This window comes from Pelmatolapia mariae, linkage group LG5 (genome assembly GCF_036321145.2).
Source record: "Pelmatolapia mariae isolate MD_Pm_ZW linkage group LG5, Pm_UMD_F_2, whole genome shotgun sequence".
NCBI classification, from domain to species: Eukaryota; Metazoa; Chordata; class Actinopteri; order Cichliformes; family Cichlidae; genus Pelmatolapia; species Pelmatolapia mariae.
In genome coordinates, this window is record NC_086231.1 from 13,610,766 (window position 1) to 13,682,854 (window position 72,089).

At 37.8% G+C, this 72,089-nt stretch overlaps 3 protein-coding genes and 3 non-coding genes across 6 annotated transcripts; all 6 read left to right on the plus strand.

The window, feature by feature from the left end:
* Positions 1–1,845: 1,845 nt before the first annotated feature.
* On the plus strand, positions 1,846–3,107 carry LOC134627298 (ciliary microtubule inner protein 1-like). The gene is made up of 4 exons (XM_063473253.1): positions 1,846–1,904; positions 2,175–2,256; positions 2,802–2,900; positions 2,973–3,107. Exons 1-4 carry the CDS (start codon positions 1,846–1,848, stop codon positions 3,105–3,107), a joined length of 375 nt encoding a protein of 124 aa, XP_063329323.1.
* A 1,096-nt stretch (positions 3,108–4,203) lies between these two features.
* On the plus strand, positions 4,204–13,246 carry chmp4ba (charged multivesicular body protein 4Ba). Its single transcript, XM_063473729.1, has 5 exons — positions 4,204–4,533; positions 9,319–9,496; positions 9,895–10,009; positions 10,483–10,603; positions 10,717–13,246. The coding sequence occupies exons 1-5, from the start codon at positions 4,350–4,352 to the stop codon at positions 10,779–10,781; spliced, it is 663 nt and encodes a 220-aa protein (XP_063329799.1). The 5' UTR covers positions 4,204–4,349; the 3' UTR covers positions 10,782–13,246.
* A 5,029-nt stretch (positions 13,247–18,275) lies between these two features.
* ahcy (adenosylhomocysteinase) lies at positions 18,276–29,180 on the plus strand. Its single transcript, XM_063473731.1, has 11 exons — positions 18,276–18,422; positions 21,282–21,472; positions 22,697–22,772; positions 23,022–23,174; positions 23,992–24,104; positions 24,490–24,697; positions 26,136–26,223; positions 26,325–26,442; positions 27,036–27,158; positions 27,321–27,392; positions 27,862–29,180. The coding sequence occupies exons 1-11, from the start codon at positions 18,395–18,397 to the stop codon at positions 27,991–27,993; spliced, it is 1,302 nt and encodes a 433-aa protein (XP_063329801.1). The 5' UTR covers positions 18,276–18,394; the 3' UTR covers positions 27,994–29,180.
* On the plus strand, positions 22,257–22,389 carry LOC134628273 (small nucleolar RNA SNORA17). Its single transcript, XR_010093969.1, has one exon. It is a non-coding gene; the product is annotated as a small nucleolar RNA SNORA17 (small nucleolar RNA).
* On the plus strand, positions 23,554–23,686 carry LOC134628272 (small nucleolar RNA SNORA17). The gene has a single exon (XR_010093968.1). It is a non-coding gene; the product is annotated as a small nucleolar RNA SNORA17 (small nucleolar RNA).
* Positions 26,707–26,839, plus strand: LOC134628271 (small nucleolar RNA SNORA17). The gene has a single exon (XR_010093967.1). It is a non-coding gene; the product is annotated as a small nucleolar RNA SNORA17 (small nucleolar RNA).
* Positions 29,181–72,089: the final 42,909 nt, after the last annotated feature.

Genomic DNA, 72,089 nt, shown 5'->3' on the forward strand with positions numbered 1-72,089 from the left:
ATGCCAGATGTCCTTGCTGGTGCACCCCTGAGACTGAGACTTCATTATTGATACAATTAAATGTCACTGGCTGAAGTAAGAAATATTTTCGAAGCTCAGTTATCACTACAGTAAAAGATGGCCATTAGAGTTGTTTCCAGGTCTGAGGTCTTACCACTCATTTTAACCATTTTCCTCAAGAGTTTCTTATAAAGCCTTATAAAAACCAGCATGATAATAATTTTTTATATTTTGTGTGGTATCAGAAAGTCAACAGGCTTTGTCTGCAGTTAGGGAACAGGTAAGGATACGTTTGTAAACTGTGTTGGAATTTGAATTGTCAGAAGGCTAGTTAGTTTTTTAGTTGAGGCTAACTCCACAGTGATATAATGTTAAGGGAATAGTTTATTGAACATGTTCATGATGATATGCTGCGTAGAGAGTTGAAACAGCGGGTTCTTCAAACACCAGACATGTCCTTTGTTACCCTTCAAGGTATTGCCCTTAGGTTAGCTGAGGCAAGCCCGCAGGGAAGGAAAACTAGGTCTCGAGCCTAATCTTGTGATACCAACTGTCAGGTAGTACAGGGAGTTAACGTAGATACGCACACATACCATGGATACCATTATGAAGCATATCTCTGTCCATTTTTCACAGCCTTGTCAGACTGGAGAAACTCCCACGCCTACCTCAATGAGGCACTTTTGTTTTCAGGCCAATGTCAAGCTAGTAGCTATATTTACACCCCCGGCTAAAAGGTATAGTGGTGATGTACAGATGTACATAGCCAGATCATGGAAGGGCGGCTCTCGGTCCCTCTGGTGCAAAGAGTTGGGCATCTGGAAAGGGGTTTACGGACTTTTGGATACTGAGTCCTAAAGCCTTCCCCATTACACCACTACAGCACATTTAGAGTGCATCTCAGTTTTTCTACATGATAAAGAAGTCTGTTAGCATGACTCTTTGTTTTTAAACTATAAGAAATAAATGGGTAAAAATTACAGAAAAGGTTTCTGGTTTCCCAGACTGTCCTGTAATTATAAAAACTGAAGGTTTTTTTTTAAATAATTTTTAAATAATTTATATATATATATCTATATATATAGATATAGATATACATAGATACAGATATTTCTCTAGTACAGAGAGAAACACTTCAATTGCACTATTATTTAATTACTTTGTTGTGGTATAAATGGCCATGGGGGCGGTCTTTATCAGCAGGAAAAGTTGTAAAACTTACAAAAATACAGTTAAGTCCAAAATGTATCCCCTTCTTCACATTGTCCAAAATTGCCCAGTGGACCAGATTGGATTCTTTGCTGGCCAAATCCTGTCCACTGGGCCTTATGTTTGACACCTCTGCTCTAAACGTGACCTGCTCCCAACGAGTTATGTGTTCAACATAAGTTACTTTAGTGATTGAGCCAGTTAAAACTTTCATGACACAAAAAACGGTTACTTTAACTCCAACATACAGTAACTCACTAGCTTATTAATCTGGCTTCTTGGTACACCCCTGGGGTCACTTTAGCTCTTTGCAAGAACAGCATTTTATTTGAGAATGTTAGCATGCTCATGTTAGCTACTTAGCAGCTTAACCTAGTATGATACTAAAAACGAAATTGTCTGAGCTTGCAGCAACCCTCCAAGGCTTCATCCATCCCACTGTCACCACAGTTACACACACACACACAGCCACACGCACACAGAGAAAACTGCAGAGGTATATGTGTCAGGGAAACCTGTCTCCATGACCACAGTAAACAGGCCTATCAGCATGGCGTACACACAGAAGAAACATTATCTGGACAGAGCGAAAGAGGCCACACAGTCTGACACATGAACACTCGCTGGTCAGGAGAGATGGCAGAGCCACAGCGAACATCTGAACCCATCAACTATGTGCATCAGGATGAAATCTGGTAAATCGTCACAGTATGTTATTTATGTTTGATTCTAGTCAAATTTTATAAAAATATGTTCTTGCATATCTGCTGAGTTACTAGGAAGGTCTTCTTTGAGCAATGGCATGTAAAGCAGTCATTACTCTGACTGGAGTGAGACCTTCAGCTCTTTTTGGATTTGCAGACAGTGCTGAAACTGGAGGAACGACTTGTTTCTTTCCACTGGTGTATGATGCAGGGTACCACATATGATTAAAAAACCCAAACATATTTGTATTTGTGTGTTAGGAAAGCGCATGTAAAGGCTGAGAAACACTCGGCTGAAGTTTGGCCTAACAAGTGGGGCTTCCTGTCTGAAGCCTACAAGGAGGTAAAGACAGCCACAGATAGCACCACTCATTTTACTGAATGAAGGGTGACCAGTGGAGCACAGGACCTTTAACACCTGTCCACTGGTTAGGGTACAATCATAGATCCCCTTCTAGTCCACAACATGTGGAAAAAAACAGACAGAAATTCCAAGAAATACTCCTTCAAGTCAGACATCAGTTAAATGGACATCAAATAAAACTAAAGTAAAGGGGCCCCTCTCCTTTGGTGTCAGATTGCATTCTCTCATTAGGCTTTTTTTTTTTTTCAAGCTTGATTTCTCAGTCAGATACATCTTTTTAAAAACACACACACACACACACACACACACACACACACACACACACACACACACACATAGCTTGAAATATCACTGAAAAGGGGGTGACTTTTTAGTGCCTATGCCCATCTTTTATATACAGTTAATTATTACAAACAGTCCCACAAATTACAAATCAAATGTTTAAATAAACACAACATTCATATTGTTTCAGGTCTCCGGATTCCACATATGTGGATCTAACTTCTCTCTTATGTGCATTTTAGTATGAGGTGGAAAGTGTGAAGCTGAAGAAGGCAGTCAAAGTGGAGCTTCCCCAGCACCTGACTACACGACCTCTGACCCCTCCAGAAAAATACATACATGTATGACCTGGCTATCTATCTGTCTATCTATCTTTCTCATGTATCTGACAGGTTTTGTTTTTTTCCCTTCAGGTTAGCCCCTCACCTCCTGTTCCTCAGACAACTCAGGGCATGATTGGTTGGCGTTCAGGTCACTCACATCTGCAGCTGGAAAAGTACGGCACAGTGCGTCATGGGAGGCGTAGTTTTTTGAAAGATTTGGGCTGAGCTTTTGTAGCTTGTATTTGAGTAAAAGTCTTTGGCCACTGTTGTCTCACCTAATAAATGACTAATGACTGGAGCATATTTGGCATATTTCATGGTCTCTTTGACACTATTCTACATTAATAAAACAAATAAATCTTTCACAACTCTGACTTCAGACTCAGCGTAGGGCATAAATTTCGCCAGTCAAAGATCAACCACCACGGATGATGAGATGACAAGTGGTTTGCAAAATTGTCCATTAATTGTCCATTGAAAATTTCCTTGAAAAAAAACAATGTATTATTTATTCTTCTAATTTCAACAATGTCCATATAACACTTGCATCAAGCTCAGGTTTCTATAGTCCATTTTCTTTAGATTATCCAAAAAGGATCTAACAAGACCATACGTGATGATTCTTCTTCTTTATATTTTATTGGCGATTGACAAACAGCAAAATGGTGCAATACCGCCACCAACTGGTGTGGAGTGTATACATGATGATATCCACTCATTCACAATGATACAAGATTAAAAAAAAAAAAGAAAAAAGAAAAAGAAACGTTTGCCTCTGTCCCATCTCATCACACCTGAGCACCACTGAACCTTGATTAAGTGGCTGTTGAGACAGTACCAAGTAGCGTTACTACTCCCTCTTGTGTTGACAAGTTGCAATAGCATCAAAAACATAAAATGACTAACATAAAATCACTGATAAATCTGCACCTGTGTCACAATACTGCCCCGCAAAGGCAGAATACTGTAACTACACAATTAGCCAATATTACCAGAAGTAATGAGACTGAACGAGCTTTTTCTTGTGTTTTGATTTTCTTACTACTCCATGGGGTCTTTCTGAGTATTTTGGATTCCTCTCTCGGTCCAAAGACCTACATGTTAGGTTAACTGATGATTTTAAATTGCCATAAATGTGAATCTGATTCTGAATGACTCCCTGTCTCTATGTGTTAACCACTCTTTTCCAAGTTTTAAAACAGGTTATGTAACGTCTGACTGGTAATAACCACAATGAGCATTTATTAGTTTGCTCAACTGTGAAATTCCCCATAGTTCCACGCATGAGTCACGCTGACGTAATGACATCACGAGGCCTGCTTTGAAAGCGGAAGAGACAAAAACAACAACAGCCTCGGCAACAGGGAGGGACGCCTATTTTATTTTTTTACCTGTGTGGTATCAGAAAGTCAGCGGACTTTGTCTACGGTTAACCCACCACTTAAAGTTTACATTTAAGCTAGAAAAATGTCGCTATTTGGCAAGATATTCGGAAGTGGGGGTAAGGGTGGGAAAGCGCCGACACCCCAAGAGGCTATTCAGCGACTCAGAGAGACCGAGGAGATGTTGGCCAAAAAACAGGATTTCCTAGAGAAGAAAATTGAACAGGAGCTCGTGACGGCGAAGAAAAACGGCACGAAAAACAAACGAGGTGAGGAAAAGCTCGTAAACTGCGTCGGATTTCATGAAATTGTCAGAACGGCTAGTTAGTTTCTTAGTTAGCCTGAGGCTAACTCAACAGAAGGAAGAGGGAAGTTGTTAGTTGACAGGCTACTTACCTGAAAACAAGTCTGTCCACTCGGCTACAAGACTCCATATTTAAATGTCTAGTTTCCGACCGGCACGTATAAAACAACTGAAGGGGAGAAAAAAAACTTTAAGGAATGAAATAAACAAGAGACAAAAAGTTTGTAACGTTTAGGTTCGAAGACTCTGGCAGCCAAATATTAAACTGATGTTTATGAGCGTAACTAAGTTTGCATGCATATATATCCAGGTATTGTTCTAAATATTTACAAAATCTAACATATTCATATTGTCTTCTCTTGACAGACAGTGTTTTTTTTTGTTTTTTTTAAACAACTGCTCAATAACACAAACTTTGGGTTTATCTTATAAAATGGAAGCTTTACCTGGAGCTGTTTTTGGAACAGGTCATACCTTACAATTAATTTCTGTCCATTTTTTTTTCTTAGCTCTGTTTCCTTTTTTAATCTACAGTATATCACCCTTCAGTCTTGGGCATGTAACCATATAAAGCGCATTGTCAGTCATAGATTCATTCCCATACCGCAGTATGCGGTATGGTTACAGTTTCAATTATATCCACATTTGAAATACATTACTTTTTTTAAGACTAGTATCTTTATCTTCTCTGTAACCTTCCTATTACAGTGACAGACTTGGACTTTTCACAGTTTTGTAAATTTATACTGTGATTTTAAATAAGTATATCAAATGGATACATATTTGAAGGACAGAATTATTAGTGAGTGAGTGAATGTCTGTGCAGCCATTACACTTAAACGGTGTCAACCGCATGTGTGCCTGCTAAACTGAGTAGCAGTAGAACAGTTAGACAAATGACATGTTGATCTGATTGTCATGGCACGAAGACCCAAGCAGATCCTTACATGCTTGCAAATACAGAAAGTAGACTATTGGCTTAACACTAGTTACTATCACTGTGAGCTTGTCACCTAAAAGTAATTTTTAAAGTCTTAGTGTGATCTAAATCAGAAAAATCTTTCCATCTCCAAAACCTGATTTTCAACATAGCTCATCCCATAAGTCAGCCTCCGTCTATCTTTGGGGTGAATGATTATACACAATACATAAATTCCTCATGACAATATACCAACCCTGCTGTAATCTTGGCAGCTGCAAGATTGCACTCTTAGATTTATGGTCACTGTTTTCACTGCTTGGTTTTACATTTTTCTACTGTACTTCAAGGAGGACCTCTGACTTTTTCTTCCACATTTTCTACTTTCCATTACTTCTTTATTTGGTTTACTGGCAGCCTACCACTAAATGGATGTTTCTTCCTATTAACATTACTAATGAATTAGTGATTTGATTCACCACGTCTCATCTATAATACTCAGGATGTCGCTTTTCACACGGACACTTATGTTTTTTCATTGAAGTAGCCATAGACCAAAATGGACACGACATTGTCCTTGTTGCATGAAGACTGCTGATGGTCACTAAAAAGGAGCAGAGTGGCAGGAAAAGCAAAACGTCACCCAATTAGAGCGACCTCTGAGACTCAAACATGGAGTCTGAATGCATTTCTGCAACCCACATAATGTGATAATGATTTGTGTGATGTTGGCTAATGATGTTATCAGTCTAGGAATAGGTCCGGCTGCTGATATAATCTGATCAAATGGAAACTGTCAGCTGCTGTCTGGCTGCTAGTGGAAAAGGCCAGGCACAAAGTAGATTGCTAAAGGTGTGTGTGTGTGTGTGTGTGTGTGTGTGTGTGTGTGTGTGTGTGTGTGTGTGTGTGTGTGTGTGTGTCGGTGGTATATGGCAGCTGTGGCCACGAAGCAAGGTTTAGTAGATTATGATTGACAGGCTTTTCAAAGAAAAGAGGTGGACAGGTGGTGAAATGTTCCTGTAAAATGTAGCCTTGCTGTCTGTGTGACATATAATCAATTTTTGTATTCAAACCTTCATATTTTGATTGCATACTATGAATAGTTGCTGTCTTGCACTGAAGCTGTCCTCTCCCATTTTTTTCCTCAAAAGTGAGGAAATATTACATTCACATTTTGCATAAACCTCTAAATCTAAATTACTACCCATCATTATCATCATCATCATCAAAGTGTATCTCATGCAAAAGAGCCCATAAAACTGAATTGTCACATTAACAGTTATATGGTTTTAAAGTATGTTGACTGATTTACACTCCCAGTGCATTTATTGAGGAATATGCAAGAAATATCCCCCTTTAAGCAGAGCCATCATCTACTCTAATCTGTAAGTTAAGTAGTAAAGATGTAAAGGTAACAGATATTTTTTTTCCCTTTTTCTTTTTTTGTGAAACAGCAATTAAAAGTATCTAGACACCAGCCCCACCTCTATTATATTTGGCTGTGGTATGTAAATGTGCTACCGTAGAAACAGTGGTCACGTAACCTTAGAAACAAACCACACCTTAATGCGTCATAGGTGCACTTCTGGAGTTAAATAATAATGTTTGCTCAGATTCATATGTCTTGACCAGTTCTCTTATCACATGGTTTTGTCATTTGTTTTTATTTTCCACAAAACAAAGATGTGTTCTCAGAAGCCTCTTACATTTCTCCCATTGTTGTGTTCAAAATTTCAAGTGTTCTTAACCCTTTAACAGTTCATTTGTCAACCAACCCACTTCATCCTCACTCTCAAACCACAAAAAGAAACAAGCAGTTTAATAATGACAAATCAAGAATTGTGAACTAGCACCTGAACAAACTATACCTGCAGCTGACAGGAATGTCATTAGTGTAGAGGGTTTTGGTCACAGACCAAGCAATTACATTGGCATTTAAAGTTATTGTGGGGTAAATTAGATTTTTTTTTTTTTTTTTGGAATCACAGATTACTGTTAGAATTGATTCTATGAGAAATATATGAAAATGTTGGTATTTTGCTAAATCTTGAGTATTGTACTAATTACTGTTTTATTTTGTATGCATAACTTTAATTTAAGATGTATATCCAAGGTATCAGAGGCTCTTTTTTTCCTGGGCAATGTGACCAAGAATAGAATTATACAGGTGGTAGAAAGACTAATTGTTTTAACCTAAACATTCTCATATGTGGACATTTTGACCTATTAATGTGGTTATCTTCTGCTATTTAGAGGAACATTTAGCATGTCTTAGAAATTGTCCAATATTGATGTTATTGTTGTCATTATTATTTAGCTCGGAAATGAAACAATGCTAAGAGGAAAGGGCTTATTTTCATTTTTTCCTGTTTATACGGTTCCTTATAATGTAATATAGCAGCAATATGATTATATTTACTGACTAATGACAATGAAAAATAGACTAATTAGATATATTAGCTAAAGTTGGGAAGAAGAAGAATTACCATCATGCTTCCTGATGGTATAATCTTGAATAGTTTTTTAAATTATTAATTTTTTAGTGTGTCACAAAGAAAATCTCAAATCCTTTCCATTATATGGATTATTCTACTTTGCATCAGTTGTAGCTTGTTCAAAAAGTCTGAATATACTCAATAATTTTAAGATTGTTTGACATTAATTATAATTTTGAGGGTCTTGGAACGGCCCTTAGTAAGTATTTCAATAATTAAATCACTCATTCATTCAATTTATATTTATAAAATAGTGCAGGAGCTCTTTCAGATCTCACAAATCTGTGATCACCACTTTTTGAGATCAAACTGAGCTGTAAGATGTATTAAACCTGCTGTAATTGTACAACAGCAACATTTCAGTTTTGTTTTGTAAGTAATAAGCACATTTGGACAACTTTGTTCAACATTTTGAATTGATATGAATGTGTTTACTGATGAGTGTGCTTTTCATGTGGATGTTTTGTTTTGTTTTGTTTTCCAGTACAAGTGCAGTTCAATTTGATATGCACTTGGAAAAAAAAGGTCCTGAAAATCTTTGACCTCTTTTCTTAGTTCCTTGTGACTCAGCAGATTTGAGTCAGTTGTAAGTTTCACTTGCTCCATTGTTAAGGTGATTTCCTATGTAAGCACCTAAGGGGAATTCCCAGTATAGGTGTGTGGTTGTAGTGTTTGTTTGTTTGTTTGTTTGTATTTAACCCCCACTCCCTTGAAGAACACAGGAACCAAAATACACATTTATAGTCATACACATAAATGTATTATTTTTTTAATCCTCTCAGCTAATCAAAGAACCGTCACCGGATTTCCAAATGTTGTGCTTTCCAACTTAGTTTGATCCGGGCCTATGTGAGCTTGATGAGTTGCAGGACTTGTTGAAATTCAGTGAGTTACAAACCTAAAAATTCTGACTGAAGCATGTTGTGACTTCATGCAGAGATTTGGCTGAAACAGGATTTTATCCGTTTGAGTCTTGTTTCGTGATGACAGCATGAAACCATTTACTGCACTTCAGCACAAAGCAAGCTTTGCTGCTGCGTTGTTGATTGTCATGGGATGGTGATAAGGTTTCAATGATACCGATTAGCCAATACTGACTCTGCTTATAGGTCAAATTCTTTATCGATCCCATTTGTGATTCATGATCAGTTGTGTATAGGAAGAAAAAAAGGCCTGCACAGTAGTATTTGGCAAATAAGCAACATTTATTCATATATGTTTTGTTCTTTTCGTTTTTTGTTTGTTTTTTAATTTAAAAAAGGAATAGAATACTGGTGAGCATTTGTGCTGCTTTCTAAACTAAGTTTATTTCCTCTTCTTTTTTTTTCCTGTCCAGCGGCTCTACAGGCCTTGAAGAGGAAAAAGCGTTACGAGAAGCAGCTGGCTCAGATTGACGGAACCTTGTCCACAATTGAGTTCCAGAGAGAAGCTCTGGAGAACGCCAACACTAACACAGAAGTGCTCAAGAACATGGGCTTTGCAGCTAAAGCAATGAAGGCCGCACACGAAAACATGTATGAGAGAAGTTCTGGCAGTATCTCAAAAGAGTCTTTTGTTATTTCATCATTTCTTTCTCATTTTTTTTAAACTGTTGTTCTAGTTTTTATTTGCCACAGGATTTCTGTTTTGTTTTTTTTGTTTGTTTTTTTTACTTTTCCCCGTATGTTCTGTCATGAGACTTTATTTCTCCATTTTGCTTCCCCTTCTTTGTTCCCTTCATTAATTCCTCCTTTTTCCCTTTTCTTCAGATTTGTGCCCTCAGATTCATTTACAGTAAAAAGTGTGTGTGTGTTGTACTTGGCAGTGTAAATGTAGTTCTTTTTCTATTATTAGCGGCTACATGGTTGTAGAATGTGTAATTATATATATTTACTAACATTTACATGCCATCTTTGACTCGCCTGTTTCACAGGGACATTGACAAAGTAGACGATCTGATGGCAGAAATCACAGAACAACAGGAGGTTGCCCAAGAAATCTCAGATGTGATCTCTAGACCAGTTGGCTTTGGGGAAGACTATGATGAGGTGAGAGCAAAACAAAAAACAAACAAACAACAAAAAACATGAGGCCTACAGAAACTAAAAGCCTTTAGGCTGATGTTTTAGATTTTGCTTTCAAATGAATGTCACCTCAAAATGTTACAGTAATTCATATTATAGATACAGTGTCCCATGAAAACATTAATAAAAAAAAGTCAAAAGACACTTACTTACATTTTTACTGTGACAATGTGACTACACAGTGAGTGACTTGCCTCTTTCCTATAATGTCTCTGTAGTTGCTGCCTCATTTAAGCAGTGAGTTGGAGCCACTGCTGATAGTTACTGGTTGAAATGCTTTTCTTTCAGTCTGGTTTTTAGAAAATAAAATTGAGATCCTAAATGATTTGTAAAGCAAATATATACATATCTTACATCTGCTGTCTTACTAAATGGCTTCTGTCTAGTTATTTTTGATCTACATAAATCTGATTCATTTTGGTCTTTTCTCTGTTTAGGATGAACTCATGGCTGAGCTGGAGGAGCTGGAACAGGAAGAGCTGGACAAAAATCTTCTCGAGATTGGAGGCACAGAAAATCTACCCAGTGTACCGTCTACATCACTTCCATCCAAACCAGGTATAATGGCACATAAAAAAACAAAACTAGTTTTAGTTCAATTCAGTGCACCATCCATTTGACTAAAATATTATTTTTTTCAAATTAAAATTGAATGTTGTTTTTCTTTTTAGTCAAAAAGAAGGTGGAAGAAGACGAGGACGAGATGGCAGACCTCGAGGCCTGGGCGGCTAACTGAGCTGGCTTGCCCTGCTAGCTAGCTAGTGGCCTTCTCCCTGCTACCAGACTGATCCCAGGCATCTGGAAGAGAGATGGGGACTCTGGGCTGCTGAGCTGGCTGCTGGCATGCTGCTCTGTCTTAAAGCCTACTTCCCAATATCTAACCATACCCCAACTTTGAAGTATGCACTTGTGCACATATTTTTATGACTTCAAAAGAAATGAACCCGGGCTTCTTTTTTTTTTTCAGTTTAATGTTACAGAATGAATCTCTTTGCTCCAACTGTGCACTCCTCTTTTTCTAAAGGGCATAGAGGGAAAAATAATATCATGCCCAGCAGCCTGTGGTTATGTATCAAAGATCGTGTATGAGCATTTGGGTGCATACTTGTTGGGAGGGTGTGTGGAGTAACAGGCTTAAAGGCTTGTTTCGAATGTGAAAATTCAACACATTTTGGGGGTGAAAAAAAAAAGACAATAAATCATTTTTCTGCTTCCTGCATCATCATCTCTCAGCTCTTCTACAAAGATGACAGCAAGCCATTGCTGCTGCTACCAAAAGCAGCAGAAAAGTTAAAACGTGTAGGCCTTTCTCATTAAACGTCACTGTGAAATTACAGACCTGCTACTGTCGTAAACTACATTAAATCCTTTAATGGAAGGATCCAAGATTTGATGTCTTCGTCCCTCTGTCTGCTGAAGTGTAATAAGAAAAACATCTGGGTCATCTAATCAGTTGCATCCTACTAATAACGGCATGTGGTGAACACCCCACCACCACCAAAAAAAAAAAAGCAAGCAGACAGGCAGGATTTTTTTTTTTTTTAAGAAGCTTTTTAGAGGTCATAAGCTACCAAGCATGATTTACTGCTAGTGCTACACAGTTTATGCTTTTTTTTTTGCTGCTCCTCATATTTTACTCCACTACTTTCCATCTCTGTTTTTTTTTTTTTTTTTAATCCTGTACTCTCTCAGCTTGATGTCATTGCTTGTATCCAACGAAAGCAGTCTTTCATAACACTATTGCATCTTTGGTTCTGTTTGCTTTGTGGCTTTTTCAGTTATGACACATTGTCCTTTCTCATGCCCTATGTGCTCCAGGGACATGGCTGATGTTGAAAGCATTTGAGTTGTGTGCTCGGGCACAGTAAGAATCAAATCAGATGTTTACACCTCTAAGCTGGTTGGACACACTAAAATAAACCATGCCTGAGCTTGATAATCAAGCAAACTGGGTACTGAGGGCCAAACATGCAGGGGGAATGGTACAGATCACCCAGTGATAGCAGTAACAGTAAAACCAGTAAATCAGATCAGTCAGCCCTACAACAACAAGTTCAAACTTGCCAAACTGCAGTTGAATTCATTCAGTTCTCATAAGCACTCTTTACATTTCCTCAATCTTACAAATTAGTAGCTACGCCCTCTTCCCTGAGAGCAATGTTGTTGTGAACTCTCCACAAAGTGCAGGCTGTTAAGAAGCCACCAAGCTTTGTTGCTTTTAATGATGCAGCTGTAGCTGAAGAACAGTCTACAACTTTAATGCAATGGTAAAGAGTAATAATGACCGATATTCAGGACACCAAAGCCTCTGCTGCTTCTGCTTAGTCTGGTCTTCATTCTGAAAAAGCACACATAAAGCTGCTCTAACTTCATGACCAGTCATTCAGAAATATGTAGTCAACTTGTTACTCCAGTAAAGCTGCCAGAGGGCACACTACAACACCTTGGATCCGTTTGTGCCTGATACCTTGTACTGTCTGTGGTTTCACAGTGACTATATCTGAAGTCCTACGCTGGTTGAATTTAAAGATGATGTGTGAGTGTGTGATGTTTTTTGAGACTTTTGACACAGTGACCTCTTGTTTAGTCAAATTAAGATGGTGAGGTAGATTCCCACCCCCCACCCCATTTAAACTCTCTTGTAGTACGAATTGATTTTTCAGCACTGTGTGACAAGCATGGGGTGCATTTGTTCCATGTTGGTCATCTTGATTACAAATGTGACATAAGCAAGTTCTGCTCACTTGTCCCTTGACTTATAGCTGCAGCTACATCTCCTTCTTTCTCTTGGGGAAACAGAATTCTCAGTGTACAAATTGGGGTTGATCATGACTGGCTTTCTCCTGTAATTCAAACATAACTTACACATTTTAATTAAGAGGTGAAACATTTAGGAAAAAAATGCTCAGTTGTTATGCATTTAAGAATGGGTCAACCCCAATCCTTACATGTAAATAAAATAAAATGGGGGAAATAAAACTTGCATATGCCAATGCTTGTTTTTGTTTATTTTTATATAATATATATATAATTTTTTTTCTGTTTACCTCAAATATCAGAACCACAATGTGACCTGTAGCCATCTTAGCTCAGCTTGGCTGTAAAATACGGTTGGACATTGAAAAATTTCCATGTCACAGACATGACTGTTGTTTATGTGGGAGGTTACATACATTTTATCTTAATAAAGTTGGGACTCAATGTGTCTGCACTGCTGTATTGGAATTAGTTTACCTTTTATATATTTCTCAGGCAGCAAACATCTGGAGTTTATGTCACTATTCTATTTTTCCCCTTCATCTTTCAACCTGTCCAGTTTTGTAATGTTTAAAACTTGTGGAGACCCTGCCTTCCCTCAAAAGTTGTTCATTTTACCTGACTGCAGTAACAATGAGTACATTAACAGTTTGAGGTACATGTATCACAGCACGCTGCCTGCCTTCTACTCTATTTCAGTGTATTTATGTTGTGTTAATCATATTTAACTTTTTAGTTACCATTCAGGTAAACCTTTACACAGATGCATGCAACAAATGTACTTGTAATAAATATAGTCTATTTGCAGCTGTGGAGGCCAGGGTCACTGAATTGGAGACTTGGCTTTGCACCCTCGAAAAACCCGTAGCTAGCCAGGCCCCTTTAAACGCTGCAGCCAAAGGTAGCGTAGGCACCGTTGGCTCTCCACCGGGAACACAGGACGGCTGGGTGACAGTGAGAAGCACCAACAACCCGTCTGCTTCTAAATTCAGATAAAACTAAGGTTATTGTATGTAGTCCTAAAAATCTAGCCAGATGCTTACTCTGGATGGCATTACCATTACCTGTGAGGAATCTTGGAGTCGTTTTTGACCAGGATGTTTCCTTCAATGCGCACATTAAACAAATATGTATGACTGCTTTCTTTCATTTGCACTTTCTTCAGTGGCTCCCTGTTAAATCCAGAATTGAATTCAAAATCCTGCTCATAACATACAAAGTTGTGATTATTCAGGCTCCATCTATATAATGACCTTATAGTACTGCATCACCCATTAGAGCACTTTGCTCTCAGACTGCAGGCTTACTCATGCTTCCTGGAGCTTTTAAAAGTAGAACTGAAGGCAGAGCCTTCAGCTTTCAGGCCCCTCTTCTGTGGAACCAGCTTCCAGTTTGGATTCGGCAGACAAACACTGTCTATACTTTTAAGATTAGGCTTAAAACTTTCCTTTTTGCTAAAGCTGGATCAGGTAACCCTGAATCTTCCCTTAGTTATGCTGCAGTAGCTCTAGGCTGCTGGGGGATTCCCATGATGCATTGAGTATTTCTTCTACAGTCACTTTTTCCACTCACCATGTACACCTCTCTGCATTTAATCATTAGTTATTGTTCATCTCTGGCTCTCTTCCACAGGATGTCTTTTGTCATGTCTTCCTCCCCTCTCCCCACCCGGTCGCAGTCCTGCTCTTATATTTGGTTTTTTCCTTATGTTTCTTGTATTTTGCACACCTCTGTTGCTTGTGTAGCTTGCACACAAGAATTTCACTCACATGCACTGTACCAGTGTACCAGAACATGTGATGTGACAATAAAAGTGATTTGATTTGATTTGAAGATGGCCACCGCTCGCTGAGCCTGGTTCTGCATGAGGTTTCTTCCTGTTAAAAGGGAGTTTTTCCTTCCCACTGTCGCCAAAGCGCTTGCTCATAGGGGGTCCTGTGATTGTTGGGATTTTCTCTGTTGTATTATTGTAGGGTCTAGCTTACAATATAAAGCACCTTGAGGCAGCTGTTATTGTGATTTGGCACTGTATAAATAAAAGTAAATTGAATTGAACTTTACACTGCAAAATGACACAGAAGGAATTGGGGTTAGAAAATGAGCATGGTATCAATATGTTGGTAAAACTGAGATTTTTGATATGTTATAAATTATCACACTTTGTGATATGAAACTTGAAAAAAACAAAAGTTTGTTATGTTAAATGTTACAGTTTTCTCTAGTGAATTACCAAAAAACAGATAAAACATCCAGGGTTATAATGCTTGCACCTGTTATTCTGTGTCACAGACATTTAATGGTGCAGTACTGCTACTGAAAATATGAGATATCCATTGATAACCGGATCGGATTGGATCTGGACATAACCCACAATACAGGTGACAGCTGTTGGCCTCCTTTCACAAGGTTATCTGTTAGAAGATTAAACCTCAACCATGTTCTTTGAGCTATTAAGCCACTCATCTAGTCACAAGCCAATGAAATCAAGTGGTATTTTTATATGCCAGTTATCTAGTCACCTTATATTAAACATGTCTTTGTCTACTATACAGGCCTCAAAATGCAAAATGAGTCATCCATAATATCTGGATGTATCACAGGAAGAAAGTGCAAAACAGAAGAAAATTATTCACCTAAATAGTTCTTTAAAGAAGGTTTTATACATTAGGCAGATACCAAGAGATCCCAGACATCCTATATCATGACATGAACAAATTATACAGGACTGTAGACATGCACTAAATGTTACCAGAAGAAAACAAAACTATAGTATCAGCTACAGAAGGTGCTTAGGTCCTTGCTTAGAGACCAGTGCATACTGTCACGTCACTGCCAAGTCAGAACAAAAATGTATGGCTCTCACAACATTAAACTGACAAATCTTATCATAAACAAATATTGTATAGTATGAATCCAGCACACTCTAGACCTAACATACCTTTAAACTGCAGTCAAATTCTCTGCATGCATAAGCAAAAAGCTGCTTAATCAGGTCTAATCTGTACTATTGGAATTTGTTTTCCTCACAATACAAAGATGGCTCAGTTGTTTGTCCTCCATTACTGCTTCTCCAGCTCCGGTTGTGCAAATATCCTCTAGTGAACCATGCGCAATCTGTGATTGAACAGCTATGGCCTTTTTCCTGTTAATAACCAAGTGCATGACTATCAGTGCCTACTTGATGACACTGTCTGAAAGCCTATACTAGTGTCCCTACTTTTAACGGGCAGTTTCCGTTTTCTCTGACACGCAGCATTTGGCAGTTGAAGTGGTTAAACACTTTTGACTCCTGGTTTTGTCTGGGAGTGGTTGTATGAACTTGCTTTAACTGGGTAATCCATACTACAGGCTGTAATACACTGGGTGGCTCCACTGACCTGAGAGATTGTTCCACTGAGACTAAACTATCTGTGTGTGTGTGTGTGTGTGTGTGTGTGTGTGTGTGTGTGTGTGTGTGTGTGTGTGTGTGTGTGTGTGTGTGTGTGTGTGTGTGTGTGTGTGTATTTTGTAAATTTACTGTAAACATCAGTTTTTGGAAATATGAATCATGTTGGCACATAAAGACAAATAATTACATAAATGCTATATAATCATGAAAGCTTTAGAAATCTAGGCAAGTAATAGGTATTATGAGTAAAAAGGTAGACCTTAGACAGAAATTGGTACCCTAACTCACTGCTTTTGGTCATGTTTGAAACTGCAAGGGTACTGGTCTCGTGTGTTGTCTGAAATAGAGAAGATTTTGGGTTTTGAATTGGAGATGGACCCTGTGTCTCTCATACTGGGCCTCCCAAGCCGGCGCTTAATCTCCAAGAATAATAGTAGGTTGTATTGTATTCTCACCTATGTGGTGAGGAACAATGTTCTACTGCAGTGCATTAATGAAAAAGTACCAACTGTTAAAGGCTGGCAAAGAGTAGTGTTTGATCTAGTGCCACTGGAATATCTAACATGTATATTACACTCAAAAACAGACCAATTCTTTATAGTGTGAGAACCGTACTTGAACTATGTGGGACCTGATGTCTCACTACAAGGATTTTCTTGAGTTCTCATGCTGTATACTGGGACCCCAGGTATTGTTAGTATGGATCTGAGCTGGTGTTCTGTGTTCAGTTTGCTTGTTTTTGTTTTGTTTTTATTGCTGTGAACTGTACACCATATTATATTATGTAATTAAGGGTTGTTTGTGAAAATTAAAATTAATAAAAATATTGTTTTAAAAAAAAGGTAGACCTGAACAACAAGATACAATGAAAGTAACATATTTTCAAATTAAGGTGTAATTAACTGAATAAAGGAAACATCTCACACATTTTCATAGCGTGCAGGGTTTAAATGTCAACAAAGATGTCGGGACTACGGTGGATTTGAAAGCCAGTCAAAGTTTAGGAACCAAAGCATACATATGATCCTACTGACCACTTGATCTCATTAGTAAAACATTTAAAAAACACATCTTTTACCTAACCATATTACATTTTTTAATATTAATTAAAATGATTAAATATTATAAAATATTGTGTGAATAAACCAAAAAGTTGAAAAACTTGTGGGATAAATACACTACACTGCCAATACAATGTCACCTCACTCTTTGCAGCCATAAGAGTTTCAACTCTTCTGGAAAGTCTTTCCACAGGGTTTAGGAGTGTATTTTCGGGGATTTTTGACCATTCTTACAAAAGTACATTTGTTAATTTAGATGGATCAGAAGGTGTGGTTCACAGCTCTAATTCATTCCAAAGGTGGTTTTATCAGGTCAGGAGTCTGTGAAGGCCAGTCAAGTTCTTCCACACCAAAGTTGCCCTTTATGTCTTTATGGACCTTGCTTTATGCATTGGTGTGCAGTCATGTTGAAACAGGGATGACCCCTTCTTGTTTCAACATGTTTCCACAAAGTTGGGAGCATGAAAATGTCTTTGTATGCTGAAGCATTATGAGTTCCTTACACTGGAACTAAGAGGCAGAGCCCAGCTCCTGAAAAAGAACCACACATCATAATCCCCCCTCCACCAAATTCTAGACTTGGCACAATGCAGCCTTAAATTGACCCAATACAAAAATTATATTATTTAAAAAAACACATTTATTAACAAAGGAAAAACTTACAAGAGGACCCTATTGAAGTTGCTATATAGGAAGAACGCTGCAGTATGTGTAGGAATAACCGTGAAGCATCTGCCTGTGTGCAAAATGTTATTCAACTTTCGCAGTCGGCATTACACAATAGAATAAAGTGGTTTACACTGTCACTTATCTACAAACCAGGAAACCACCGACAGAGTCCAGCCTGAACTTGCTTACACACTCAAACTTCTCGCCTCAAGACCTCATTTCATGATTGACTGGACGTCCCACATCACCCGTTACCCAATCAAGTCGTTTACGCGTGGGGCGGGAGCTGCTGCAACCAATCGCAGTTCAAAAGAGAAGCGCGTTCTAGTCGCCCTGTCGAGTGAACTCGCCTGGATGAGGCTTCGACGATAAAAACCGAGCCGTCATGTTTTCGTCCCTCCCTCTCTGCCTCTGTCCGTCGGCCAGGCTGCCGCTTCTCTCAACCTTACCGGAACGTAACACCACAAAACAACCATGTCTGAGAAACTCCCCTACAAAGTTGGTCAGTGTCAATGTTTATTGTTTCTGCCGTACTTGTATATCAAGTTAAGCTAAGCACGTTCGCGGTTAGTTAGCTAGTAATGCGTTAAGTTTGCAGGTTGGGTAACGGTTCCCATAGGCGTTGAATTTAGTATAGAGGACAACCGTATGCCGAAATAAATGTTTTTATATGCCTAAGACTAATTTTTTTACTTATCCCAGACTTTGCAGGGCTTTCTGGACTCTATTACCGCTAACTTGCTAGCATGTGGTGAAACGTGTTATGTTATTACCGCAGTTTAGCAAGCTGTCCAGTTAATTTGTTCGTGTTTCTTAGTCATTTTAGCAGTTAACTTTTAGATTTCCTTGTCCCGGTATGTGAATAATGCATACTTTGATTCATTTCTAAGAATGAATCGACATGTAACAGCCATACTTGCATCGGGCATGGGCTGCTCCGTGAACAGAAAGCTCACCCAAAGCCTCTGGGAGTTGTAGTCTATCAGTGGAACCGGAGTCGCTAAGAACCCTTGGCTCGAGCTGTGTTTGTAAACTGCACCTCCCGTGATGACTTGCGCTTGACCGCCAGTTTCTGCGTGAGTGACAAGAACAGGCATAGACAAAGCTGCACTGAATGCGACTTGCAAACCAGTAACGGAAGCACTACACGTGGTGTTTGCCTTTGCGTAAGCTTGATAATGTTGATGTCAGGTCTCTCTATTGGAATACAGGTTTTTTTTGTTTTGTTTTGATGGTTTTGTTGCCGAATTAGACTTGGTTCTCAGTCACAATTTGCTATAACTGAGCTGTTAATCAATTTGAACTGTGCTTCTATGTCTGCCATGAAAATGGACAATTGGTCTATTGAAATGCACCAAATGTGAACCACACCTGCCGTGGATGATATTCTGCAGCTGACTAGAAACAGAAGCTGTTAGGCAATGTCCCGCTAATTGATAGGCGTGAGACGAAGTCCGCATGCAATCCAAGGGTCAAGAGTTTTAACACAATAGCTGAATCTGTTAATTTGTGATATGATAATATATGCAGTAACACTCATTTACTACAAGTACAATTACAAATGGTTAATCAGTAGTTAACTACAAACATTTAATCAGTACTGTCTTTTGTATTGTACACTGCCTTCCCAAGTGCTGCTTGATTACAAAAAAATCATAACCACAGTCATTGTGGTCAGTAATTATATATAAATAACAATTCTTTTACAAACTTACATTAAGTTTGGAGAAATGGTAAGTTTAATAAACTTATGAAAGAAGAAATCTACTTTTTAATTTATTTCCTTGAACCACTAATCATAACCAAACAGAAAAAATAGATTCATGACCTTTATGGGGAAGCCATTGTCAAGTAAAAAGGTGTATTCATAGTTGAAACAACGAATTGTTGCAAAACTAGTTTTTCAGTTGTAGCATTTGAAGTGAATGTATTGTTTATATTTGAAGTTAAAATGTGATTTATTGCACAGCCCTAACCAGAAGGCTATTGTAGTGGGTCAGCAGCTATGATTACAGTAACAAGCCAAAGCAGCATGTTTCTGAGAGCAAGGCTGATAGTGCTGCCTTATGTTATTAAATTATTATGACAGTGGTCAGAAAATTTATTTAAAGATCTGGAATTTATGCTGTGTATTTAAGTCTAAAACTAAAAGCAAGAAAAATTAGGTGTATAAATAAGGTCTTAACTAGTGGTAGGTTACAAATATGCAGATGGTATTGTAGGGAAAACAAATCAGTGGACTTAATTTTAATGCCACTTGGCCATCATTGTTGTTGTCCCTCACACATTTTACACACTTTAAAATTTAGTTGCTTTCTTAATGGTAAAAGCAACAAATAAAAAAAAAAAACCTCCAAAAGCCAAAGATGTAATTTACTGTTGTCTGTGGCAATGACAAGTATCAGATTCTGTGTAAGAAGTGCTCCACTTTTGAATAACCTCATTTTTGAATCCTAATATTTATGCATTGAGTTGTCAGAAATGATATTTATTTTACATGTAATGTACATGACATGACACATTCTACACTTTGTAGGAATGGTTTGATATTAATATAGGCACATGGTTGTTCTGAAAGTGCACTTCATACAAAGCAACAAGAGGCTGAAGTGCTAACAAAGAAACAGGATCAAGAACAAACAGACTTTTTGTAGATTTACGTGCTCTGGCTTACTTGGCTCATTCCAATTTGAAAAGGATAATCACACTTCCCTATTGCAAGCCGCAACAGCAGCTGTTATGAAAATGAAAGAAGGGAGTGTAGAGACAAACCTCCAAAAGTGCAAATCTGTTATGTCACAGCTGTGGTCATGTGAATTCTCCACCTACAACAAGATGATTAGAAAAGAGAAGATTATACAATTTTATATAAGAAATCTGTGCAGATGAAACTGGGTATGCACAGGGTGCTAAACTTGCACACAATTTTGCTGGTATTCTGGACAGCACAATTAAAAATATTAGATTTGCCTTTTTGAGACTTGTAAAACTGCAGTTTAAAACACAACAGAGTTGCTGATTTGCAAAACCACATCCTGATGATGTGGTTTTATGCATTTATTCCCCCCCCCCCTCCCCCCCAACTAGTTCTTTTTGAAACATGGAACACTCCAGACAAATAACGTATGAATGTCTGTCTTTTATTTTTTATTTATTTAGGTTAACAGGTGTTTTGCTTAAAGAAAAACACTCAAGTTTTAAACTTTCGGACTTGAATAAACAGACTAAGTCTGATGCATATATGAGGCTGTCCCTGACAAAAAAACATCCACCTGAGAATGCCGGACCAGAGAACAAGCTTATTGCATTAATCAGTTTTTATCTTTGTACTCCTTTTGACAACCTGCTGTCTCTTTTCTAGCTGACATCAGCCTGGCTGAATGGGGACGTAAGGCCATCGACATGGCAGAGAACGAGATGCCTGGCCTCATGAAGATGAGGGAGATGTACGGTCAGTCCAAACCTCTAAAGGGAGCCCGTGTCGCCGGCTGCCTCCACATGACCCTGCAGACTGCCGTTCTCATCGAGACCCTCATTGCCCTCGGAGCTGAGGTGACATTTAAAAGCTGCCTTTTAATATTTATTTATCAAGAGAGCTTCCAGTAACTTTGCCTACATTGTGTAAGGGCACATATGCCCTCTTACTTTCTGCATTTAGACATAGTAATGTCTTTTTGAGAACAAACTGTAGGTCCCTTTAAAGTTGATGCATATAGATCTGTCAAATCCTTTTTGTTGTTTTTCGATAAGACTGTGCAGACCCTCCAGACAACTACAGTAGAGGACACATTAATTGATTCATTTATTGGTACAACCCATCTGGAGTCTGGCTTTTCTCCCCCTCTGTGTGCCTCAAGGCCGTGGTATCTTGTTATCATGTTGGTTTTATCTCTCTGACCACAACTGGTCTTGTCCTGCAAGAACCTGCACCCTGAGACCTAGCAGAGAACAAATAACAATCTCCCCTCCCCATTTTTTTCTTCTTCCCTAAATTGGTTTTACTCTGTCTGTATTGGTGATGACTTGACTTACAGTCAACTTTGCATATTTAAAACTGTTAGTAAGTGTATTGAACTGTAGATGGCAGCATTGAGTGACATTTGTTCACAAGGTAATAGCCTTAAGGTTTATTTCTAACAACTTTACTTCAGGAAAAATCATGTTTTATGTGCACAAAAAACCTACCCTGATTTATTATGTAATGTTACATTATGAAAGGGTGAATGTGATGATTGGAAAATCTCAAGTTAAAAATCAACAAATGCTGCTAAAGTTTATCTAGATGTGCTGAATGATTTTCTCACCAGGCGTCATTGCATGTCATTGTGACTGATTTACTGCCCCTTGAGGCGTTGCAGCCCAACTGTTAGTGTTGCAGCTGTGTCATAAGGTGGCAGAGACAGACTGGTGGTAGTTTACACTGAGACTCTAAAACACATTGGGGACTCGGGGTTATTCCCACCGACAGTTGAGTACACAGTGTGCTGTAGCTTGCTTTAGTTGGACTTTGGTTTCCGTTATCTACACATTTCTGTCCAAGTAAGAATCCTGCCAGAAAACCAGTTAAATGCACTCAAAGCCAGCAAGCTGTTATTTATTAACATGTCACTTTACACGTTATTTATAAAATCAATTACCACAGAGGTTCATCAACAGCTAGGTTACCTGGGTTCATGTAAATATTTATTTCATAGATTGTGGTGATTTCCTGTTTAGTGTGTGTGATTGTAGCTTCATTTTTTTGTGCCTAAACTGACCCACACTCTTCCTCCTCAGGTTCAGTGGTCGAGCTGTAACATTTTCTCCACTCAGGATCACGCTGCTGCTGCCATCGCCAAGGCTGGCATTCCAGGTAACACACACTGACAAGTTGAAAAATGAATTGGATAATTAGTCTCAGAACTGACTCATTTTCTGCAAGCATTCTTAATTTTTTTTTTAAATCTTGGAAGTGACAGGAGGAAGTACATGCTCTTAAGATCTTTCCAAAGCACCATGAATATGTTTTAAATAAATGACAAAACTGTCAGGACTTTTTAATATACACACCTGAATTTTAGAAATAAAGTACGTTACTAAATATATCTCTGTCCATCTGTAGTATATGCCTGGAAGGGTGAGACAGATGAGGAGTATGTGTGGTGCATTGAACAGACCCTGTACTTCAAAGATGGTCAGCCCCTCAACATGATCCTGGATGATGGAGGAGACCTCACCAACTTGGTCCACACAAAGTACCCTAAATTGCTGGCAGGTTGGTTTTATGCACCTACACTCACGGTGTAAAATGAAGCTGCTATTATTATTCTTAAGAAATCTTGCATGAATCAATCTTTCTTTGAGCTTTTGGCCACTGCATACAGCAGCTGCAACACATTATTTTAATAATATGAACACTGATGTTTTTTTTAAGCATTCTTATTTTTCATGCAAGTTTTCCAAGCTCTTAAGTTCTTCATGTAGAACTCTCTTGGACTTGTTTGCTCATGGTATAACAATATTTTTGCTCTTGGTATTGTGCAAGACTTGTTTCCAGTCAATGATCCATTATCTTAAGCGTAGTGGGAAAATGCTAAAACGGGAAGGGGGGGTGGGGGCTCAAGCTCTTATTGCACTTTAATGCACATAGTTTTACTGCCCCTTGAGGCGTTGCAGCCCAACTGTTAGTGTTGCAGCTGTGTCATAAGGTGGCAGAGAGAGACTGGTGGTAGTTTACACTGAGACTCTAAAACACATTGGGAACTCAGAGTTATTCCCACCGACAGTTTCACACAAAGGTGTACTGCATGACCAAACATCCTGTTAAAACCCAGCTGTCCTGTATATAGAGAATAATAGTGGCTTTACAACTAAAGAAGTGAGAGAGGTACTTTTACCCTCAAAGTCCCAATAATGTTCTATTTGTTGTTTGTGAACATTTTTCTTCATTGTGTGTTCATTTTTCACATTCATTGTGTGGCTTGAAAACATCTATAATAAGTCTAGTGCATGACCAGTTGTGGTCATGATTTATTCGTCACGGTCAAAGTTTATATAAAGTTCCAGGTTTTTAAGCAATTTTGTATTTCTAGGTATCCGTGGCGTGTCGGAGGAGACCACTACAGGTGTCCACAACCTGTACAAGATGTTGAAAAAGGGCGAACTGAAGATCCCTGCCATCAACGTCAATGACTCTGTCACCAAGGTGAGCAATCCTGAGCTTTTTAATCTCCAGCCTATCATGTATAAAAATATAAACATCCTTGCTAGTGGACTTATTCATTCATGGAAATATAAATATGTTAAGTAGTTTATAAATATGCCTGATTGAATTAGTCTGTAAAATGTGTGACCTTGTGAATATTTATCTGGTGATCTATTTTTCTCCATCCTATAGATTTGAAGATAATGGAGTAGTTGTAAAATATTATCTGTTTATGAGGTGAATTACTTTGTATACAGTGATGATATGGCTAATTGAATGAGTTTGAACTAGATTTTGAGTTAATAACACCAACCTGTCAGCTTGTATTCTTCTGCCTCATTTCAGCCTCTTCATTCCATGTAATAACATTGTTTCCCACCCACAGAGTAAGTTCGACAACCTGTACGGCTGCAGGGAGAGTCTGATCGATGGTATCAAGCGAGCCACAGATGTGATGATTGCTGGTAAAGTTGCAGTGGTGGCAGGTTACGGTGATGTGGGTAAAGGCTGTGTCCAGGCTCTGCGAGGATTCGGCGCTCGTGTCATCGTCACTGAGATTGACCCCATCAATGCCCTTCAGGCTGCCATGGAAGGTAGATGAGGATGACAAAACTTTGCAGTACTTAAATAATGGGAGCAATCATTTTTAACCTGTTGGGAAACTTACATATTATATATGTTTCCTTTAAAATAAATAAAATTTAAAAAAAAAAAAGCCCGATGCACAGGGCAATCCTCAGTAACTTAGCAGTTATGGCGTTAACGTCATTCTAATGAGATTACCGCTGACAGCACTATTGAAAACATATGATGAAAACCAGAATATATATGTATATATTAGGGGTGCAACGATACTCGTATCGATATTGAACCGTTCGATACAGTGCTTTCGGTTCGGTACGCATGTGTATCGAACAATACAAAATTTTTAATTTATTTTATCAACTTTTCTTCTGACGATGCTGTCTGTGTTGAGAGCTCAGTGGATCTGCGTTCGACTACTCCGCCTAGGCTGCACTGTCGAGTGCAGATCCACTGAGCGCAGCGCAAGCTAGCAAGACAGAAGCTAAGCTCGTTGCAACATGGCAAATTGAACCTCCCCCACCCTAATTCAGATCTGGCCTTTGGAACTATTTTGGTCTTCATGTGAAGTATGACCCTGAAGGTAAGCGCGTCATGGACAAAAGTAAAACAGTATGTCGGATGTGCCACGCAATGCTCAATTACATGGGTGGGAACTACTGCGTTAGCGCAGTTTGCTCGTTAACGTGTTGACGCCGTCCAGCCCCACGCACGGGGCGATCCGCGGTAGCTCGTTAATGGAGATTTGCCGTGTTGTGGCGTTAACGTCATTTCAGATTAACGCTGACAGCACTAGTGGGAACACAATGAATATGACTGCACATTTACTCCGACATCATCCTAGTGCAAAGACAAGTGGAAGCAGACAAAAACAACAAGCACGCATGCTACAAACTTTACCCGAGTCATTTAGACAGCCGTTAGCACATGATTCTCCTTATGGGGACCTGATATGTTTAATATGCTGCTGAGAGTATACCCCAGAAGAAGCGTATAGTATAGCTTTTATTTTGGAAAGAACCATTTCTCTGTAATAAACTCTCTTTTCCAAAGATGAGGGATTTCTCCATCAGATATTTATTTTTTTATTACTTTGTCGTTTCAGCAACATTAAATTTAAAAACTGTACTTTTGAGTTAAAATATATATTTATAATTTTAATAAATGACAAATTAAAAAAGCATGAACATTTTTTTGTATCGAAAAAATATCGAACCGTGACACCAAAGTATCGAACCGAACCGTGAATTTTGTGTATCGTTGCACCCCTAGTGTGTGTGTATGTATGTATGTATGTATGTATGTATGTATATATATATATATATATATATATATATATATATATATATATATATATATATATATATATATATATATATATATATATATATATATATATATATATATATATATATATATATATTAGTGCTTTTCTCCTCTGTCTTGCAGGTTATGAGGTTACAACCATGGATGAGGCCTGTAAGGAAGGAAACATCTTTGTCACCACCACTGGCTGTGAAGACATCATCTTGGGACAGTATGTTTGACCAACTCTCATGTCTTTCAAACAGTTTAATTGTTTGTGAGTTTTCTTACACATTTAAAAAGTGGCTTATAAGTTAATGTGTTTACCTTCAGCCACTTTGAGCAAATGAAAGACGACTCCATTGTTTGTAATATTGGACACTTTGACTGTGAGATTGATGTCAGCTGGCTCAACAAAAATGCTGCTGAGAAGATCAATGTCAAGCCTCAGGTAAGAGCAATGACAGCGACTTAAAGATTCTAGAGAATTCTGTGTTTTTGGTTATAGAGTATATACTAAAATGTATATTAAGATGGCATTATTGTTAATAGGATGTTGGTGAATGTTGAAGTGTTCTGTATTCTGTTGCTTTGTGTGTTAGTCATGAGGGGGGTGGCCAAAATAGTTCTCCACATGGAAAACAAGCACAAAAACAAACAAACAAAACAAAGCCCAATATGAGTTAGGTTTTTGGGGTTTTTCTTTTGTTTTTTTACTGCCCCTTGAGGCGTTACAGTCCAACTGTTGGTGTTGCAGCTGTGTCATAAGGTGGCAGAGAGAAACTGGTGGTGGTTTACACTGAGACTCTAAAACACATTGGGGACTCAGAGTTATTCCCACCAACAGCTTAACATAAGATGTACTGCAGCTGTCATTTTTTTTTAATCACCCTGGTACATGTGTAGTTGTAGGAGCTGGCTAAATATTCAGGTAAAGCCTAAGCGAGGACAGGGAGACGTTACACAACACAAAGGATGAGCAGATGTCTCCTGCTATGTCTAAACTGTCCCTGCATAGCTGCTGATTCTCCTCCGACTCCTCAGGTTGATCGCTATCGTTTGAAGAACGGTCGTCACGTCATTGTCCTGGCAGAGGGCAGGCTGGTTAACCTGGGCTGTGCCATGGGACACCCATCATTTGTCATGAGCAACTCCTTCACCAATCAGGTACTCAGGCTGAGTCAGCGATACTAGAGAAAAAAATTATTATGTATGCTGTAAACTTTCATCTGTAACACTAGAATTCTATTAACATTTGGAACTTTGAAACAAAGTGATAACATTATAATTGTTTTGTAGTCTTTATTAAATCCAAGTTCTCTACTGTAGGTGCTGGCTCAGATTGAGTTGTGGACAAACACTGCGAAGTACCCTCTGGGAGTCTACTTCCTGCCTAAGAAGGTCAGAACATACACTGTGATAATACTGCTTATCTTATGCAGCACTTGCATTGTATCTGTTTTGCACTTTGTTGGACATGAATAGGAAATGTCAGATATTTACTTAAACTAGACTCTTTTTTTTTTTCTTAAGTCAGATTTCTTTAGATGTGGAAAGACATTGATTTTCAAACAGAATTTATTTATTTATTTATTTATTTTGAGTGAAAAGCAATTTTATATACCTTTATTCAGTAATTTATTATATCTTAAGATGTGACCAAAAATTACCTCTGGGACTAAATAACCACTGCAAACAAATTATCTCTTCTGAAATTCTAAGTTTCTGCTTGTTAATATTTTCAGGCAGACATTAAAGCATGAAGGAAAAATGCAAAAAAACCCAAAACTGAATAGGCAGAAAAGAAAAATAACTGGAATCTTTATTTAACATGTTTTTGTTCATTTATTCTTTGTTTGTGTGCCTGTAGCTGGATGAAGAGGTGGCAGCTGCCCACCTGGATAAACTGGGAGTGAAGCTTACCAAGCTGACAGAAAAGCAGGCCAAGTACCTGGGCCTGCCCACCGAGGGGCCCTTCAAACCGGACCACTATCGCTATTGAGCTCCCCTGCAAGTCTGGGGAAGAAGAGAAGAAAGAGGAAGAGGTGTGGCCAGAATGGTGTTGGTGTTTGGTGGGTGGGAGCACTTGAACCATGTTGCACTCTGGGTGCTGTGTTTGGTTTTAGGCTGGACAATAGCTCAGTGATTCAGGGATACAGAGACATTTTTCTTCCCCTCAGCCTTTAAATGAAATGCTAAAGACATTAATTCACAAGTTGCATCTGGCAATCCATTTGGTGATGCTGACGTTTGAAAACGGTACCCTTAACGGTAGCTTCTGCTAACTAGCGAGCGTTGAACGACTCGCCTCTGGTTGAAGCTAGACTTTAGGTGGATGCCATTTTACCACCAAAGCTTCCATCAGTAGCTTTAAATGGTTAGTTTTTTTTTTTAAAGAATAAATGTATGAAGCTGTGGAAGCTTTTTTTTTTTTTTTTTTATCTCGTCTTATTCTGCTCTGACACACCAACACACGCCAAACTCCTCGGCTATCTCTCCTCTTTCTCGCCCATACTCTTCCAAAATGCCATCAAGTGCTACTGCTGTTAAAGAGAATTTCTCTTGCTGGTTGTCATTCCCTCTCTGTTTATGGAATAAAACAAATCCTCATGCTTTTCTATCTAAACTCTTCTCTCTGTCTCATAGTGGCTCAAGGTGGAATATGATGGGACAGGTTTTTCTCCCGCATCTTAAGCCAGGCAAATGTTTGGCCTGATTCCAGTGTGTTCACACTAATAATGACCTGTGTTAGCACTTAATTGAAAACTGCACTCAAGCTGTCTTAAAAAAACTGGGATCGGTCCTGAAGCGATAACCACTCATCCAGACTAATCACTGGAGGCAAGCCGCAGCCAAAGTAATCAAAGTACCACCAAAGCACGTAACGTTTTTGCCTGATTTAGGAGTCCTTTTGATGCCTCATTTTCTTCCTTTTGATGTAATTAATGTAATTCAACTCAAAGGGCCAAAGTGTTTGCAGTGCCCCACCTTCTCAACTCTTTTCGTTACGCACTATGGCCAGTCAGGTTCTTGTAATGCTGGGTGTAAATGGATCACGGTGAAGGTGAAGTGCCCGTCTTTTCCCCTCAACGGTTAAAGCCTCAATGCAGGCTTTACCTGCTTGTAAGTGATGGATTAATGTTGAAACTGCCAAGTGGCGATTAAAGAACAAAAAGGAAAAACATGCCGACTCTGAATTCTTTCTCCTCATATGGTTGTAAGGTGATGCATCGCTCTGTGTTTATGTGGGGGAGGGGGGACTTTTTATATTGGGTTGAAAGGTCGGGTCAAGAAAACATTTTCCTGAAACACCTGTTGGCTTGTTCGTTGCCTGTTTTAAATTGATATTAAGCCTTTTTCATAACCTTATCTGTGTTTAATATTGCAGCTATGACAAAGCAGGTTCTAACCATAACAAAGTTCTTGGTTTAATCCATGCTGTGATCTTTCACTAAACTGAAACAAACCTTTAGGGTTATTCTTGGCTCATTCAGTCTGGAGGGTTACCACACACAAGCGCGATTGATTGATATACAGTAAAAGTCCTTTTTGCCTTATTTGACAAGTACATTTTTCACTCTGGCCAACTGATAGCCTATTGTATTACCATGTTTGAGTAGAGCAGCAGATAATTAAAAATTCTTCACTTGTGTGTGTATATTTTTCATAGGGTTGCTAAAAAATTCCCAAATGGAGATAAAACTATCCTCCTACCATTGTCTGTGGTATAGCACAGCAGATGAATTGCTTGTGACCTAAATGAGGTTTAAATAAATGTTAAGTTGTATGGCATAAATACTGTGATACTCTTTCCTAACAGGTTGGCAGGAATGACCAGTTAAAAAAATAAATGAATGATAAATTCAAGCCTCATAGTTAAAGCAATCCACATCCCGACGCAGCTCATTGCCCCGAGCACAGCCTAAACCACAGGCATTCGCTCTAAATTTTTCAAATTTGCTTACAGGCTAAAGGGGGGACCTGGGGTGTGGGTGTCCAACCCCAAAAAATGAGTGTAGTTAGGAGTCACACAAGGAGGCCTGATCCTCTTACCTGGGAAAAATGTCTTCTGCGTCATTTTAAATATATGTAATGTGTTGAATATAATAATCAATGACAGCTCTTGTGCTAATTGTAGATCTGAAACACTTTTAAATGATAAAAAACCCTCCCCTTTCAACTGCTTCAGTGCCTGTCATTCTCTAGCTCCTTTACTTTTTAAAGGTGAATTTGCAGGATGCAATAGTGCGTAGTCTGACAGCTTTGGTTGGCTCCACTATCTTGTTGGTAAATCTTTTGTTCCTGATAGTAATGGACATCATTGCAGAGCAGTTGTTTTATATTGTAACATGTTGAATTTTTGGAAAAGACACTGCGTGCTCTGGCCTCACAGTCCAAACATGCTCCCTACCAGCTGAAAGTCCAGATAAGATCGTCTGCTGTACAAGTCCTCAAGGCATCAGTCGTAACGTTTATAAAAATAATAAAAAAAAGACTATATAAAATTGAGTTAGCTGACACAACACAAGCCAGATGTCAGAGCAGCAGACCTAATGCAGATTTAAGTACTTAAATCATTTTCAGAGTCACTTGACTGATTGGATTAAAAAAAAATATCAAGAGGCGGGATAAAACGACCTTAAAACATGACTATCATAAGGTGACTGTTGGGGCAAACGGGGATGAAGGAAGCTCAACATGTATAATGTCAGTCTGCTGTTTTGAATGCCTCCTGAGGTTTCACCTGATCTGCTTTAAAAAAAAAAAAAAAGAAGTTCTCCAGTGGGGTGGAAGAGCTCCTCATTTAAATTTGTTTTATGGAGACCTTAATCTCTCTCGAGGCCAAATTGTGACACAAGATAACACATGACTTGAGATATTATTGGAATATAGACTGTGTATTCTGAAAACACGGGCTTGGACTGATAAAACACACAGCAGTAAAACAGAGACACTAAAGCCCTCTCCAAAGTAAACCTCATGTTAAGAATTCAGTGTGTATGAAATGTTTTATACGTTTTATTCAGTTGAACCAGAAGCGACCATATTTGGGGTAAATAGCCGATCTAAGTTTACAGCTAATGCCTGCATGTTACCTCCAAGGGTGCGATGCACAAATGCATACCTGTTAATTGGTACAAATAACAGTCTGGTAAAATGCCAGAATTTCACTTAACCAAAACTGAAGCATAAACGTCCTGTGTGGTCTGTACCTTACAGGAGGCCAGAGTATTTGGCAGATAACTCCATGAAAATGTTCTAAAGACGCCAACAACACATATATGGTGGAGAGTTCCAGTTCAATGATTTAAATTAGGGAAAGTGGAGCACTTCAGAAGCACTAATGAGGACGCCTATCCCCTGGGTCAATGCACAAAGCACCCTCTACTTCTGATATGCTTATTCTACTTTTATTGCATGGTTGGATATTTTTACTATTATTTTTTTTTTTATCCTGTTGTATAGTTGCAAGTATCTGTACTTCCTGGGTAACAAATTTATATGTTGCTCTTCTACTAAGCGGTATTTGATAGATTAACAATAATGCATTTTATATACACCCACCAGCTGTCACGCTTCATGGGAGACTAAAGAACAGTTTTACCCATTGTCCCTCATCCCACACATTGAAACAATCTCCCACATTTTGATTTGCTCTACTTTTCAATACTTTTATAACGTCTGGCTTTAATCCAACAGTTGTGAAGAAAGCCGGGAAAGCTTTCATCGCAGGTTAACCAGTCACTGATTTTTGTTGCCAATGTTATGACCAGCAGGGGAAATTCACCACAAAGTCACAAGCTCTGCAAATTCTAATACAAAGAAAAAGGAAATGTAGCGACATCAAAGAATTGTAAACTGTTTACAACTGGGTGATTCAACTGAAAGACGATTCTCAAAGCATTTGTGGTCTTAAAGAGATGTACAGATGCATCTCTTCTGAAGCCCAAATATTATTACCAGATAGAATAAAAGCTTTAATAACACTTAGCAGATTTAACAGTTGCTGGTACAGAAAAAGAGCAGAAATAATTGGAAGAAGACATATCCACAAGAATAAATGCTTTCCTTTAATGCTTATTGTGTCATATTATTGAGATGGTAAGGGCTTTAGAAAATTGTTGCTCAAATGAAATAAGCTTTAGTGCAGGTTTGCATGTGTTTATTTTATTATTGTTATTTTAGCGTCTAGCACCTACATTTTTTTTAGCTACTAACCTGATTTCACCAGCAGGTGGCAGTGTAAGTACTCTATAACATGAATATAAATTCACCTTTGGAAATGTTGGTATGATGTGATGTTTTTATCTTTTGGGCATAATTTTATATTTATTTTATTTTTGAAGAATTGGAAGCTATCTTAACAATGCAGATTTAGAAAAGAACAGAGAACCAGGTTGGTTTTTTTTTCCTGTCTGTTGGTGTTTTTTTGTGATGAATCGTCTTAGATTTTTCTATATTTCATCAATATTATAGCCCAGTATTAGAGCCCATGTCACTGGATTTTTTTAAGACCACAAATTAAATAAAAGAGGAACTGCCTTCGAACAATAGGCAACACCAGATGTCAGGCAGCAGGCATGTGTACAGAGATTAATGCTATCCCTGTAATTATGCTGTTCTTATTCTGTGAAGCACCCTGCTTCTGCCTTTCATGATAATTGAATAAGATGTTTTTCACACAGCAGTTTTCTCATGGACTATTTCCTCTGGAGGATACAGTTCCAACGAAAACCGCTACGTTTGAAGTATGTGGATAATCCAGAATAACTAGCACATCTTTCCATTCAAAACATTTTGGGCATTTCAGTTTTTTAAATGCTTTCCTAAAAAAACCTTTAAAAAATGACATGCTAATTCCATTCATCTGCATTATTAGAATTAAAATGTTTGCGACAGATATTTACCAAACTATGCAAACTGGTGTGTTTTCGGATTTGTGATTGCTATCATTGTTCTCCCTTGTGAGTCTAAGCATGTCATTATGACATGTGGTCTTAGAAACACACATTGTTGCTGGAACTCCCACAAAGACAGCTTTGAGTACTCTGACAGGGGTTTATAAGTCTCTCTGAATCTGCGGACAGATTTTGTCAACATAATAGCATCAAACTCCAGCGAGACGCAGTCATGAAGTTTGTGGAGCTGAGATCAAAACAAAGGTCGATAGGGGCGAAAAAAAATAAAGGTGAAAAAGGTGTGGTCACTATGTAAACAGGTGACATAAGTGATAGGGTTTAATTGCAATATCCATCCATCTATTTTCTTCTGCTTATCCAATAATTGTTTTAATTTTGAAGCTGTTGAGAAATTAGGCAATAAGAATTTTTTGAGAAAGAGTAAGCGGGGTTTCTCCTCGAAAAAATTACAAATCCATTGTGGTGTAAAATTAAACAGAAGTGAGTTGAAAATTCAAAGTTACAGAAGGAAAAATAGTAAATAGCTATTTATATATCACTTTTGTAATCTAAAGACCACCCATAGCAGTCTTACAAATGCAGACTCATCTAGAGATTGAACTATCAACCTTCTAATAAGTAGGAATCTTATTCTCCTTAGCCACAGCCAACCAAATTGGCTATAGAGGGTGAAAGCTGTGGCAAAGCAGTGCAGTGGTTAGCACTCAGTGCTGGCAACCATGTGTTTGTGTGGGCTTCCTCAGCTTGCTCTGGTTTCCTCTACAACAAAGATGGACATGTTAAGTTAAACAGTGATTCAAAATTGCCCTCAGGCCTAAATGTAGAAGTGTTTGGTTGTCTGCCTCTCTGTATTAGTGATGGACTGACAGCCTGTTCAGGGTCAAGCCTGCATTGTGTCCAATATTACCTGGGATCAGATCCAGCTCCTCTCTGACTTTATTTGGATACTTGTTTAAGGAGAAGGGTTGATAGAAGATTAAAACAAGCCCCTTCTTTCTCCATTGTTTCCAAAGACTGAATTGCAGCCTATGATTGGACTTTATTAATAGGAATCCTCTCATCAATCATGTCTGTGAAGGTTCTCAGTCATCCAGGTCATCGTAGTCTAAGGAGCTTGGAGAAAAGCGTCTGGACTTCTTAAACTTTAAGAAGTCCAGACGCTTTTCTCCAAGCTCCTTAGACCTCATCAATCATGAATTTCATTTCTGAAAAAAGGAGCCCTTTAAGATGTCTGTGAAGGTTCTCAGTCATCCAGGTCATTGTAGTCTATGGAGCTTGGAAAGAAAAGCATCTGGACTACTTTAAGTCTCTTGAAGACATGGTGTGGGTTGCAAAAACCTTGGCTGATTGTGAGCTGCACCCGTTTTCATACCTTGGCTTGTGTGATTAGGCGGAGGATCCATAGAGACACTCCCAATAGGACTGTAAATCTGGGACTCTCAACCAATTGCTCTTAGAACTGAAGAAGCTTCTCGGATGCGAGGTGAAACGTCCAGACGCGTTTCTTTCCAAGCTCCTTAGAGCCCTTTAAAAAAGCTGCAATGGTTTAAAAAATGTGACATTGCTTAGTCTTCAGTTTGAGCAAAAGTGCAAAGATTACATGAGTTCCTGAGTCGTGTAAAACATTTTATTTATGACTAAGCATAGTGAATAAAAATGGATGCTCTTCCTGATGCTCTGCTTCATCACACCAAATGATGTGTAACAGAAAAAATTCACAATTATGCTGAGGTGCCAGAAAGTATGGCCAGCTCTTAAATGTTTCATGAAGCATTACAATTTTTGCTCCACTACATTCGTCTGACAACTACAGTTACTTTTCAGATTACAGTTTTCCATACCTACGCTGTCCAGCTAAAAAATAAATAAATAAAAATGTGCTGACTTTCAATGTTTGTTATAAATTGAACCAATAAGCCTTCTGTCATCGGTACTTAGGTTGGTTTTTTTTTTTTTGTAATGTAGGACATTTACTTGTAGTGAAGTATTTTTGTTGAGTGGCAAGTACGGTTCTTGAACCACAGTGTGGTTGACTACAAAGAAAAGAACAACCCAGCTCTGTCAGCATTGTATACGGTCCTTGATCTACATACAACATGCAATAAAGTCACCACCTCTGGGTTGGAGAAAAAAAATCGATGCTTTTAACAGGAAGTAACGGTGCACAGATTTGATTAAACTGGTGGCTGTGAGAAAATTCGCTTTGCCTCTTGGTTTGCATGTTTTATACGTCCTCTGTGCTGACTGTCTGTCCTTTTTTTCTTTTCTCTTTCCAGTTCATCATATTTATTATTCTATGTTTAGAACAGCTGCAGTAAGTTATTTAAAGAGATACATTTTTTTTCTTTTTTCTGACAGATCTCATAAATTTAAACAGAACCTGATGAAAATAAATGTGACATATTGTGGTCTGGAGTTACCTTTGCCAGAACAAACGACCGTGTGATCTGTTTGGATTTATACAGCCCTCTTGCTTGAGGACATGTAACATAATTTTGTAAACAATCAAGTGTGCCAGGACATCTACGGACACGACAGAATGTTTTTGCTATTCCAGTTAATGTCTATAAGGTGGAAAAACAGACATCAGACGATGTTTCTTTAAGTGATTGGAAGAAATGTCTCATCTGAACTCTCAAGTGATCCACTTGATATTGAGATTGAATCAAAGGATTTTGTGTAATGTAAAAGAACTCGTGCGAAGCCTTGAAATCTGAGGGAATTGGCTGCAGAGTTGATGATGATAACATCATCAACTCTGCAGCTTTAGAGCACTTCTAAACTACTTTTACGCCTAGATTTGGTTTTATGGCTCATTTGCTGCTCAGGCTTAGCACTCTCCTCAGCTTCATTTCTGGAAGGAATGGCAGGCAGCTGTTTTTGGCAAACAGGCACTGAAACACCCACAGTATTCCAGTAGAAAGACAAGGTTAGAGGCAAGTGGGTAAACAAAGTCAGCTAGCGGCTAAAGAGACAGATTCCTTCCTCAGGATGTTGGACTGCGTACTAGACTATCATTCATAAAAGACACAAGACTGAGCCTCAGTATCCATTGAGTCTCCGGCTTGTATCAATGCTACCATTGAGGGGTAGAAATTCATATTACTCAGATTGCACAAATGAGTCCTAAATTTTAAATAATAAAACATTTGAATAGTAACAGATATATAAAATATCATGTGATGCATTCATTAAAATGCAACAATTTGTGAAATACAAATGAAATGTACCAGACTACTGAATGATTCTGGATGAATTTAAGTCTACCTGGATATGAGTTTCAGTTTTTCCAGTTTTAAAAGGTGAAAAAGCCAACAGTTGAAGTGGTGTAGTGCATCGATCCTTCCGAGCTTTAGAAGGATCGATGCACCATCACCAGGGGGCAGCATCAAAAATATGAACAGCAACTTATTCGTGGGCTATTATTGTCTGTGTTTGCATTATTGGTGGTCCTTTAGCTTGAAAAAGTCAAGACAGAAAAAACTGAATGTTAAAAACTGTCTCCTGCAGCTTGTCTCTACTTTTAATGTTGCTTTTTTTTGGTCTTTGATGTTCTTTTTTCCACCCTCACACTTTCTTGAACCATTTCCTGTTTAAACCCACTTTTGTGCCATCTCTATGTGCAGCACCATCACTGCACGTTGTTGTTTTTCTTAAGAGGACCACATGGAAACGCATCTATATGTGTTGCATATGAACAACCATCCACTCTGTGGAGCCAAATACCTGTGCAAATACAACCACAGTACCATCAACTCATATTGTCTATCACAGCAGATACAACAGTTTTAAGCCAAGATGAGTCCAATATTTTTTTTACACTTTCTTTGGTGTGACTGTTAGACAAGTTGTGTTTTACATTGTTGTTTGGTTAGGTCGGGGAACCACCATGTCTTTGTTTGAAATAAAATTACACGGTCAGGTTTGGCACTTAGATTATTTTGTTAGATTTATGCAACCAAAGCATCTTAATGAGGCTTTAGTATTATAATAACTATGCTAGTATAACTTATTGGTATGGGGGAAAAGTACCTGGTTAGGAATAGACAATAAAACTACTACTAGTTTAAGTTTGGTTGTAAAATGCTTTAAATTTGAAAATCTAATTTATGCATCTTTTTGTTGCAGATTATTATTATATAATATGTAATTATAATCAGTGACATTCTAGCACATCTGGTTCATGGCCAGATTAGTTAAAAATACATTCTTTTGTGAATCCTGTAAACCAAGTATCCCTATTCCAAGTATCCCATCATCATGCTCTAATTTTCCTATTTTTTTTATTTTTTCTAAAAGCAGAAAGATAAATGGTCAAGCTGAACTTTAAGGCTCTCACTTTAAGCTTAGATCTTGAAGGCTTCTTGCCAGTTCTTCAACTAACAGCAGAACTTTGGTTGATGGATTTTGGTATTCTGACAAAAATTGATGCTTTGTCCACAGTGCGGGCCGTCTCTTGGCTATGTTTCAGCTCCAGTCAGGTGATCGCCTGTTTTCTCTGAATGACTGATCAACCATGAAACTCACCACTTATGCTGGTGTGGAGTGAAAAGGTGTTAAACTGACAGAATCATAGTAACATATGTCTGATCTGATGTTGTATCTTTTTATTTTATTTATTTATTTATTTTATTTAAATGAGTTTTCAACTTTTAATAGAGATGCTACACAGGTTTCAAGAAAATCCTTGACGATGTTTTTTTTACATTTTCCACAAAACTGAAATGACTGTGATTTAGGTTCCAGCTCTTGGCTGCCATCAGTTCTGGTTTGTACTAAGCTGTTCCACTTCGTGTCAGCCAAAAAAACATTGGAAAGCAGATAGCCTTTTTTATGGCACCCTACCATTAGAAAAAATGTCATAAAAAAGAGTTAAACTCAACCTCACAGCCAGGTTCTTTTTGTTTAATACACTTCTCTCTCATTGTTAAAGAACATTATGAGGAGAAATATAAAAAGGTTGCATTCAGGTTACGGGCAAACAAAGTCCATTGACTGAAAAATGCAATGCACTTTACAGGTCAATGTGTGTTCTGAAAACTCTCATGTGAAGATAGCCATAATGATAACAGAAGACGTCAGGATAAGTTTAAAATAGAGTAAATTACTCTGCAAAATTTTGAGTTGCTCCTTTAAAGGCTTACATATACTCACTCATTCACTAGCACACACAGACACACACATTTGCACAAAAACACATGCACATGAACACACACCAAATGTGCCTCAATGAGGAGATACAGTTATGTCCAGTTCTGTTTTTTCTCCTGCTAATGAAAGGAAGCCTTCTAAGAAAAGACTAAAGGCTATTTTATTTTGTGCCTTAATTTAATTTAATTTAATCTGTACTTCTGATTATTTATTTTTGGAATTAAGAACATATATTCTTTAAAAATGCAATTTTAATATGGCATGTAAATACAATGAAAGTGATTTTTGAGATATGTTGTATGTAGTTAACTTACAGTTTTGCAATTACAGTTGTGAACACGGAAACCAATGAGCAGTACAATTTGAAAGACCCATTTTTGTCTGTTATTCTTTTATTCACTATTGCTCATTAATAACATAAAAGTATTTCTTATCTGATTGCTCGATGGAAAAAATAATATACTCAGTCATTAAACTAATTAATATCTAGCAAAAGGTATGAATAATGACTTTGGTTATTTCATTTCGTGTTAGCTTAATACTCTGGATAACTCCTGAAGTTTGTCTTTTTTAAACTGTCTCTGATGTGCAGGTGTGGGTATTTTTCACTTTATTAATGGTGACGCTTGGCAGGAATCAGTCCACCCTGCTGATCCCAAAATGTTTCTCCTAAAAGCATCGTATTCTACATCCTGCTGTTTGATCTCTGCTGTGGTGACACATGAGTTTTCTCTACTGTGTAGCTGCCTTTTTATTGGAAACCGAGGACCTGCTAGTAAAGTGCAGCCTCTCGGCTGTTTGTTCATAGAGTCAAATTATACTTGCTGTATCATCAGTCATTTCTAGATTACCTGCCACTGCACTTCATGGCCCGTAACAGCTAAACCTTTTTCCAGTCATTTCTATATTGGTTTACTTTGTTCTTGAGCATTATTTTTTATTGAAAACATCTTTTATTCCAACAGTGCTGTCTATAACTCTTGTTTCCGCCCTATAATCAAACCATTCCATCAGCCTTGTGACCAGTGGATTGGGATTTGGTTGATTTCTGCTCCATTTAAAAATACTCTTCATATTTAAAGCTAGTCTGAGAAACTCACAAACTTCTTTTGGTTCAGTTTGCAGGTTTGAAGGTTCCCTGCCGTTTAAGTTTTGCAGATTAGACACTTTGTAATTACAGGCTTGTTTGGAAAAAATGCAATTAAAGAGTAAGGTAATGGTTTAAAAAGTTACAGTTACAATGTCAAAAAACCCCAACATATTGTTATACAAAACTAAGAATATGCCTTGAATTTGTTTTTTTTTCTTATGTGTATGTGTGCTGGAGCCTATCCCAGCTGACACAGGGCAGAGGGCAGGGTTCACCCTGGATAACCTGTCAGTCCATTATAGGTCACAGAGAAATAAATGACTATAGATTATAGTAGGAAACTGGAGTATACATACAGAAACAGGGAGAAGATCTAATCTAGCTGTGCATTCATACTGTGACATATGAGCATTAATGTGCATTCACTGCTGTGGGGTATACAGCAGAAACAGAAACGGCAACCAGGAAGATCAGAAAGATGCATTAACATTCTTTTTTGACTAAAAAATAAAAGAAATCATTAGATTGCAAATACTTTTTCACAGCACTTTAGTGAACCTAAGATGCATCTGTGTGCTAAGTTTGGTTGGTTAAATCCTGATCATGTAGGAGACATTTGCAGACAGACAGAGATTTTTGTATTATAGTAAGACTAAATATTAAAAGTTAAATTTTCTTGCACAATTGTTAAGGCACAGAAGGATAAGAGTAATCCTTGTATATCAGTCATGTGATCCGATTATCATGATCACTTAATGTTGGAGAGCTAAACTCACAAGTATAATTTCGGAAAAAATGAAAATGATATCTTTTTCTCAACAGACCGATTCAGTCGTGAGAATATGTGCTGCATTCAAGGAAAATTCAGAAATTAGAACCACAAATGCAGAACAAACAGTCTGTTTTAAAAAAAACACTTAAAAGAAATGTAGACACAAAAAGAAACAACAACAAAAAAAAGACAAACAGGAACAGACAAGTTGAACTTTGAAAAACAGTGTGAACAGAGCCCGCAACTTCACAGTGTGTTTCGACTTCTAGGTTAAACAAAGACAAAACATCTGCTGCTTTGTTTGGTGTGCTGAGGTCCAGAGTTACCTCAGGTCATCCAGCAACAACTACTTTTTGGACCAACTTCAAGGACAGCTGTTAGCTGTCCTAACTCAACAATAGATTATTTTAGTGGTGTGAAGAGCAGCTTAAGCAGGCGCTGGCAACCTATTAACTGAATGTTGTCAAAAAGGACCAGTTAAAGGAGACACCTCATGCTGTTTTTATTTAAAAGCTTATTTAAACTTGGACATCTGTAATGGATGCTAGACAAAACCAGAGAATGATATCAGCAGTGTTTGATCGTTTTTGAACCGTGTGACACTCTGGAGACTCGTCTCAGTGTTACTGCTTGGAACTCTTCTTTTGCAACTAGACTGTATCCTGACCTTTTGCAAATTCGAAAGCAGACAGCCCTGCTGCAGGAGCTGAGCCAAGCCTCCAATCCCTGCTGAAAAGGCTGTTCCCATTTGTACAAAATGAAACACAAGCATTTGTATGATTGTGCAAATATTACTGACATACAACATAATGAGTTGAACAATTAAATATGGTAAGCAAATGAGAGCAATAGCACTGTGCCCTCGTTTTGGTGTATTTGAGAGCAAGTCTCTCATAAGGACGGATCTGAGTAAAATCTTACATCAATGGAAGTAGCTGATGCATTACAACCATTATTTTAATCCCAAAGCATATAAGTATCCTTATGCTAAGCCAACAAATTTCCCACGTGTGGGATTAATAAAGGTTTGTCTTATCTTAAGTTAAATAAGTGAAAAGATCTACACATTGATATAATCTCTAGTAAATAACAGTATGACTGTGCTGCATCATTAAGCCAGCAAAGGGTGCAGCGGAACAATGTGCAAACTATTCCTGATGAAAGTGCACAGGTCCATTTGGAAGTAGTCAGTGTGTGCATCAGTGTGCAATTTTCTCCATTTGAAAATGGCCACACAGTGGTGTGGATTTTGCCATATTCTCCCCAGGTAGCCTGGCTTGCTCCCATAGTTCAAAGAGATGCATCTTAGGTTAATGGTGATTCTAAATTGGCTATAAGTGTGAATGGTTGTCTGTCTCTATGTGTTAGTCCTGAGATCAGAGCCGTGCAGAGATGTTTGTAGGGGCAGGTGCTCAAAGTTAAAAAGGGGCACATCGAACCAGGCTGAATACCAACAACCCACATTCATCAAGAAGCTAATATGGAATCACATCATACTATACCACTTTCATGTGCTGGAGGGCAGGGCTGTGTTGATCTGAGACTGTAGACATTAAAAAGTCCAAAGGAGAGATGGTAGCTCATTAAAGAGATGTTATGAGATAATAACAAAATGCAAAGATTGGTGACAGCGCTTGGAACCACAAGGCAACAGATTAAAAAAAAACTGTGGGAAATAAACTCGGCTCTGCCTGTGACTCGCTCTTTGCCTCTCTTGCATCTCCTCATCTCATCTATCACTCTCCCTTTGCTGTCCATCTGAGAACAAGGCACAATTTGCTATTGCATTAAACTATTATTTAATTATCAACACTTGACAACTCTTGCACCTAATCCATAATAAAGTAATGATAGAAAAACTTTATAGAACCAAAACATTGGATTTGGTTTTTTTTTTTTTAAATACTTGAGTAATAATTAAAAAAAATCTATACACATAAGACACACACACACACACACACACACACACACACACACACACAAATATGCACATACAATGACGTTTTATACCTTCTCCAGAATACTGTATATACTATACAGTCACAAGTTTGCATCATGGTGCTGATCCAGTATCGTTCCCTTATTATTTATTCCTAGTGGTATAATAATAAAGTAATGAGAATAAAACAATAAAGTAATAATTGTAATGTATTTATGATTCACTTTGTCTATTAAATGTTTAAACTGCAGAGATACAATAATTTTGCTGCTTGTCATATTTGAAATGTAAATCTAATATAATCTGTTTCTTAATGTATTTTCTTTAAAATACAGTATGGTTTTTTTGGGATTTCATCATAATTTTAATTATCCATAATTATGCGGATATGCATACTAGATTGTTTTTAGTGGAATGTAAGCCTTCCAGAAAGGCAGGGAAAAGCCCTGTAACTTACTTTTAAACTAAATATGTTCCCTAAAACGTTGCACAGAGCTACAGACCCAGTTAGCTAGTGGCTAATGACCATCACTACTTGTGCAGTTGATAAAAGGACGGGTAATGTTTTATCACGCTGTTGCTCACACAGCATGCTCATTTGTTTGAATTTGTCAGTCGCCACAAGATGACTTACCAACGTGTACATAATAAGCTAATACTCGTGTGCGCTATAGACTACAGTGTACGCTGTACACCCTACTTACTGGTTTTTGTTGCATCAGTATACGTCTCCCAATTAATTCGTGTGTTTCCCTTACAGCTCCTCCCGCACGTGCCTGCCTGAGATAAACTGACAACCTGTCCAGGTTGTTTGCTGCCTCTGAGTCAGTGATAATTGGGATGAGCTCCAACCCAACTATAATCTTAGATTGGATAAATGTAAGAAAATGAATTTTTTATTTATTTTTATTATTATTATTATTATTATTTTTATTATTATTATTAGCTAGAAAGAATACAGAGACACCCTGTCTCTGTAAATAAAGTTTGGAGTAAACTGTTATAAAAAAAAAAAAAAACCCTCAAAAAACAGGTGGATGTGATGCCTGTTCAGTTCTTTTCAACATTTTGAATTATCATCAGTACAATATAAAAGATGTGAAAGAGAAATTTCTATCTGATATATTTAATATTAATGCAAATTTATATTTTATTTCTAATTTAGGTCCTTCCCTTGGGCAGAACCCCCTCATTCTTAGAGGTTTTTTTTCTCCCTTGACATTATTGAACTGGACAGGACGGAATATACTGAAAAACAGCTTTTGAACAATGACAATGTTTAAAAGTTTCTTTTGAAAAACAAAAAACGGTGCAGCTGTTATGACAGAGACAGACTGGACTTTGTGTTGTGTTGTGCGTTTGTGTTGGGTGTGTTTTAGAATTAGCACTGATGACTACTTGAATGTGATGGACTGTAATCGTTTTCTCTTGAAAATATGTTCTGTAATGGGGGACTGTACTTTCTTTTATTGTCTCTCATGCTTGTACTATTTAGCATGGCCAAAGTCTTCAGAAATGAGGACTAATCCTTTTGAGCCAAAGGTTCAGGTTTCAGCCTGCTCTAAATGCTCAGTTACTCTTCATAAAATGAACATGGTAATCTCTGACACACGGCTCTGGCTGTAAGCATAGAGGCCACACCCACCCTCTGCTCAAGGCTTGTGTTTGTGAGGGGCAGCCAATCAGAAGAAAGGGAAAAGGATTAAACTATATTATTTCAAGATGAAGTGAGGGGCTGAAATCAAGACCCAGTATTTTATTTAAATATGTCCAAACCTTTCCAGATTTAAACTCAACCCTGGCTGTTTATAGATAATTAAATGTTAGTAAAAAGCCAAATGGCAAACACTGTATCAGGTCACTTTTTTAAAAAAACGTTTCTTACAAATAAGAGCATAACGTCTTAAAGAATGGTATGTAGTCTGGCACATCAGAAACAAGCAGATTGCTGTAGGCAATTAGAAGATATATGATTGCAGAGAGTACAAGAAATGCTCTTAAAGCAAGGTGTTATGCCTGTGCCTGTGTTTACAACTCATTATTAGCACAGCGGACACAAACTAACAAACATTAAAGTATAAAAGAAGACTAAAGAATGCAGGGACAAACAATTTTTTCCTTTTTTTAAAATTTGAAATTTGATTTGCACTTCAGCTCACTGATGTCCAAACATCAGTGACCTCATAGCTGGCTACAGGCACAGTGATTACGCTAAGTGCAAACAGAGCAGTTATGTCATTGTGTCCATTATAACCAGAGCTGTGCAACTGAGTAAACAGAGGTACTGCATCTCATGTAATCTTCTTGGAATTTGCAGTTTACACTTAAATTAAGCCTTTTTGACAAGTCTTTTTTTCAGATGCAGTACCAATACAGCTGACATGTTTCCGTCAAACAACTTAGTGGAAATGCTGTGTTGCATTAGTGAAAAAAGTAATTGTATATGCTGAAACTCAAACCTACCTAAATCTTCAAAATCTCCCAGAGAATTGTAAACCAGGTTAGATACATTTACCATGGCAGTGACTTATGTTTTAAAAAAAAAGTTCGATTTTGACTATTGATCATTTTGCTTTAAGAATATAAAATAATCTTAAATGGCTTTTAAAATAAAACAGGATCAGTTGATCCTATTAACTCTCTTCCCAGAAGTCTTCTGCCTCAGCCTGTGTGTGATTCATGTATGATATTTAAAAGAATTCATATAGCATTTCTTGGTCACTGTTACTGACTTTGTAAATCTGAGTTTACAATTAATACCATTCCTTTTTAAACTATAATTCCAGTTTATGGCCCTCAGCCACTTTAGTGGAGCAACAAAAACTGTGACCAGAATAAAACTGGAATTAATTTGTAACAAGACTAATCATATAATGCTGATTTCACTATAGCACATCGCTTCATGAAACAGTATATTTACCTGCATGTTACTAGTGGTGTACAGAAAGCTCCCCCTCGATGACAATTGCTTGTAGAAAAACTAAAACAAATGTGTGTTAGATTTATGCAGTAGTTATGATTTATCATGCTAACCCTTACTGCTGCTTTTTAACCTCTGGAAGTTGTATTTAATGTTTAGGGTTAACCTAAAAACATCTGCAGGACAGGTGGTTAAATGAAGGTATGTGCTACTCCAGACTAGACCTGGAAAAGTGCTGAAATACATTAAGTACTGAGGGCTGCACTCACAAGTGTTTTTAGTTATTGTGATCAGGGCACCTCTCAGGATGTTGTGGGCGGTGGACTTAAGATTGGTGAAATAATTGGCATGATGCATTTTTTTTTTCTGTTTAGATTGAAACTGACATGTGTTAGTAATATATATTACTGGTATGATATAAGCCCTTTATTAGACATGCACAGGCCCCTGTAGCCATGGCAAGCAGTTTTAACATTTAATAGCGACGCTGGGTATCTTTTGAAGATATCTGTAATTTATTTCCTTGTAGGATGAATGCCATTTTAGACATGTTGAATAGGGTGTTCAGATTCAAATATCCACTGTTGCATTTTTTCCTCTGCATTCTGGATGGCTACAAACGAATTGTTACGGATTTCCTATAATTCCACTGTGTATTTCTAGCGGGTCTCATCTTCACTTCAGATGTTTTAATTTCAGCTAATTTAAGATTGCCTTAAGTCTTGATGTCTAATATTTAAACTAAGCTATTAAGAACAATGTTGTCAGTATATGAAAATGGAATTATGACTAGTCATAAATGATTCAAAAGTTCAAAAATGATGATTGTAATCAGGCCCAGTGTAAAGGTAATTTGAAATATGTACCACAGGCCTTCAACCTGGAAGTAGTCAAACCATTACTTAAAAAGCCATCACTTGACCCGCTGCCTTGGGTAATTATAGGCCAATTTCCAGCCTTCCTTTTATCTAAAAAATTCTTGAAAGAGTAGTTGTCGAACAGCTGACTGATCATCTACAGAGGAAGGTTCAGTAAGGTTTCAGAGCTCATGACTTTAATGAAGGTTATAAATAATCTTCTTATGGCTCTGACAGTGGACTCATCTCTGTGCTTGCCCTGCTAGACAGTGTTTAATACTGTAGCCGATAACATTTTATTACAGCGATTAGAGTATGCTGTAGGTATTAAAGTTATTGCACTGCAGTGGTTTGTATCTACGTAATCTATCTAATAGACTCCAATGTGTTCATGTAAATGGAGAGTCATCTTCACACACTAAGGTTAGTTATGGAGTTCCACAGGGTTTTATTCTAGGACCAGTTCTGTTTACATTATACATGCTTCCCTTAGGCAGTATCATTAGAAGGCATAGCATACATGTTCACTGTTATGCAGATGACACTTAAACTTTATCTATCCGTGAAGCCAGATAACATATAGCAATTAATTAAATTGCAGGAATGTCTTAAATGATGGCCTCTAACTTTCTGCTTCTAAATTCAGATAAAACTGAGGTTATTGTATTCAGCACTAAAAATCTAACCAGGTATCTAACCAGATTCTTACTCTGGATGGCATTGCCTTGGCCTCCAGTAAGACTGTGAGGAACCTGAGAGTCATTTTTGACCAGAATATGTCCTTCAATGCAGATAGTAAACAAATATGTAGGACTGGTTTTTTCCATTTCTCAGAGAGACGCTGAAAAACTAGTTGATGCTAGTTGACTACTCTAATTCGTTATTGTCAGGATGTCCTAAAAACTCCCTGAAAAGCCTTCTGTTCAAAATGCACAGCAAAGTACTGACAGGGACTAGAAAGTGAGAGCATATTTCTCCTATACTGCATTCTCTTCATTGTCTTCCTGTTAAATCCAGAATCAAATTCAAAATCCTGCTCCTCACATACAAGATCCTGAAGAATCAGGCTCCATCTTATCTTAATGAACTTGTAGTGCTGTATCACCCCATTAGAGCACTTTGCGTTCAGACTGCGAGCTTACTTGTGTTTCCTAGAGAATTTAAAAGTATGGGAGGGAGAGCCTTCAGTCTTCAGGCCCCTCTTCTGTGGAATCAGCTTTCTGTTTGGATTCGGGGGACAGACGCCCTCTCTACTTTTAATGCTAGGCTTAAAACTTTCTTTTTTGATTAAGCATATAGTTAATGTTGGATCAGGTGACCCTGAATCCTCCCTTAGTTATGCTGCAATAGGTCTAGGCTGCAGGGGGATTCCCATGATGCATTGTGTTTCTTCTACAGTCACTCTTTTCACTCAATATATGTTTATACACCTCTCTGCATTTAATCATTAGTTACTATTAATCTCTGGCTCTCTTCCACAGGATGTCTTGTCTTCAATCTGCTGGTTGGGGATGGATTATTGTGGTTTTTCAATAAAATTGAAAACCATTAATTTCAGTGCCATATATTCTCTGATAACAAGATCTTTCTAGCTATCACATCTAGAAGAATTGTGTTATCAGACAATAATATGAACCATACCCAATTTAGAGTACTGTAAAAACATCTAGAGCCACGCCAATTATTATCTGTAACAAGGGAAATTGGAGCAATGATTTAATGAAAAGTGCAAATATACACAGAAATAAAGTATATAAGGTAAAAACAAACCCATCTCTCCCATCTCGCTGGATTACAATGCCACTGCTGCTCTGCTTTGTGGCCCCTTTGCCACCCCCTGTTTTAGCCCCTCCACCACATCATCATCCACCAGTAAGCTCAAGTGGCTCAAGATGGTTATTTTAATTTTAATGGTTAATATTTTTCAAAAGAGTCATGAGGTTGCTGCTGACAGACAACATACTCTACCTGCTGCTGTAATAAGAGCTGTCAAACTGAAATACTTTGTCGCAAAGTCATTTGATTCATATATCAGTAACATCACATGATTTTAAATATACAGTTTTGAGAAAATAGTTTTGAAAAGAAGTTTTTTGTCTTCCATTACACACACTTAAGGCATATTACAAAGATGTTAAAAGAGAGAAAGATGGAAAAGAAAGACCCTTCTACTAGAAAAATTGCTTCTGTTCCTCCCTTCCTTAAAAAAGAAAAAAAAATACAATCATCTGTTTTATAATTTTTCAAGGTGATGTGATTTATCAGCAGAACTGGGACATAATGACAGTTAATGTATCTATATATGGTGTATCTACTTATCGTAATAAACATGTAGCAAAGTGTAATTGTTTTTCGTGGCTTAATCTGTTCATAAGTCATAAATCTTGGCACATACATAATGAGTAGATAAAGCTTATTTATAAAGCATTTTTCACAGAGCATAGCCACCAAGGACTATACAACAAAACAGATTAAAATAACTATATACAATCAAGTTACGACACAGAATAAAGTAAAAAAGTAGTTTACAAAAAACACCAATCAATAACAAATCTCAAGAGAAAGCCTGGCTAAATAAAAAAGTTTATAACTGCGTTTTAAAAGAGTCGATGTCCCCGCTAGTCTTTAATCTTCTATGAGGAACAACAAAAAAATTCTGAGCTTGTGACTGAAGACTGGGAGTAGCAGCATTTTAGTAAGAAGCTGACCATTTTGTACTTTATATGCAAGTACAATAATTTTAAAGAAAATCATAAATCTACTGGAAGCCAGTGTACAGAATATAAAATAGGAATAAAGTAAGCTTACCTACTAGAATTTGTTAATAATCTGGTCGCAGCATTTTGTATAGTTTGGAGGCCTGAAAACCGACAAACAGGCCTTTACAGTAATCTAACTGCAATGACACAAATGGATGAAATTTTCTCTAGTTTGACCAAGCTGATTTTATGTCAAAGTTAAAATATAATCATGGTCTCAACCTTGGCAAGAACCTACTTCCATCAGGAAGGAGATACTGCAGTATCCGGTCCCGAATCAGCAGACTGAGAGACAGCTTTTTCCATCAGGCCATCAGACTGCTGAACACTTCATAGACACCTCACCTTTACTTACCGGAACTTCAACATTATGCACTCCATAAATGCCACTTGTTTTGCACAATATCCAACTGCTGACCTCTATATATTTAATTTAATTTTATATATATGTATACACCTGCTTGAGATTGAACTGGTGTGCACATGACCCATTAACTAAAGTGAATCTGACATGCTGCTCTGGAAGGGCTTTTGTATTAGGAAGGGTAGAAAAATTCTATGGTTACCTGTAATTTTCCAACAGACTTAAAAATATGCAGGTGCCTCAAAGTGAGGTCCAGGCTGCTTACAAACTTTCTCCTCCGCTGACATGCATACAGTGTAACTCATGCACAGAGGAAGCAATTACAGATAAAGTGTGTCACTTTACAGGTTTTGGATAATGTGTTTTATATATATGGACAAATAGATACAGAAAATATATCCTCTTACTTCAACACTAAATTAACCCATGTCAGGTCAGATGCATCACTTTCCAATTTACCCTCAGCCTGGGGTGCATTAGTGGATTGTTAGAAAGAAAGAAAGAAAAAAAATCATTACAACAACTTCCCCTGTTAACTGTGAAGATATTGTTATTGCCTTTACAAACAAATATAATTACTGTACAATTCTCCTGCAATTACAAAGCCCAATTAAATCACTCTTTAATATAATAGGCATCTTTTTTCTTACCATTTCAGACTAATGCTCTAAGCTGCCTTCAGAGGGCCACAGGTCTCTCATGAGGTGAGCTGAGTAACTCAAATACTCGTTGAAGGTGAAGCAGCGATTGGGGAAATGACTGCAGGGTTTTATGGTACATCAGTATTTATTGCCTTTCAGCTTCTAGTAATAAAACACCAGATGTTAAAGCAAACACATGATCCATTGCGACCCACGGCAACTCCAGCACAGAACAAATTAATGTGGGTGTTTGTCTTTTACGTATGAGCACTTAGGGTAAACTTGAAAAAACTGAAATACTATTAGCATACTGACAAGAGTTTAAATGACAAAGACTGTTTGACTGGTTAAGTTTCATTGTCAAAGTGTCAGTCATAGTGGTGGAACCTACCCCAGATACTATATGGCGAGATGCTGGGTACACTCTGGACAGGTTGCAAGCCTCTCATAGGGCTAACACAGAGAGACAGACAACCATTTGCACTCACATTCACACCTATGGGCAATTTAGAATCACCATTTAACCTAACCCCACTAACTGTGTGCCTTTGGACTGTAGGAGGAAGCCGAAGTACCCAGAGAGACTCCGTGCAGATACGAAGAGAACATGCAAACTCTACACAGAAAGGGCCCGGTCAGATGGTAGTTTCCAACCCAGGACCTTCTTGCTATAAGGGAACAGTACTATTATTAAAGTCCTTTCTTTTTTGCCTATTTTAAAGATAATATGGCACCAGTATTCCAGTGGATCACTTAGCTCTCAGAGTGTACACTTCTAGTCCACAAAGTTTCTAAAAGTAGAATAGGAGGCAGAAAATTCATCCTTCAGGTCTCTCTCTTGTGGAACCAGCTCTCAGTTTGGGTTCAAGAGACAAACACCCTCGATGCATGGATCACTTATATGCATTCATATGCTACTGCGTGTAACAAACCTGTTTTGTTTTGTTTGCTGTGTCTGTCTGCTCTGCTTTTCTGTCTACTCATAACCCTTCCCGAGCCTGCTTCTGGTGGAGTTCTGTTCTTCCTCTTCATTGTCAGCATGTTAAAACAAATTAAGTTTAAGTTGTTTGGCCGAAACTGCTGGTGTCTATCAGTCTAGGGTAATTTCAGTTTGTTTTCTTGTTTTCTTACCTTTTTACCTCTACCTTGTTTTTTTTTTAAACTCTGACAGAACTGGGAAAAAGGATTGCAGCCAAAAGCTAGGGTGAAGGAGAAGTGTCATTAAAATAAATAAATAAATAAGGAAGAGAAGCGACATCTCCTTCAGCAAATCTGAAAGACAGACTGGATTATGACTTTAGTCAGATTATCAGTTGACCTGATATATATTTTTATGTATTTTTACACACACACACACACACACACACACACACACACACACACACACACACACACACACACACACACAAAGTTTACCATGTATGTTTTTAAAACATGTATCACTTGCCCCTTTAACCTCCTAGGACCTGCCGTCCACATATGTGGACATCACATTTTTGGTCATTTTGACCAAAATACTCAGTTTTGCTCTACATGGGCCTGATATCCACTTACGAGGACATTATACTGCTACTGTTCTATCAAAATTTTAAATGAATATCCTCATTTGTGGCTCTCATATTTCGTAAAAACAAAAATAAGGTAAAAAAAAAAAATCTGGAAATTCTTTGTTTTTACATTCATCGGGCCCCAATATGCCCAAATATCAAAGAGAAATTAAAAATGCATGTTGTGGAAGAGTTCGGGTCTTAGGAGGTTAAATTTGCAGATTATCTCAAGTTGCCTCAAGTTCTGCTTCACACGGCAGAACCTTCTCCAGGCCTTCTGAGTAACCAGCTTCATCCAATATTACTAGAGCTGCTGTAGAGTTGATAGGAAACAAACAATCATGAAAAGCATAATTTTTGGCCTTTGAAATGATCTGCATTCTGCACGTCTAGTGGTTTGCGAATGTGGAACTTCTTTTTGACACTGGGGAAGGACACTAAATCAAATCTGAAGGGCCAAGGCGCCTGTTCCTGTTTTGAAGCAGAATTTGTTAAAATCAAAATCACAAGGACTTCAGTCATAGCCTATCTAAGAGGCAGCTGGTGTGGCTGTGTTGGATTAATCCATTTTGTTTTTTACATTTCACAAAACAAAAAACCCAAAAAACAAAACAAAACAAAAAAAACCTAAGTGAGAACACAAGCTGTGTCCCAGTTCAGGAGCTGCTCCTTCTGGACTGAATTTTCTATCGGTAGATTGGTGAGGTCTTCCCAAGCCCAAGACACAGAATAAAGATCCATTTGCAGCCCCTAAGTATCCCATTGCTGTGAGCTTTTCTTTATTGAATGGAGAGTTTAGGTGTCTTAGTCTAAAATCAAAAAGTCTCCTGAATGTTGGAGTTATATTGTGTTTAGGTAACTAATGAAATTCATTACAGGATGTGAATAATAAAGGTTTGTCTGGTGCATGTCCTTGTTACAGCTCTGATATGTGAGAAGCTGTCACAAATCAAACTTACACTGACTTGTGGACGGGGTCAATCTGAAATGGACACACCTTCATGGGCCACTTCCTACAAAGGCTCTGACCTGTCTACTTAGGAAAAGGTCTGTAACATGTTACATGGTGTGAAAGTTGCCTTCGGAGCCTTAATGAGCCCTTCAGAGACCCCATTTATAAAATGGTCTGGAATTTATACTTGACCTTAGACATTAGATCATTCCCGACTGTGTGCTTAATTCCATAAGGATGCTGAGTATTTGATTAAAAAAAAAAAAAATCTAGCTTGAGCAGGTTCCCAGAAACCTTATTTGATGTAATGTTACCTATAAATCTCCTGCCACAAATGGGGGCATAGTAAGGAACAGCCTATACCAAAAAAAGAAATGCTTAGTTTTTGGAAGACAAAGTCACAGCAACAGTTGGGGCAGATGAAGACAGGTAACACATATAGTTTGGTAAGATGAAAGACAAGGATAAAAAAAATAATTGCGGCTAATAGTAACAGTAAATCAGCTCAGTGGAAAGAATAGTGATATATATATATATATATATATATATATATATATATATATATATATATATATATATATATATATATATATATATATATATATATATATAACTGTGGAATTAAGTTAATGTTTGGGGAAATCAATAGTTCCATTATATAACCAGCAGGAAGATTACTTATGTCAAGTAAAGGCCAGGTGGGGCTTAAAAATAAAGCCAAAGTACCATATAAAATTGGTTCCAAAAGAGGCTCAATGTTCAAGCTAAATTATCAACTTAACAACTTAAGAACACGAATAAATATGTTTGCAGCTTAGTATAAAACAAGAGAGAGCTAAGTGTAAAATCAAAACTGTCGATTTACCAGTTCAGCTACCTCATATATGGTCATGAGCTTGCAGATAGAAAAAGATGTGGTACGTAGATGTAGTGACATAGAAACAAGCTCTTCCCACTGAGCAAACAAACGTCTCCGCTACATAGGGCTACCACCACCCACAAAGCATTAGCATTAGCATTAGCTAAAAGAGAGAGAAAAAAAAGAGGCTGACAAAAGTCCAAAATGGAATTTCACAGTTAATGGTTCATGTCTTCAATCGCTATGATCTAGAACAGGGGGATGCAGTAATTTCCCAAGGGGCCACATGACAAACTGGGACTAATGAGAATGGCCGAATCACTAAGCTGAACTAAGTGCTGCTCAATATTAATTTGACCTCTTTATGAACTGCTACTGGCAAAAGCAAATGCTATAATTATAATGAACAATAAAAATGTGAAATAAGCATAGTAAAATCAGCAGCATTTTCTCACTGTTTAATCAACATACCATGAAACAATTGACTTTTTGCTAAAATGTGGACATTTTAGCAAAAAGTCAAGCTTCATACAAAGTGCTGTTGCTATTTTGCTTATATTTTATTTATATTTTTTCTTTTTCATTCACAGAAACAAAGTCTATTTTGGATTTGAACAAATGCATTACAGTCAGGTTCACCTGAGAGCTCTATAATGTCTTTGCCTTTCTTCCCCCAAAAAAGTCTTGAATTTCTGCTCTCACTTCCCAAACTCTTCTTAGCACTTTATTTAGTCTGTCTCATAGCTATTATTTTCCGTAGTTCCCCGGAGCAGACAAAACTAAATAAAAAAATAGTTTTTTGCAGGTAATGTCTTCACTATATGTCATTTTTTCCACCTCACTTTAATATTTCAATGAAATCTTCTCCCATGTTTATTGCGGACACTGCCCAGATTTTGTGAAAAAAGTCGTGATATAAAATTCTTAGCATGCTGCTGATTCAGTTTCCTTTTGAACTCATTATCAAATATCAGTTCACAGATTTCAGAACCAACAAAACACCTTCCTTAATATCGGTCTCAATTTTCTTGAGACCAAAATTGTTTTTTAAATGCTGAAACTCATGGCTGTTTCTGTCCATGTATCCTAGTTGTCCAACACCTGGAACACTGCACCTAAAAAAACCCAGGACATGCTAGACAAAAAAAGTTTTCAAATTCTGAGTCAGCAAGTGAAATTTGTTAAAGTACAGCTGAAAGAATCTCAAAAGCAAAATGCTTGCATTGACAATTCAGCTGCATTTGATTGCACATACATAGGTGCGTAAATAAGAAAAAATAAATAAATATCTGGTACCTTAAAAATAAAACCAACATACTTGTAGTGTGATTTCCATTAAAATTGTAAAAAAAAATGAAAGGGCTTCTCTGATGGGGAGTTTATATAATGTCATTGTGGCTCCATGGTGTAGTGGTTTTAACATATTCGCCTTAAATGTAAAAGATCCCCAGCTGGAGACCGAAATGAGACACAAACCCAGCCTTTGTGGGACACAAGCTACTACTCTGTATCACAACTATTTGTTGGTGACCCCTTAGAAAATCAGGGTGCGATTAGTCTTCTTCTCTTCCTTCCTCTCCTTCTCCAAGGTTTAGTTAACAATCGCTTTTGACCAAAATGATTTAAAGGTAATACAAAGGTTTCTGTCACATCGTTCAGTCTGGTAAATGCTTGGACATATACTTGTACCAAACACTACTAAAAAACAACAGATAGAGCAAGTCCCTTGTGTTAGTTGTCCATGCCACAATAAGGTTATAGTTTTCCTGAGAAAAAAATTGATAACTACATTTTTTTAGATGAGGCCACAGATCTGGATATTGTTCTGAGACAGCTCATTATTCTCTTTTCTGTGGCTGGTGTCCCACCAGATCTACATTTTCAGCCAAACTGGCAATCATCCTTTATTCCTTGGCCCTCCTACGTTCCTTTCTACCCAAGTGCAATTGTCAGTGAGCAAATCCCATGTCTTTTGTTAGGTCATCATCACAAAGAAAAAATAAACATCTTTTCTTCTTTTCTTTTCTTTTTCTTTTTTTTTGAAATGAAAAACGAAAGCAGATCCTAAGACTTTGGAACTTTGGAACAAGCTCGGGCTCATGGGTGTAGTAATGACAGGGTCGGAAATCCAGTGAGCAGTGTTTGACATGTGAAAAACTGAGTGCCATTTACTTTATGTTTTATTATCTCTTATGTGATGACTGAAGTTATGCCTCTCCCCAGCTCCGTGTTTTTATTTTAACAATGTGGTTCAACAAATTCTCAATCTTACACTGCAAAATGGGTCTGCGCATTCCAAAATGACACATGTTGTTTCTGATCTACCCTCACTTTTCTTAACATATGGTTATATTAAGGCAGCTAACTCTTTTTGGTCAAAATATTTATCAGCGAAAACAAAAAGCCTTATTCGTGCAAACTTCCCCCCAGAAGAGATTTTGTTGAGGGACAACATTTAAGTATGAGTTATAGTTGACACATGTTGGGCCATAAAACAACGCAATTTGCCTTTTTAGCCCTTAGGCTGCCGTAAGCTATGAATCTAGACGTTCAACACTGCCTGTGAATTAAATAACCCTAACCCTCATTTAGAGCTTTTTACAAATGTTTTCTTTTGTCACGAGAACATACTGTGCAGGGACACAAAACAACACTGGGAAATGTCTTTTTTGTGTACCCTCCAAACACTTCCCAGCAAGCATTTTGATGTTGAATACCATCAGTCATATTTTTCTTGAACATCAAGCAGAAGTGATGATTGTGCTAAAATAAGAATAATAAAAATAAGAATCACAATGAAAAGTTCACACACATGTATTTATGATATATGTATATATCATAATTTATTTTTAGTTATCAAATATAAAGAAAAAAGTAAAAACACAATACAAAGCTACCTGATATCCAGTAATGCAAGACTGAAAAAGGAGTGGAGTGTCTGAACAACCATTTAGTAATCAAAGAGCCAGATGGTTGTATTTGTTTTTTGTTATTGCTTAATTGCAATAATGTGATCAATATGTTTTGCTTTGTATGAGCAATAATCAATAATATGATCAATAATACCTATAACTGGTCTGTTTCTAGTAGAATCTTTGCTTTGCCTGAGATAACACTGATGTTTCAACCATGTTTGCTGGCTTGACTAGCAGCAGGTTCTTGTTTTTGCAGTCCATTTCCATATGTGGTTATGTTTTCTTACTTGAATAATGTTGTGTCTAAAAGAGGATAAGCTCTACGGACCATTGTACATTTTTGTGTCCAGTCGCTCACAGGAGACTAAGCTTAGCAGGTTTTCTGTGCAGTCATAATACTTAAAAAAAATATCATATGGTTTTGTTTTTCTTAGAAGCTGCTGGTAGTAATCTGACAAAGCGCAGAGCAGCATAACTTCCAAGCACCTCATCTGCTCTGTTAAACACACTCCCATAATGATGTGTGACACACAGGATTTTGTGTGTGTTGTTCGGAAATGCGAATACATGCACAAAAATGACTCTTATATACAAAAACGGCTCTTATATAGCACTTCAGTATCTTGCCCAAGGCCACTTTTCCAGACCAACCTTGCCATTAGATGACCTTCTCTACCCCCTGAGCTGTAATCACCTGGTATATGCAGGCAGTCTCCCATCAAAGGCTAAACAAAGCCTAACCCCACATAGCACTTAGACAAGATCCAGGATGTTTAGGATGGTATGGCTGTAAGTTGTTGGCAAGACAGCATGTGAAGATGTGTGTGTGTGTTTGATAATGAATGTTAAGGTTGCAGTAAGTACATCTATTTTCTGTTTGCATCTAAGCCACTATGCAATTCAGTTTCAGTGAAATTAGTTTTGTAAGGTCATATTTACTCAGACTCATTTTTAACCCCTATGGTGTAATATGATGTATTATTGTACAGTCTTTACCTTACAATATAAAGCTCCTTGAGGGTTGGTAATTGAGTTTATTTGAATTGGATTGAATTGGACTGAATTCAATGTTGTCCCACCGTTCGGAGTTATAACATCCTCAATTCTTCCAGAACCGCTTTTTACCAGTTAAGCAATGTGTTTATGGGAATTTCTGACCATTCTTCTTGTCACTTAGACACTGATGCTGAAGCAGAAGGCCTCAGCTGGCCTTCTGCTCCAACAGCCACTCTAATTCATCCCAAAGGTGTTGTATCAGGTAAATGACTGTGCATGTCAGTCAAACTCTTCCACACCAAACTCACTCATCCATGTCTTTATGAAACTTGCTTTGCACTACTGGGAAGTCATTTTGGAACAGGATTATCCATAAGCTCTTGATGTGCTTAAACATCAAGAATTCCTTTAAGTCGAACTAAAGGCCTGAGCCCAACTCCTGAAAAAATCCAAACACCATAATCCAGTCCTCCTCCAAACTTTACACTTTGCACATGCAGTCAGACCAGTACCGCTGTCCTGGCAACTGCCAAATCATAATTTGTTAATCCAGAGAACACCTGTACAGTGCTCTAGAATCCAGTGGCAGCGGACTTTACACCATTGCATCTGACTGGAACTCGCTTCTGAGCTTCTGAGAGTGACCCAGTGTTTCACAAATGTTTGTAAAAGCAGTCTGCATACCTAGGTTCTTGATCTTATACACCTGTGGCCATGGAAGTAAAAGAACATCTGGATTCAATGATTTGAATGGGTGAGTGAATACTTTTGGCAATGCAGTGTACAAAAGAATAAGTGGCATCATCTGTTGGTTTCTGTTTATTTTAAAGTAACAACATTTACACCACTGCCTCAGTGTTTTTTTAAACCAGTTACCATATTTGGAAGAGAGTGTAGTGCAAAATCTTTTAGCTAAGAAAGCTTCTTTAAGTGTTAAGCTTCAAGAAGTCATGTTGTGACATCAGGGTACTGACATTTCCCTTCAAAAAGACCTCAGAAAAAAGTAGTTAGTTCAAACTATTTCTCATGTTATATTGGACCATATTGTTGCCAAAATGAAATGAGAAATGTGATGGAATTTCCAAGAGTTTCAAATTCTGCAATTAATTATTGACACTGTGATCAAATGTCATAACTGTGTACTTCAGTGAAATGACAAGTCCCGCTGATGAACATTCAAACCTGCTGTGTGTCTTGATCGATCATATTCTCAGATATCTTGGCAAAACACACACAGTTGGAAATCTTGGAAAAACACGCACGCACACAAAATAAATTTCCTTTTCATTTCTAGAATAGGGTTAGCATTTGATATGCAAGCGTCAGCGTTATGGGCAGACTTTGGGACCCATGGCCTATCCAGTAAAGTCACTGTGCCCCTTTAACTTTATACTTCTGATATACTTTAACTATGAGTCACATCATTTCATACAGTTTGGTAATGAATGAGTTAACACCCAAGTTATTGAGATGTAATTTCAGTTTAAGTATCTGGCTAACAGTCGAGTTCTTCTGCAGCACTCGTGGTAACCAGCATGACTAAAGAGGATACCGCAGGTCACACTTTGACCTATGCATGTCAGACTTTGGGAAGTGCCCCCATGTCCCTTCAGAACTAAAAAGAGTACATTCATCATCTTGTGCAGCCAGTATTAAAGCATGACCCCACTCTTAAAATTGCAAAACAAATGGGAATGTGTTAAAGATATTCTGCACTCATGTGCTACTTTCTTAGTATTTGTTGAGTTCCTTGATCCACCTGTGGACCTAGAGGAAATGTCTGTCCTGTTCATCTCATGCTATGCCTCTGCAATCTGAGACATATTTTTGCATTTTTATAACTTTAACTTAATTTCTCTATGTGTGTACTATGCAAGTACACTTGTAAAAATGCTGACCCTGTGGATAGGGAAGCTCTGGTACTATGAAGTTTCAATGGATGAAAGTAGCATTAATGTTTTTCATGCTCAGATATCATGTTTATTAGGGTCAATCTGTTATTTTGGAGAAAGACAAAAGTATTAAACAATCATTGAAGGCTAATAATCTATATTGATCTTGAGACGGGATATACTTTATTTTAAAGAAAAGCCTGTATTTATTTTCCAGAATAGGAGCCAGTACAAAGATTTCTACAGATGTGTCAACATTATAAAATGGCAGTGCTCTATTGCAATAGTGCTACTTTCCCCCCCCAAACTACCTGCATAGTAACTTTATTCCTCCCCAAACCCTGAGCCAATGCAATTTTCAGTCTGTTGGATCTAGATCACATTCTCTAAAAGCGCTCTGTTGAAATAGAATAGAATAGAATAGAATAGAATAATCTTTTAATTGTCCCACAAGGGGAAATTTGGTTGTAACAGCAGCAGAAGAAAAGCACATATACAAACAGAACAGGACACAGAACAGAAACACACAATTTTTACAGAAAAAAATATTTACATCATGGACAACAGTTACAAAAACAGAGTACTGTACAGTTATTAAGATAAAAGTATAGGTTTTTTTTTATATAAACTGAGAAAAATAATGTGCAAGTTATAACAGTAGTAGTTGTTCGGTGGATTAGTGCAAATTACAGCACTGATGTAAATGTCTGTGTTTGTTGGGAGCAGTTTTGATTGTACAGTCTGACACCTGATGAGTTTATCCAACCTCTTCCTCTCAGTTGCCGATAAACTGCAGCTCCAACATACAACACTGTAAAAAATGATGGATGCCACCACAGAGTCATGGAAGATCTTTAAAAGCGCTCCCTGGACTCCAAATGACCTCAGCCGCCTCAGCAGGTAGAGTCTGCTCTGACCCTTCCTGTAAAGAGCATCAGTGTTGTGGCTCCAGTCCAGTTTATTATTCAGGTGAACACCCAGGTACCTATAAGAGTCCACTATCTCAATGTCCACTCCCTGGATGTTCACCGGTGTCAGTGTGGTGGGTCTGCGTCTCCAGAAGTCAATTCAATTCAATTCAATTCAATTCAATTCAATTTTATTTATATAGCGCCAAATCACAACAACAGCCGCCTCAAGTCACCACCAACTTCTTGGTTTTCCTGGCGTTGATCAGCAGGTGGTTCTGCTGGCACCAGTACACAACGTCCAGAGTCCACTGAGTCGTCCTCACCTGGGATGATGCCGACTATGGCAGAGTCGTCAGAGAACATCTGTAGGTTGATCTGGAGTTGATAGAGAAGTCTGCAGTGTAGAGGGTGAAGAGGAACGATGCCAGCACAATTCCCTGTGGGGCCCCCGTGCTGCAGACCAGCGTATCAGAGACACAGCCCTGTGTCCTCACATACTGTGGGCGTCCTGTGAGGTAGTCCAGTATCCACTGGGACATGTGGTGGTCCACTCCAGATAGCTCCAGCTTGTCCCTCAGAAGTCGTGGCTGGATGGTGTTGAAAGCACTGGAGAAATCAAAGAACATGATCAGAGCTCAGTGCAGGAGGTAGATGATGGCGTCCTCCACCCCGATGCAAACTGCAGCGGATCCAATGAAGACCTCACCAGGGAGGCGCAGATGGTTTAGAACTAACCTCTCGAGGGTCTTCATCAGATGTGATGTCAGGGCTACTGGTATGTAGGGTATTAACCTTGGAGAAGGGTGCACTCTCTGAGGACCTTTTTGTTTTTTTCTATGTATACAGAGTTTTGACAAAGAAGTCAGTTTAGTTTAGGTTGCACTATTATACCATAGTATAAAACTGGCATATTAAGTAGTACTTGAAGATGATGCAGTTAGGGGTGTAAAATTCAGGTCCTCAATGAACTTTTCATCATTATAAGATTTTGATCTACATAAGGGGAAAAATTGGCACAAACAAATCAATCATTATTTGTGATTCAGGGATGCTGGAATTGTGTTTCAAAACATAGTCACAGTTTGCTCCAGAATTACTGTTAGTAGAGCTAATCATATCACTTCCAGAAGGATAAAAGCATTTATTGCAAAACACTTTGGCTTGCAAATTCTCAAGCTTTAACAGAAACATTCTTTTGGCAGCCAAAAAGACTAAGAAAAGGCAATTTTTCTGTTATTTTTTTTTTAATGATAGCTGTGCGGTCCTGTTTCTTAATAAACCAGCAAAAGGCACACAGCATGTGAATCAATTCTCTTGCTTATCAACAGGCATGCCAACAGAGATCAGAGGCGCTAGTGTCTGTTTTTTAAGTCTAAAGGGAATGATATGAGTCCTCATAATTCAGCATCTGACGGGCTTAAATGTGCCTACAAAATAACAGAAAAGTTATAAATGTGGATGTCTCTATGTAAGATTGACCCTAAACACACTTGTCTAGCCAACCAGGAATGGCTCAGAAAAAAGAAGTCAACTGTTACGGACTGGCCAGTGGTGAAAAAAAAAGAGAGATTTGAATCCAGTTGAAATACTCGAGGCCTTGAAATAGGTAACGCATGCAAGAAAACCTCAAAAATCTTGCAGCTGAAGGAATTTTTAGCTTTTTGTCTCAGTCTCAGTGGGTCGAGGTCAGAAGTCCTGTGTTTGTGAAGCTGTCTGTTATTTTTCATTAGTGGATTGTTTTTGTTACTGTTGTCTGACGCAGTAGTTAAGGGAAAAAGAATTACAATATATACTTAAAAAAAGAAATATTGGCCTTAAAGCAATGAAAGAAAGAAAGAAACCCTAAAAAGAACTTTCTTTACACTCTTAGGTTCTATCCTAATGCTTCTCTTTTTATTGTTATTATTATTTTCATTATTATTATCGATGTAGCTGCAAGCTAATGATTTAAACAGCTGTGTTGTTCATGAAATCTGTGGGTCTTGCTTTATTGTTGTTCAGGGAAAGCAGAAAACATCTGTTGTAAAATACTGTTAGGAAACACTTAAGTGGGTGTGAATGAAGCCAGTTAGTACAATGACATTTTGAACTAGTTTTGCATCATGTCAGCTTATTTATTAACATTAACATCAATACCCAGTGAAATTATTTGTTCTTTGAATTAATTTTGTAAGTACCAGACAAATAAACAGTGTAAAAATAAATGTAAATGAAAAGATGCTATATTTGCCAATTTTAAAAAGCTGTTAAAATATTTTATTTCAGTTCAACACAATATCTCCACTACATCCATCTGTTTGGTAGAGTTTCAAGGTCTGTGGGGTTTCAGAAATCTAATATAATAGCATATAATGAGATAATAATAACCCTGAAATGTGCAGTTATTTAGCTACAAGTTCAGGATTTTTATTTTGAGAGACATATTTCAATATTTTGGCACATATAAAAGCTTTTATAGTTGTCATCTACATTACAGCTGAAGACATAAAGAACCCAGAGAGACTCTCGAGATGGTTGCACAATAACCACATGGCTTAAAAGGACAGGCCAAGAACAAAATAATATTTTCCTCTAAACTTGGTTGGTATAAATGTTCACTGAGGAAGTACCAATGCTGAGGACTGTAACCTGTTCAAATCAAGAGACACATTTTTGTTCCCTATATAAAGGGATAGATGTGAGTTATATCTTTGTTAGATGTCACACATAATCAAATTAAAACCTTTCAGAAAGACAACAAAAACCTTTCGGTGACAGAGCTAATCCATCAAGTAGGCACAAAACAGAAAAGGATGAACAATGCATTTTGAATGATTCAAATTAAAGGCATGTGTGGAACATCTCAGTTATTCTAAGATACTTCCTGCCATCTTACATCTTTTCTACACTTACTTAATGAGTTTTGATAGACTCTGTGGCTATAGCATTCTGCCTGGGGAGCAGCGATATCCTTGATCTCGAATGTCTGAACCCTTCCCCTGTTCAAATATTCAAATGGACTTCCAGCCGTACAATGACAGATTCAACTTTTTTGCAGATTCACTTGGCAACCATATGACATAACTTAGCTGTAAACAGTGCAGGTTCTCACTGATAGACACATGCTCACTGCAGAGGCTGAAACCCCCAGACTATATACTCTTAACCCATACACCAAAAACACTTAAGAGACAGCTATCATGCTTTGGGTCTCCACAGATTTCTTCATGTAATAGACAAGAGACTCACTGTGACTACTTGGGAACTTTCAATGCCTGCTTTTCTTTTTTAACAAAAAAACCCCTTAATGTTATTGTCTCTATGTCCCTTTTCATTTCAACATGAATACATAGTAACTTATTTATTGTAGAAATCACACCAACATCAATCCTATTATGGCAAAATAATCTTTGATGTCATAAGTTAACAATCCTAAAGTCACAGACACCTTCATGTTTTCGCTGTTTACTCTCTGGAGCAGTAAAAGTGTCTGAAATACTAGTTACATGAAATATATGACATTAAAAAAACAATACTGTCAAAGCAATGAAAGGAAAAGGAGTGGCACAAGAATACTGGGTTGTACATGAGAAAATAGTTTATTGCTAATGTTATTGATAGACAGTGATTTAAATAGCTGTATTACTGATGAAACACATAACCTTTGCTTTATAGAGATATTGATGCCTACGCCGTACAGTATAAATGTCCTGTGCATCACACTTGAAAAACATAAGTGAATAAAAGATTTTCCCCATTTTTGGATGAAAAGATTTTATTTAATTGATGTCTGAGAATAAAAAAATATAAAAAGTTTTGCTTTAATTCCAACTGCTAATACCCAAAGTCAAAATACTCCATTTAAAGTTTTAGAGTTCCTTTAAATCTTGTTTGTGCAGATGTGAACACAGTAATTATACTTGGGTGTGGAGGAAATCAACCGCATGAAGATATCAAGAGGAGGTGGTCTCAGTCCACTTCCAAACAAACACCATAGTGGTTATTTTATGGTGAGAATGGGATCCAAACTCAAACTGCCAGATGTTCACTCAGACAGTTTGAGCTAGATGCATTCTTGCAACCAGGTATACTTTGCATTCCAGGATGCAGCAGAGTACCACTGATGTGAAGCATGCACAAACTATAAAGTTTTGTCCAGATAAATATGAATATTAGATGTAAATTCTCCACATTATTCACTAGTCCAGAAAACGGTAGCTTCTTGCTGTATTAACTTTGGTTGCTTGTAAAGCACAAAAACCTGGCCAATAAAAGCACTCAGTATTCTTTCATGGTTTGTAGAGAAGTAGTTTTCTATGTGTGCAAAGAAACCAAACTTATCATCTGATTCAAACTATAGAAAACAAACTCTAGCTGTGAAAATGCATTAGATTCAAGTATATTACAAAACTACAACAACTACTTTAATTATTCTGGGGAAAAAAACAAAATCAAAAAGGGTGTTTCAGCACATTCAGGCTCAAAAGCTGCATAATGATTTGCTATAATTTGTAAGTTAACCAATGGGTTTCATATAGGCAAAATGAGCTCTCTAATCTGGTGCATGCATGTAACTGGTGCTTGTATCTGAAGTGTTATCCAGTCAGCAGTCAACATTCTCATTTCTAAGATGCTTTAGATTGAACTGTTTCATGTACTGTTGAACAAAGCTGAACTTTTATGATGCTCAATTCTGAAAATTTGAAAATATAAACCCAATTTCAAAAAAGCATGGACACTGTGTAAAATGCAAATAAAAACAGAATGCAATGATTTTCAAATCTTACAAGCCCATATTTGTTCACAATAGAACATAGAAAACATCAAATGTTTGAACTGTGGAAATGTAACATTTAATAAGATTGTCATTTTTAATGTAATGACAGCAACATGTTGGTACAGGATCATGTTTATCATTGTGCAGCTTCCCATCTTCTTTTAACAACAGTCTACTTTTGTCCTACTAAAATATGCAATAATGGGAACATCTCCCATCCAGCCAATTCCAAAGCATGTATATAGCATTTATGGTGCATTTCAGCAAATTCCATATTCACCAAGGAACGCCCGCATCAGAGGGGTAGATTTTGATTGAACCTAGGGTTCCACTTTGCCTGGTCCATAGAAAGGACAGTGGCATTACTGGATCATATTTACAAATGGCTTTTTCTTTGCCAAAAATTTGATTCTGTTCATTCGGACGTAGCGCTTTCAGTTGGAAAAATGTTTCGTCACTCATCCAAGTGAATTCTTCAAGTGAATTGTCATGACCTTTGATCAATAACCATTGATCAATGGTAGAATAGAATAGAATAGAATAATCCTTTAATTGTCCCACAAGGGGAAATTTGGTTGTATCAGCAGCAAAAACACACATATACAAACAGAGCAGGACACAGAACAGAAGCACAATTTTTACATATTTACATCATGGACAATAGTTACCAGAGCAGAGTACTGTACAGTTGTTTAAATTAGCGTACACATAGTGTGCAAACGGAGCAGGATACTGAAAGATGTTTAAATAGTTAAGAATATTTAGAATATTGGTCATATTGGTCATGAATTCCATTCAGAGAGAGTTGGGAAATGGCTGCAATCTCAGTATTGTAAGATGGTGAAAGATGTACCCTTTGGTCCCCTTCTCAATTCAGAGACAGTCTTTGACTTAAATGGCCTCCTTGACTCCCTGCTGACAATTTACATATTAATGATAAAGGAAGTGACCTTACAGCCCATTGTTTGTTAGTGGGGCTAGTTTGATTCATTGTGCAAATGTACTGTTTGTCAGGTTTGGGAAACCTGCAGTCAGCTGATACTGAAGAAGTCAGTTGGATGACTGATGAAATGTTTCTCCCACTGAAAATGCTACGTCCTGACCAACAGAATCAATATTTTGGGATTTCCTTACCCGGATGATTGAGCATGCATCAAGGCTTTTTCTTTGCATGATAGAGCTTTAACCTACATTTGCCGATGGCAATGTGAAGAGCCCACGTGATTTCCATGACAGAATCGTGCCTGTTTTTGATGCAGTGCCACCTGATGGTCATTTAATACTGATTTTTAGCCTTGTTCTTCACACACAGAGATTTCTTCAAATCTGAATTCAGATTAGATCTGAATCTTTTGATGAATTTATATACTGTACACAATAAGATAGTCAAAGCAATTTTACATTTAGGAATACTTTTCTAAAATTGTTCCATAATTTGTTAATGCATTTTATTTATATTCAATTAAAGGAGCTTCTTGAGTCCAAGGTAGTAACAACAAGTTGAAGCATAATGCAGAAGCATGGTTTCTCTCACCATGTGGAAAAAGTTAAACCTGACTGTCAGTGACATGCTCCAGTTTGACTGTTCTCTGAAACTTTAAAAAAAATATTTAGGAGTTGTTCTTGACCCCTTGCAGCATTTGGGGTATCACGCAAGAAGGGGCTTACTACTTTGCAGAGACAAAGCTTCAAATTAATATATTCAAATTCATGGGAAAGACTGCCTTTAAATGCTTCAAACAGGGGGGATTTATATATTTAGATACTACTTGTGACCTTAACTACAGCCCTTACATTGTTATATTCTAACCTCAGATTGTGTTCCGTCATTCCCCTCTAGCTACAGCATTGCTGTGTTTTTGCTCTGGCTTTGTTTTGGTGGTTTTCCTTTTTCTTGTCTCCATGCCACATCTGATGTAACATTTTTCCCACACTGATCAAACATCAGCATTGTACTGGTCTGCCAAAAAGAAAAAGGTAAAAGGTAATCTTTTCTACCTTACATATTGCTGAATAGCTTAATCTGCAATAATATTGCTTATTTTTACAAAATTATTACTTCTAGGTATTGATTAAATTATTCATGACATGAAATTAGCATTGAAATTAAAAATTGAGAGAGGTTATTAGTCTGCAAGCAGGGAAATTGGAAAAGTATGTTTGGTTTTGTGGAAATGATTGTGGACTTGGTGTCATGGTCCCTCAGTCCTCACTGTGTGAACCTGCCTTTTTCTGTTTGCATTGTGTTTTAAGTTCTGTGTTCCCTCCTCTCTCCTTTCCCAGTATCTGTGTGTGTGTGTGTGTGTGTGTGTGTGTGTGTGTGTGTGTGTGTGTGTGTGTTTGTGTGCGTGCGTGCGTGCGTGTGCATGTGTACTAGTTTAAGTGTTTTGTCAAGACTCTGCCTCAGTTATCACCTTCTGGCTTCCACACACCTGTGGGTCATCACATGCCTGTAATTGATGACTTCATAATTCTTCTTAAGGAAGCAGCTGAACGTCAGTCTTCGCCGGATCATTTTAATCGCCAGTGAAACCTGGTTCATTCTTGTACATATTAGCATTCAACCCTTGAAGGAAACTTCAAGGTCAGTTACCTGAGTCACGAATGGTAAGATTGTTTGGGAACATGATTTGAAGAGAGAGTGACCGGTAACCTGATCGAAGAGGAACCGCTATTAAAATCACACCACCTATTCTGTGTTTTGGGGTTGGGGTGTGGAGATTTACAAATAATGAAGTTTCCCATATAGTTTTTAACATAGTGGTATCAATCAGCATACCAATATCAACCAACACATCCACCAGCACATCAAATGTAAACTGCCGTCCCTAAGCATTTGCTTAGATGTGCATGAATAGCACAGTACTAAAACCACTGTGTACAGAAAAACCAATTAACCCTTGTATGGTGTTCGGGTCTGTGAGACCCGTTTTCAGTTTTTTTCAAAAGAAAAATTAAACAATTAATTATTTTTTCAACCTGAAATTCATTGGCTTTGGCTTATTTTCTGTGAAGAACATAAATCCGAACTAATTTTCAATGACCTCATACTGTACCTCCCCCCACGCATTTACATTACATACAAGGTGTTCGGGTCCACTGGACCCAGGTCTAATAAAAGTGTTGATAGTGTAGGTCCTGTGTTCCCATACTCTGTCTTCCTCCTTTCTGGTGCTGCTGATAGTGTTTTTTCCCCTCCTGCTCCTGCACAAAGTTGCAACATTGTTGAAAATTCAACTATCAACACCTTCTTACACCTCTTACATTCCCGCACATTTTACCCTCTTTCTTGAGGGATCCAAATTTTATTTTCTCATACCCTGTCCCACCTGCAAATTAGGGGCATAATACTATAAATAAGACTTTGCCAGTGTGGTTCTTTATCACAACTGATCAAGACAGAAAAGATTATGTGCTGCGAGGGCCTTCCAATTGATTTTGGAAGAGAGAGGAGCTTCGGATGATGATGTTGACAAAGAGGTTTCAGAATATTTCACATTTCTGAAAATTCAGAGTCTGACAGTGACTTTGAAGAAGAGGATGAGGTTGAGCACCATTTAGTAACAAAATGAAGACGAGTACCCCATCAGCAGCCAGCTCCAGGACCAGAACAAGCCCACCAGACGGCAGGTGAAGAAATATGGATGCCAATAAATGGTGAAATTGAATGGTCTTCTTGCCCAAGAACTGAGCCACCCTGCACAGCTGCTACTGTGATAAGCCAGGGCCACCACGGCTGACCGTTACTCATGTGCAGGACATCAAGTCTTCATTTGAGCTTTTCATCCCAGATTCCATCCAGAAAATTATTCTGGATTGCAGTAATCTAGAAGGAAGCTGTGTTTTTGGAGAGAGTTGGAAGGAGATGGACCAAATTGATCTAAGAACCCCAAAGGCCTACTTTGGGGTTCTTATCCTTGCAGGAGTTTTCAGGTCCAAAGGGGAATCCACAGAATCCCTGTGGGATGCAGAAACCGGGCAAGAACCTTTCCGTGCATCAATGTCTCTGGAAAACTTCCACAAAATTTCCAGGATTATCCGTTTTGATAACCGAGACGACAGACTAGCTCGATGGCAGAGAGACAAGCTAGCTGCCATCAGGACAGTGGGTGCACCACCTCCCCTTGTTTTACAACCCTGGGCCTAATGTCACCATTGATGAGCAGCTGATCCCATTTAGTTGTGAAACATATTGCTTTAAGTGTAAATGTGTTGCGTCTTTCCACTAACTCCACTTGATTATAACTGATTTATTTTTTTATAAGATTTTATAAAAAAAATTTAAAAAACGAGAAGCACATTAATTCATAAATGTGATCTAACAAAGGTAAAGGGAAAAAATTAACCATGTTTGCTGTTCATATGGCTTGTAATTGGGATGAAGTAAACATCTGTTGAGTAATTTAACATAAAATTGTTTGATAGTGTTAATTTGGAAAGCCAAAACTCTAGCGGGTCCACCAGACCCATGAACACTGGCTGAGTAACAAAAATACGAACACCACACAAGGGTTAAAAAAAAGACTCATATTTCAGCTTTAATTGAAACCATGTCCAGCACAAACCCTCAGTAATGACAACCATCCTATACAGATTAAAATTTCTCATCAACAAAGGAGACCAAAACAATGTTCACTGTATATATTTTGATCTGTAAAGCAAATGTGATGAAGTAATAAAACCTGAACAACAACAACAAAACAAAGTGTAAAGCTTATCCTCATTTGACCTCTAAGAAAGGTTGGGACCTTTAATAGTACTACATCTCATTAAAATGAATGCCCATGATTCTGTAATGGCACTGGAGTACACTAATGAAAAGTAAACACACTAATATTGTTGCGAGGATTACATGTGGGAAAAACATACATGAGGATTAGATGTCTGGTGTTTTGAAGGCAAAGGTATTAACTTGGTATTTTTAAACAATTCCAGAAGAGGTCTGTAGCCCATGCGCCTGTAAAAAGACTCCACTTTAATCCCCTTTGTTTGTGGAATCACTCACTGCTGATCGCCTTCTGGCTGATGAAATCTGTTGTCTGCGCTGAGACCTTTTCCTTAAAATCCTCATAATCACACGTTTGATGAGTAACAGAGCTAGCTTGGGAGGCAACAGAAAAAGTTTCAAATGAACCAGCTCCCTGTGAATGAAATTTAGGCGTCAAAACCCTTGTTTATAGCTTCATATTTCACTGACAGAAGAGAAACAGATGGATTTGTCATCTCAGAAGAACAAGCTCTTGTGACTTCATCTTGTGTCACTCCATGGACAAAGAGTTCATCCATAGCCTTGGTTTAACTAACAGTAGTGCTTTCCACAAACTATCCTATTTTCAGCAGTGTTGCAATTTTCTGACCACAGTCCAGATGTCAAAGTTGCAGCAAACATACAATGTAGTGGCATTTCAAAGTTTCAACATTTTGGAAAGAACAGAGATAAACAACATTTTGCAGTGCTAAAATCGTAGAAAACAGGGCAATAACCCCAAATAGCTCTCTCTCTCACAGTCCCCAAGGGGTTTTTAGCCTTTAAAAGTGCTGTTATAAAACAGACAAATTTAGCCCCATGCTTTCTTAATTAAGGTCAGGGCCTTGCCTACCTCCCTAAGCTAAAAGACAATTTCAATACTGAAGTGAATATTTCAGTTGACTTCAGTTGTATTCATATAGCATCAATTCACAACACGTGTCATACCAGGGCATTTTATATAGTAAAATAGTGTCAAAGAAAGAAGCCCAGTAATTTCCTCTTAAGCAAACCCTCAGACTGAGAGGAGAGGAGAAACTCTCTTTCATCAGGAAGAAAGCTCAGACACAACCAGAACCCTGTTGGGCAGCCATCTGGGTCGACCTCTAGGAGTACAGTGAAATCCATTTGCAATTGAAATCAAACAATTTTACAACAATGCTATTGTTCAATACACTTCCATTTTCTCAAACAGGACACCTGTTTATCCTTAAAGGCCTTATACCAAATCTCCGTGGAGTCTAAGCCTTCATTTGGAGTCTGTTTTTATGATTATTATTTACTAACTGCCAACAAGGCTTCACAAGAAAGAATAAAAAAAGTCTTTAAAACATTCATTTAATAAAAATTCAGTTATAAGCAATCAGTTTCTCTCGTGTTTAGGTAGAATTGTGACTGTTGAGTTGCATAGATTGCATTTCTGCAATTGCTGGCTTTTTTCAAGGCTTCAAATTATTTAGACTTTAATATAGACATGTAGGTCTTTTCCTGATTTATTGACCAAAGTGCTTAAAATGCACACAAATTCATGCAGCGCCTTAAATACTAAACTACTGTGCAGTTCTTCCCTTACTACAGACACTGATAACCTTGATTTCTCTGGAACAGCTGTGTTGCTATTGTGTGTTTACTCTCCTAATATTTCAACATAGCCAGCCTTTTTTCCCCGTTTCACTCAACAAAACCGAAAATATCAGTCGATGATAGCGGGTATCAACTTTCTCTGTCAAGACAGGCTTTCTGCTTCAGGCTCTGTGGATGCTCTCATTAAAATAGAGCGTTTTATGAGTCACATGACTTTTCCACACAACATGATCCATATAAGTGGCTGATTGATTGAAACATTTATACATTTTCAACATATAACACGTATTCACCTACCTGAGAATCTATAATGTGCTTAAAATATGTTTAAGCCAGATAAAGAGAAACCCATTAGGGTAAGTGAATGCAGATAATAGAAAGATAGTCTGGGTATGTTGAACTCATTTGTGGTTCAAGGCTAATTGGGGACTGAACAAAGCTGGATGACAAGAAACAGGAGAAGACAATTAGATAACCAAAAGGGAGGAAGGAAGGAAGTCGAACTCAACATCAAACACAGATTCTACATAAAAACAAAACACGAAGTAATGCACAGAGTAACTACTAAACACAGCACTGAGGAAACTAAGGACAAATAGCAAGCCCCACAAATACTAAACTTAGATTAAAATATAACATTTTCTAAACACATTTCTCAAACTTGGACACAGTATGGTTTTGGTGGGACTGGGGATTTTATATATTTTCAAAATGTAACTGTTGTCATACTTTAAGGTCTATAAAAAAACACAAAACTTAACTGAAATACTTTTCCAGGATATTGACCCTTTAAAGTGGATACCTGGGTAAATCTATTACAAGCTTAATTGATAAGATAAGATAAGATAAGATAACCTTTATTAGTCCCACATGTGGGAAATTTGTTTTGTCACAGCAGGAAGTGGACAGTGCAAAAGTTATGAAGCAAAAATTAGAATAAAATAAAATAAGAATAAATACAGTATACAACTGTACAGAATAGAATAAAATAAAATACTATATACAGTAGAATAAAATAGAATAAAATATGCAATAAGATAAAAATAGAATACAAGTGCTATATACAACTCAGTAAAAATACAACGATACCAGAAAAGATTATTGCACATGTGTGAATGTGTGTGTTGATCAGTTGGAGTCTTTGTTGTGCAGTCTGACAGCAGTGGGGAGGAAAGACCTGCGAAATCTCTCCGTCCCACACCGTGGGTGCCGCAGTCTCCCACTGAAGGAGCTGCTCAGTGCTGTCACAGTCTCATGCATGGGGTGGGAGATGTTGTCCAACAGGGATGACAGCTTAGCCACCATTCTCCTGTCACTCACAACCTCCACTGGGTCCAGAGGGCATCCTAGAACAGAGCTGGCCCTGCAGATCAGCCTGTTCAGTCTCTTCCTGTCCCCAGAAGAGATGCTGCCGCCCCAGCAGACCACACCATAAAAGATGGCTGAGGCCACCACAGAATCATAGAAGGTCTTCAGGAGTCGGCCCTCCACTCCAAAAGACCTGAGTCTCCGCAGCAGGTACAGTC

Excerpts from the sequence above, each read along its gene's own strand:
- LOC134627298 (XM_063473253.1), top strand. The coding sequence starts at position 1,846 with ATGGCAGAGCCACAGCGAACATCTGAACCCATCAACTATGTGCATCAG. Across the intron at positions 2,257-2,801 it reads TGTCTGAAGCCTACAAGGAG|TATGAGGTGGAAAGTGTGAA; the intron begins GTAAAGACAGCC and ends TGTGCATTTTAG. Across the intron at positions 2,901-2,972 it reads CTCCAGAAAAATACATACAT|GTTAGCCCCTCACCTCCTGT; the intron begins GTATGACCTGGC and ends TTTTCCCTTCAG.
- chmp4ba (XM_063473729.1), top strand. The coding sequence starts at position 4,350 with ATGTCGCTATTTGGCAAGATATTCGGAAGTGGGGGTAAGGGTGGGAAA. Across the intron at positions 9,497-9,894 it reads AAGGCCGCACACGAAAACAT|GGACATTGACAAAGTAGACG; the intron begins GTATGAGAGAAG and ends CCTGTTTCACAG. Across the intron at positions 10,604-10,716 it reads ATCACTTCCATCCAAACCAG|TCAAAAAGAAGGTGGAAGAA; the intron begins GTATAATGGCAC and ends TTTTCTTTTTAG.
- ahcy (XM_063473731.1), top strand. The coding sequence starts at position 18,395 with ATGTCTGAGAAACTCCCCTACAAAGTTG. Across the intron at positions 23,175-23,991 it reads GTACCCTAAATTGCTGGCAG|GTATCCGTGGCGTGTCGGAG; the intron begins GTTGGTTTTATG and ends TTGTATTTCTAG. Across the intron at positions 27,159-27,320 it reads GCAACTCCTTCACCAATCAG|GTGCTGGCTCAGATTGAGTT; the intron begins GTACTCAGGCTG and ends TCTCTACTGTAG.